This window comes from Eucyclogobius newberryi, unplaced genomic scaffold (genome assembly GCF_026437365.1).
Source record: "Eucyclogobius newberryi isolate DKJ021-1_F unplaced genomic scaffold, fEucNew1.0.hap1 SCAF_22, whole genome shotgun sequence".
NCBI lineage: Eukaryota > Metazoa > Chordata > Actinopteri > Gobiiformes > Gobiidae > Eucyclogobius > Eucyclogobius newberryi.
In genome coordinates, this window is record NW_027315857.1 from 23979033 (window position 1) to 24049427 (window position 70395).

At 41.2% G+C, this 70395-nt stretch overlaps 5 protein-coding genes across 5 annotated transcripts in view; all 5 read right to left on the reverse strand.

Moving 5' to 3' along the window:
- LOC140371802 (ladderlectin-like) overlaps positions 1-333 on the reverse strand; it is a 2019-nt gene extending 1686 nt beyond the window's left edge. The window contains exons 1-2 of the mRNA XM_072459012.1: positions 197-333; positions 35-122 (exon numbers count right to left, since the gene is read on the reverse strand). Coding sequence (XP_072315113.1) covers positions 35-83 — 49 coding nt within the window. The 5' untranslated portion in view covers positions 84-122; positions 197-333. The remainder of the gene's footprint in view (positions 1-34; positions 123-196) is intronic.
- Positions 334-13428: 13095 nt separating this feature from the next.
- Positions 13429-15447, reverse strand: LOC140371803 (ladderlectin-like). The gene is made up of 11 exons (XM_072459013.1): positions 15311-15447; positions 15149-15236; positions 15031-15063; positions 14878-14898; positions 14754-14786; positions 14570-14614; positions 14385-14411; positions 14204-14319; positions 14011-14130; positions 13819-13933; positions 13429-13737 (listed from the first exon to the last, which is right to left on the reverse strand). The coding sequence occupies exons 2-11, from the start codon at positions 15195-15197 to the stop codon at positions 13673-13675; spliced, it is 624 nt and encodes a 207-aa protein (XP_072315114.1). The 5' UTR covers positions 15198-15236; positions 15311-15447; the 3' UTR covers positions 13429-13672.
- A 15285-nt stretch (positions 15448-30732) lies between these two features.
- On the reverse strand, positions 30733-32751 carry LOC140371804 (ladderlectin-like). The gene is made up of 11 exons (XM_072459015.1): positions 32615-32751; positions 32453-32540; positions 32335-32367; positions 32182-32202; positions 32058-32090; positions 31874-31918; positions 31689-31715; positions 31508-31623; positions 31315-31434; positions 31123-31237; positions 30733-31041 (listed from the first exon to the last, which is right to left on the reverse strand). The coding sequence occupies exons 2-11, from the start codon at positions 32499-32501 to the stop codon at positions 30977-30979; spliced, it is 624 nt and encodes a 207-aa protein (XP_072315116.1). The 5' UTR covers positions 32502-32540; positions 32615-32751; the 3' UTR covers positions 30733-30976.
- Positions 32752-45847: 13096 nt separating this feature from the next.
- On the reverse strand, positions 45848-47866 carry LOC140371797 (ladderlectin-like). The gene is made up of 11 exons (XM_072459006.1): positions 47730-47866; positions 47568-47655; positions 47450-47482; positions 47297-47317; positions 47173-47205; positions 46989-47033; positions 46804-46830; positions 46623-46738; positions 46430-46549; positions 46238-46352; positions 45848-46156 (listed from the first exon to the last, which is right to left on the reverse strand). Exons 2-11 carry the CDS (start codon positions 47614-47616, stop codon positions 46092-46094), a joined length of 624 nt encoding a protein of 207 aa, XP_072315107.1. The 5' UTR covers positions 47617-47655; positions 47730-47866; the 3' UTR covers positions 45848-46091.
- A 13092-nt stretch (positions 47867-60958) lies between these two features.
- On the reverse strand, positions 60959-62985 carry LOC140371806 (ladderlectin-like). The gene is made up of 11 exons (XM_072459017.1): positions 62845-62985; positions 62683-62770; positions 62565-62597; positions 62412-62432; positions 62288-62320; positions 62104-62148; positions 61919-61945; positions 61738-61853; positions 61545-61664; positions 61353-61467; positions 60959-61271 (listed from the first exon to the last, which is right to left on the reverse strand). Exons 2-11 carry the CDS (start codon positions 62729-62731, stop codon positions 61207-61209), a joined length of 624 nt encoding a protein of 207 aa, XP_072315118.1. The 5' UTR covers positions 62732-62770; positions 62845-62985; the 3' UTR covers positions 60959-61206.
- Positions 62986-70395: the final 7410 nt, after the last annotated feature.

Genomic DNA, 70395 nt, shown 5'->3' on the forward strand with positions numbered 1-70395 from the left:
AATACTTGAACATTTCCTTCATACTTAAACTCACTTGTGGCCAAAGCCGCACCAAAGAGCAGACACAAAACCAGCAGCTTCATGACGGTGATGCAGGCGTCCAAAGATGAATCCCTGGTTTACTGTAGATTATAAACTCATATTTAGTATAAGAGATCTGTGTTGAAGAGCTGTGGAGTCACAAGAAGAGACTAACCTGTTTCAGTCGAGGTTTGGCTCCTTCAGTCTGAGGTACTGACTTGGACCAAACTCTCCTCTTATATACTCTAAGTGCAACCGTCTCCAAAACTGATCCGTGTACAAGTGTCAACTCAACTGTTTGACTTCAGAAACACCCAGATTCACTTACATTTACTCAGGTCACAGCTGATTTCACAGCTGTGACTGATATCTGTTTGCTATCAAACTGTCAAATAAAGGCACTTTTCTGAACTGTAGCAGTCCACAGTCGCTTGGCAATAGTGGCCCTGGGCGTCCAAGAGACAAGCTGCAGATTATGTCTTTTCTGTTTTATAAACTAATATATAACTATCAAGATTTAGCATTTGCTCCTTCTCAACTCTCTAACTGTAATATTGAACTTAATAATAAAAAGCACGTCCCTTGACTTCCTATTGAACACTGCAGACCTGATTCTGTGTTGTTGCCGTGTCACACAGGGGTTCCTCAGGGATGTGTCGCTGCATCAAACCTCTTCAACACACGGCTGTAGATTACTGTATTTAGATCACATTAGATCACAAAACCAGTGTCAGAATTGTCTTTCACATTTACTCTGATGATGCTTTTTCCTCATCAAATCAATACTTTGAGCTCAGCTCAACACAAGAACATGACTTGATTTGACTTTTCGCACTCACCCCAGATCATCTTTACTTCATTATTCATCATTTGTGTTCTCGTGCTCCTGTACCAGTCAGAATCTGGACACGTTCCACTTTTGAAACATCCTCAGTGTCCAATGGTTCCCCAATGTCATAAAGAATGTAGTTTATGGACGGGCGGTGATGGTGCGCCCCCCTGTGGCTGTACTGGATGATCCAGATAACATCAAGACCCCTGTGAGCCCAGGACCACCCTGACTTCAGATGTTTGCCTGGCACAGTCCATGAGCCAGTCCACGAAAAGCAAGTAACTATGACTGCAAATGTATCAAATAAGTATTATCAGCCCTGTCCCTGGATTCCAACAGTATGACATTTGAATGTTGTGAAATTAAAATCATAATAATAATTGTATTTAAGAGGCCTGTATGATTTCTATTGACAAGATGAATGTGAGATGTTGATATTGCACATGACGTTACAGTCAAAAAGTAAACTTGAGTCTAGTTTCCTGATACATGACCCAAGATCGACCAACAAAGTCAGTTTGAACGTAAGAGTGTTTAAACTGTGTGTTTACTGACATTAATTACTTCCCTATTTACTCAGTTCAATTTGTTTCAGTAGTGTCTCCTGATAAATGACAGATATTGAAGAAATGTTGAATGCTTTAACATCATAGTTTAATTATTATCAAGAGTTATGGCTATGAACTAAGAATTTGGGTCATGAATCAATAAGTGGAGTCACAGACCCCCAACTCCAGATCTTTTCAGAACTCTGAATAGTATATTTTGTGTGGATTATCATCACGTCACAGACCATGATGTTTAATGATGATCAGGAGGTGGACAGCATGTTGAGGACAATTACACACAGGTTTAACTTCAGTTGAAAATACAAAGGTTTGATGACTTCCACGATGTTCTCCTCATCTGAAAAATTATGAATTGCATCTTTTAATGTTAATGGAATACTGGGTCCAATCAGACGGTCAAAGATATTGACAAAGATGAGAAAAGAGAACATGTATATTATATACCCACAATAAACCCATTTGAATGACTTGAACTTACAAAACATTAGATACAACAGACTTTACTATTCCTCATACAGGGGCAAACATAAGGGCAGTGGCCATATTGATCTCAAGCAGAAAGGCCTTTGAACAGAGTTTTGTCAAAAGAACTATTAATGGAAGTGTGTTTACTTCAATAAGTGTATATTCTCCACCAGGAGGCGACCTCACTTTCTGTACTGAAGTTGTGGATTTGATTGCAAACCACTCTGAGGGAACCCTTGTCCGTGGTGGCGACTGGAACTTACATGTTCAGCCGACATTGGATGACTCAAGCTCACAAAGTACTGGTAAATCTAAAAATAATAAATATGTAGCGTCCAGTCGAATTGAGAAGGCCAGAACTGATGGTTAAATGTCTTTTAATGAGCCTTTCCGTGTCATTCAACCAACGTAAGAGCTAGACAGAATAAAATAAAAAGACAATTACATTTTGGACGTAAATCCCCGTATTTCTAACTCATTACATTGGTACTATATTTTCACAACATATACATCCATAAAACATTTCAAATATCTCATAAATACAATCGTTTTCCACTACAGACCTTGTTCCCCTGTCGACTGTAGCTAGATCTTGAGTTTATCCGTGTTTTGTCCGTGTTTTGTCCGTTTTCCGTTGTTCAATTTACTTTTCGTCTTTTCCAGTGTGTCAAGTAGACTTCCGTTTTACCATCACTTCCGGTTACACAGGAAGTTACCAAAATAAAGCAAAACCTTACCATAAAACATAAATGTGTCAAATTGACCTTTACACTCCCATCAAATTATTTTCTGTTAATGAACATGAAATAAAACACAAATAATTTCTTAAAGTTACTTAACCGTAAAACAACTATATGAACATGTAATAATTACAACATCTCAGTGCATTTTAGCTTTTATAACATTTACTTTCCACAACCTTCTAATAGCAGAACTAACTTATGAACTGGGCATTCCACTATAGACATTTTATGCAAACGTTCACCCTTTTTGTTAAGATTTCTGTCTGCAAAGGCTATTTTAACCTTTCTCACAAGTCCATCTGTATCTGTTACAGTATCCAAAACTCTTCCAAGTCTCCATTGTGATCGTGGTTGAGTTTCATCTTTGTCCATCACTATGTCACCTGTTTGAATATTTCGTTTAGGAGTGTGCCATCGTTGTCAGACCATAATGTTTTGAATGAGTTTGGAAGTGATGAGTTTCGTAGCCTTCCTCCCACCTTGAGCATGTCGTCTTTATCCAAGAAAAGATCCAAGTTGTGCATTTTATTGTTTTTTGATAATGCTTTACCTTTGCCTAGTGACTTTATTTCAGTGGAATATTCTTGTCTTTGTAGGTCTTTGATGATGAATATTTCTGCATTTTGTCTTTCGGTTACAGTGCTCCTTGATTTTGATTTGTCTTTGAGCAGATATCGTTTGAGACGCGCTACTGCACTGACTGCGCGAGACCAGGATGAGAACTTGGTGAGACGGTCACTAAGACTTCTGTGTTCTGTAGTTTGTGTATTTAGTGACTGGACTTTTCTCACCTCTGGGTCTCCTATTGGGAGTTCAATTGTCTCTTTTGAAGGAAAATGTATCTCCTTTTCCCACAAGAACTGAAGCCCTGTAAGCCAATTGGATGACAGTAGTTCATTTACTGTTGTTCCTCTTGATGCCATGTCAGCAGGGTTTTCAATTGTAGGTACATAAAACCATTGTCGTGAGGTGGTATTGTTGCGGATCCTTTGCACTCTGTTAGCGACAAAGGTGTGGAAGCGTCTTGCTTCATTATTTATGTACCCCAGAGTAACCTTTGAGTCCGTCTAAAAGAACTCCTCCACGTTATCATAGAGTAGCTCCTCCTTTAGCATGTTGCTTACTGTGACTGATACTGTAGCTGCAGTCAATTCTAGCCTTGGAATTGTGGTGACCTTTGTTGGAGAGACACGTGCTTTGCCCATAATAAAGCTACAGTGGACATCTTTGTTTTTATTTATCAGTCTTAAGTAAGTGCATTGTCCATATCCTGTTGTGCTTGCATCGGAAAAGTGATGCAATTCCCTTTTTGCTACATCTCCAAATATTGCAGGAACATAACATCTGTTTATTTGCAACTTTTTCAGATTGTTCAAATCCCTTGTCCAACTCTCCCACCGTGGCTTGAGACATTCAGGTAACGGCTCGTCCCAGTCCATTCCTTGACGACACATTTCTTGGAGGATTTTTTTGCCATTGAGCACGTAAGGAGCAACAAATCCCAAGGGGTCGTATATTGCTGCGACTGTGGACAAGATTCCACGCCTGGTTGGTGGTTGGCCTTTTTCTGCGATGTTAAACGTGAAACAATCTTTTTCTATGTTCCAATAAATGCCAAGTGCTCTTTCTGTTTGTGTCTCGGTGAACGTCAAGTCCTTTGTTTTTGTGTCTACTGCATGTTCCGAAGCAGGGATGCTGTCAAGAACAACACTGTTGTTGGACACAAACTTGTGTAACCTTAGTCCACCTTTTGCACAAAGTTCACGCGCTTCTTTTGCTAGTTGTACAGCGTTCTTCACTGTCTCCACACTTGTGACTCCATCATCAACATAGAAGTCTCTGGCAATGAACTGTGAGCCTACAGGGTACTCATGGTTGTTCTCTTTGGCCATATGTTTGAGTCCATAGTTCGCACAACCAGGTGACGAAACTGCGCCAAAGAGGTGTACTGTCATCCTGTATGCTTGGGGGGGTTTACTCATGTCACCGTCTTTCCACCATAAGAACCGTAAGTAGTTGCGATCGTTTGTGTTGACTTTGAACTGGTGGAACATCTTTTCTATGTCACACATTAGAGCAACTTGATGTTGTCGAAAACGTAAAAGTACACCAGTTAAGTTGTTAATCATGTCAGGGCCGGTAAGTAAATGTTCGTTAAGACAGGTACCTTTGTGCTTAGCTGAGCAATCAAACACCACGCGCAGCCTTTCTGGTTTCTTTGGATGATATATGCCGTGGTGCGGTATGTACCATGTCTCACCTTCTGGGCCATTATCATCTGTCTCTTCTGCATCACCTCTTTTGATGATGTCATTCATGTATGTGACGTAGTCCTTTCTGTATTTTTCATCACGCATAAGTTTCCTTTTGAGCTGATTGAGTCTGCTTTCAACAAGTTTTCTGTTATCTTGCAATTGCGGCCTTTTCTTGAAGGGTAATGGCATCTTGTAATGTCCATCCTCAGTTTGTATTATGCCTTGTTCAAGTTTCTCGAGGAACGTGAGATCCTCCTGTGACACAGCTTTCTCGTTTCTTTCACCATCTTTGAAGTCCTTTTCTAAAGCACGTATTGTGTCTGCAGGAGTGGAAGGAGGGATTTCCTTGACAGTTATTCTGTGACAGACACTGTTCATTGTGCATGTTTCGTTGCAAGGCACTGAATTACCAACTATGCTCCATCCTAAATCAGTGTGAATGGCATATGGCTCATTGTCTTTGCCAAGGAGTACTTGTCTGGGTGCTAAAGCTCTGGGACAAGTGTAACCAATGAGAAGACTTACTTCACAATTGAGGAGCGGCGGGACATCATCCGCAATGGGTAACAGATGACTCCACAATTTGGCTTTTTCACATGTTGGTATGTGTTCTCTGTTTGCAGGTATGTAGTCCTTTGTGTAAGCAGTGGGGAGCCTTATCACTGTTGCTGAATTGTAACCTCTCACCAGAAGATCACACACTTTTCCGCTGCTTACAACTGCATTTTTACCCATCATTGTAGTCAGTTTGAGTTTTACTGGGCACACATCTGCTTGCAGTTCACGTGTTATATCTTGATCAATAAAAACCGTGTCACTCTGAGTGTCTAATAATGCATAGACTAGTTTTTCCTTTTGTGGGTTTGTGGCAGTTGACACCCATACTGAAACTATCATTGAGGTGCTGAGAGCGTGTTCTGCTCTAGCAACATTTAGTGACATGGCTGTTGCAGCTTCCAGTGTGTTACCTTGAATTGCGTTACCTGTACTCACGTGACCTTGTGTGCTTCTTTGCAGGCGGTAGCTGTAGTTTTCATCATGAAGACATGTTGGGTGTCTCTTAGAGCAAGTCTCACAAGTGAGGCAGCGTCTGCAGTCCTTAGCGTTGTGCCCTTGTTTTAAACAACCATAACAAAGTTTGTTGTCCTTTATATATTTCTTTCTGTTTTCTAGGGTCATTTTCAGAAAGTCTTGGCACTTAATAAGTGGATGTGTCTCTTGGCACAACATGCATGAAGAGCCACGGTGCATTTTAGATTTTGCCTGATTGTCGCCATGTTCAGTTGCGTTTGTGTTAAATACACCTGCTTTGTTCCTTTTGATTTCCTTTGTATTCCTTTTATCATCATTTGTTTCAGTGGACCGTAGCGCATGAATGGAGGTGACTGGATTACATGCAACTTCAGCCTCAAGTGAGAGGAAGGAAGCAAAATCATTATAGCTGGGAAACTCACCACCGTTCATAAGTGTCTTTGTCACATGCCTGTTCCATCTCGCATTTATCCAGTCTGGTAGTTTATATAACAATTTCTGATTTTCTTCGCAGTCGTTGAGTATTTGCAACCCCTTTACATGCGGCATAGCAAGCGTACATGCATTTACAAAGTCTGCAAAGTTCCTTAGTCCATCGGCATCTTTAGATTGTATTTTTGGCCAGTTAGACAACACTCTAAATACTCTTTGTATCACAAATGGCTGGCCATACCTTTGGTTTAGTTTCTCCCAGGCGTCTTTTTATGCTTCTTCATCATTTCTAAAGAAAGTCCCTTCAAGACATTTGCGAGCTGGGCCCGTCACATATCTTTTTAGATAATACAGTTTATCCGCTGCTGAGACTCCATTTTGTTCAATGAGTGATATAAAGGTGGATTTCCATTCAATAAACTTTATAGGCTCACCACTAAACATTGTTGGCTCTGGTGTGGGGAGTCTGTTCATTCTTATACTGTCTTGTAGGGCCTGTGCAAGCTGGCTAACACTAGGGGGAGCTGTTGGCGCAGGTATGGTATGAGGCGATACAGTTTGTTTGGGTGTGTGCTCTGGGCTCACCTGTTCACTTTTAACTGACTGCGCGTTGTCTAGTTGAGACAACTCTCTGTTATAGGCTTCCAACCTGGCACGAGCTGCCTCCACGTCCTTCTCAGCTCTCAAACGTTCCAACTCTGATGTTTGAATTGCCATTTGTTTATTATGCTCTTCTTCTAGAGCCTTTATCCTTTCCCTTTGTCTGTGCTCCTCTTGTACAATCTTATACTCCGCTTCCTTTGCTGCGAGTTCGGCCGCTGCGTCTGCTCGTCTTGATGTTAGGAGTGAAGCTGAGGAGTGTTGACTGTGGTTTGATGCTGCGGTTGAGCCATATATGGACTGGGCGTAATCGTAGTCTAACAGTCCATTCTTTCCAGAATTATTCTTACGACGTCATGTGTCACTGCTTCACATGCATCAGTTTTTCTCCTTATGTCTGATGAAGGTGCCATGGAACTTCTCATGTCATTGTACAGTTTTAACAGATCATCTCTCTTTTGTTCTAGTATGTCTGCTAGATCAGCCATTTCCTTTTCTGAAATGTCTGACTTTAGTTTTTCTCGTGTTTCACCTGCATTTTCTACTGTTTGTATAGAGTCAATAGTCTTTTTTCCTTTTTGCTTGTTTCTTCTTTCTGATAAGTTACCATTTTTTCAGTTGGTACTTTGACTCTTTCAGAACGTCGTGGTATTGCTGATGTGCTTTAGACTTCGTCTTGCAGCTCCCTCAATGTTTTCTGTTTACTTGAGATTGCATCTTTAATGTCTTGTATGTTCTCACTTTCACTTTGAAGCGAGTCCTTTAAGTCATTTATTTCTTCTTGTAAATTTGTTATCCGATCGTTACTGTCTTCTGGATTTTCAGCTTCGTAGTCCTCCATTTTGGATTTATTCTTCTTTCACCTTTTAGCTTTGTACTTCCTGACCAGCTTCTGCCATCTGCTGGACGTTGTGGGTGTTGCCTTGAAACCGTGAGCCCTCGTGGTGCAGCAAAATAGCGGCGGTCAAGCTCTTACTGTAGCGTCCAGTCGAATTGAGAAGGCCAGAACTGATGGTTAAATGTCTTTTAATGAGCCTTTCCGTGTCATTCAACCAACGTAAGAGCTAGACAGAATAAAATAAAAAGACAATTACATTTTGGACGTAAATCCCCGTATTTCTAACTCATTACATTGGTACTATATTTTCACAACATATACATCCATAAAACATTTCAAATATCTCATAAATACAATCTTTTTCCACTACAGACCTTGTTCCCCTGTCGACTGTAGCTAGATCCTTGAGTTTATCCGTGTTTTGTCCGTTTTCCGTTGTTCAATTTACTTTTCGTCTTTTCCAGTGTGTCAAGTAGACTTCCGTTTTACCATCACTTCCGGTTACACAGGAAGTTACCAAAATAAAGCAAAACCTTACCATAAAACATAAATGTGTCAAATTGACCTTTACAAAATACATGTAGTGAATTAATACATAATAAAGGCTTGATCAAAATCTGGAGGGAGATCGATCTTATTGTTGGACAATATACAAATGTTTCCAACCCCGAGAAGATCTAAACTAGAATAGACTTTATTTTCAACCAAAGTAGGTCCAAAATTACAGTACAATAGATTTAAGTGATCATGCTCCTTTTTAATATCAATGTGGATCTGGAACAGACACAAAAAACACACTATCGAGATGTAATGCTAGTCTACTCAATGACCCACAATGTGTAAAAGTGATGACAAATGACACTGAGACGTCTGTAGAGGAAAACAACAATGGTGTTTCTCCATCCATTCTCTGGGATGCATCAAAGGCAGTTTTGTGGGGCAGGGTAATTGCTGTCACCTCGGCCAAAAAGAAACAAAGGCTTAAAAACAACAAAACAAAGCACTATTCACAGGGAAACACGAACTGTTGGAGAACTGAAGTTTACAACGCACTGCAGACTGTTTTTGACTCTGTCATCCCTCTGAACTGTGTACTTGGGCCTCAAAACTTCTTCTATGGACACAGTGAATAGATACATTTGGAACATACTTTTGGCGGCAGGAACAAAGGTAATTACAAGGAAATGGACGTCACAAACCTCACCGACAAACATAGCATTTTTGTGGGTTTGCTTTATAACTGAGAGCCCTGACCTGTATCTTGGTCTGGTAGCATCATTACCAAGTTGTGTAAACTTCTAATCACAGCAATAACATCTCCTTTATCCAAACAACTATTCAATATTTTAAAAAAAGCTCTCTGAAGAAAAACTAAATATTCTCGGTCATCACAATTTTATATTTTTCTTGAATTCATCAGCTTCCAATTTAAGTCTTCTTCTTTCTATTATTAATATTATTATTATTATTATTATCGTTATTATTATTTTTTTACAAGATTGAGTACAATTTTATAGTTTTCGTGATTTTATCAGCTTCTAGATTAAGGTATTTTTGTAAATTATCATTATTATTATTATTATTATTATCCACAAAGGTTGCAAAAAGATTACTCCAAATATTTGTTTGTTTTTATATTTGTAATTCTCTCTTTTGGGGGGGGGGGGACATAAAAATAAGAACCAGGCAGAACCAAAGAGAACACAGAATAGATAGAAAATAAGGGTTAAAACATATTGAATCTAAAGAAAAACATTTTGCCATTATCTGTCAAATTTGTCTTCTGTCTGAGTACTTTTTGTACAATATTTTAAGTGAGTTCCAAACACCTCTGCCGGGGTCAGGTCAGTTTAGTCGAAATCTAACCCAAGACTCATAGTTTAAAGTCAACAGGAAGAATCTTTGACCGGGAAACTCACAGATCGCTGAAGAGATAAAATCAGCTCAGAGGAAACCTGAAGCCGATTGTATCTCGTCTGTTTTACATTTCTGTTTGTTTAACCTTTTGGACTGAGAAAAGAAGACATTTCAGGTGAAACTATAACATTTCTAAGCAAACAAGGAAATGGACGCCTCAAAAATACATACTGCACGTTTAATGCTGTTTTTCTATTGCGTTTGCTCCCAGTCCGGCCTGAAAAGAGCGGGAAGAGCTGCAAGAAGGCGTGTTTGATACAGCATTTTAACTCCTATAGCAATATGTGTAGTATTTTAAAAGTTTAATATAAAATACTCTATAACTTGGAACCTGGCTAAGTGTTTGGTATGCTTAGCTCTGTGCCTTGGGAATCCCATTTATTCTAATTTTTTCCCGTCGAAAGTCCGGGAGAACACTAAATTATCTAAAAGAACCATTTTACCTTCATAGTGGCACATTTTGGCGTTGTTGCCAGGATTATCAAATTAACCAGGCCCCCAGGTTCTAGTTATTGTGAATTGTATGTGTTGTACTGTTGTAAAATCACTTAATTTCACTTAAGTGGAAAAAAAAAAATCCTTCTCAAGTCATTTGAGGTAGTCCTATACCTGTTTTATTAAATTCATCCACATGTTTTACTTTGTTTTTCTTGTGTAACTAGTTTTCTTGTGTAGTTGATTGCCGGTGCTATCCTTTACAAACTAAGTCACACTATTGCAACCCTAAAGTGAATGGTGCACATTGCAATATAGTGAATATAGTAAGTGCTGGTGAAGGAGCACATTCATAAGCTTTCAGAGGCGCAGGTGATAAGGGAGAGCTCTGGCCCCTTTGCCTCTCCCATTGTTCTTGTCCGTTAGAAGGAAGGAAGCCTCAGATTCTGCATCGATTATCGACTACTTAACAATAAGACCCAAAGGGATGTGTTTCCCCTCCCCCATATTGAGGACTCCCTTGACGACCTGACCGGTGCCCGCTGGTTCTCTACAATGGACTTGACCAGCCTCTGCAAGGCCCCTGGCACCTTCCAGCGTCTAATGCAGCGCATCTTTAGGAACCAACAGTGCCAGTCCCTCCTTTTGTACCTGGAAGACATCATGGTGTTTCCATCCATCCTCGAGGAACATTTGGAGAGGCTGGCTGTCGTGCTGGGTAGGCCGCAGACGGTCTGAAGGCTAATCTGAGTAAATGCAGTTTCTCAAAGACAGAGGTGAACTTTCTCCCGTCCCTTCATATTGGAGGTCGACGCCAGCCACAGTGACTTGGGTACAGTCCTTCACAGGAGTAAGGGTAGTGGTAAGAACCATTGTTTATGCAAGTCGTGGACTCAGACCCACTAAACGGAACATGTCCAATTATAGCTCGATGAAATTGGAGTTGTTGGGTCTTAAATGGGCCATAGCGGAGAAATTCCGGGAGTACCTATTGGGGCAATGGTATGTTGTCTACAAAGACAATAATCCACTAAGCCTTCTGTGGTCCGCAAAGCTGTGTGCCGTGGAGCAGCGTTGGGCCTCTCAGCTTAACTTTGAGCTCAAATATCAGGGAAGAGCAATAAGAACGCTGATGCCCTGTCCCGGCAATCCTCATCTTTGCAGACGTTGGCACCCCTTGTCCAGGGTACTTCCTTTCATCAACCACTGCAGCAGGCACTGGGTAAACAAGGGCAGGCATCCCAGTCAGTGGTAGCAGTGTTTCGCCACTTTTCTCCAGCAAACTTGCATGCTCTCCAACGGGATGACCCTGATATCCAGGAAGTCGCAGCGTTCTGGCAGCAGAAGCGACGGCCGACCTCGGAAGAGCACCAAGGGCAATCATATGGGTCACCTGTTGGCATCTAGGCCTAATGAAATTGTCGCCATCAGTTTAACTCTGCTTGAACCCACCTCTAGAGGTGTATAGAATGTCCTGTTGATGACCGACATGTTTATCAAATATACGCTTGCCGTGCCCACCAACCATGGAGACCAACGCGCCTCCACCATGGAGCAGGTTCAGGTTTTGGAGTGGTTTACAAAGCTTGGTGTCCCGGCTCGGCCCCATTCGGACCAGGGTCGCAACTTCGAGAGTGCTTTAATTCACAGACGGGTCCATTATAAGTAACAGGGAGGGCAAGGCAACGGCTCCAGCACACACCGCAACTCCAGAGTTAATTTACTTAATTACATCTGGAAAGAGACATTTGGTTATAGCTAACCCGAACTTTAGAACACAGGAAGTGCGTAGGTCAGAGAACGAATGACAAAACAGAAGCGCTTTTTATTGGTCAACAGCCAAAGCGAATAGCCAATAGGAACAGCCTCAGGTAGCATAGTCTCCCCGCAGACCATACTGCCACACATGTAGACGAGGTGACTGATCGTGGCCCCATTCCTGAGCCATTTTTGTTGACTATTTGGCCGAGTGGGTTAAGACCTATACAGAACAGTAGAGGAGACCGAGCGTCTCCTTGGTATATTCCACATCTGACACTTGTGCAAGTGGCTTACCATTGGCTTCAAGGGTGGTACAAATGAACACAACATTTCATCTCTATTTTATAAGATCACATATTTTTAATGATCAATATCAATAACTCTTATTTGCACAGGGTTTTTTAATGTAATGTATCAGTGTATGTCTCACAAATATCTCCAGACACTTTTTGATGACATTTGAAGGTTTCATCACATTAATATGTAAAAGGCCCATTATTATTGGCCAAAATCAATAGTCTAACTAGAATGCTGCAGAAATCCACAGCAAGTATCCTACATGTTAAATGAAATAACCAACATGAGACTCATGTTTGAATGCTTTTTAATCACATTTGACAGAGAAGTTGAAGCATCTTTCAATCCACTCATTTTGCACTTCACGAAGCACAAGTTGCACTCCCCAGTCTTGTTTTACAGTCACTGAAATTCTGCCGTAATCGAACACGAGACTAACAGTTTGAGTCAAGAGCAACGCACACAGATCACGTTTACTCTGAGCTGATTCGATCTAATCTGTGTTAGCATCGCATTTCTATTTGTTTCATATTTCCAAGGACGGGAGCAGTTTCACCATTTGGAAACAAGAGCCATATTTGTGATCGCGGCTGTCATTCCAAACACGTCAACTTAAAAATAAATGCTCACTTTTTTTTTTCTTCTTCAAATTTTATCTTTCAAAATAAGACTCAAAACATAAACATAAGTCAGCAACGTGTCACAGTTTGGGGGGCGTGGTCTGACATGCAGAAAACATTTGTGGGAAACAGTTTTAAGCCGTTTCCTGGTGGATTCTGTGTATTTCACGCACAAATAATCCATGTTGAGCTATAATTGGGCTCGGTTTTGCCTCTGTAAAGTAAATTATTGGATATTTATACAGACTGGCTAGCAATGCAACACCAGTTTGTACTCCACATCCAGAAATGTGAAGGGGAAAAAACCAGCTAAATGTTCGTGTCTCTGAGCACAGATCACCTTCTGCCTCATCTCTGAAAGCGCCGTTGCACAAAGTTGAGTATTTTTGGACAAAACTGCTCATTTTAGGACAAGTTGTCTATTTATAATTCCCAAGCTTAACATGGAAAATCATGTACGTAGCATTTTTGTACGTTTGCTTTATAAATGAGACCCCTGACCTGTATCTTGGTCTGGTAGCATCATTACCATGTTGTGGAAAGTTCTAGTCAAGGCAATAACATCTCCTTTATCTAAAGGACTATTCCAGACAAACACAGACTCATGTTTGATGCTTGAGCGTTTTAATCACATTTGACAGAAAAGAACAGAGAAGTTAAAGCATCTTTCAAATCCACTCATTCTGCTCTTTATGAAGCACAAGGCTCTCAGAGCAGACCACCTCCAACATCAGACTCTTCTCTTCACTCCTTCATTATGTTGCAGCAGGAAAAAGGAAAACTGTTGATTCAGATTTGCGTTGATTTTAGAGCATAAATCAGGGTTTATGCTTGTGGCAGCTCAGGAGTTCAGAGCTACTTTTTCTCACAGATGTACCCGAGGGAAGATTTGCAGTTCAAATCATTCCAGCACTTGGCACCTGAGGGTAACAAGACATATGTTAACCACATGAACACAATTATACAGTCATAGTTCATCTCAGACAGGCTGGTGTATTTACTGCTCCAGTTGATGCAAGTGCAGCTCTCGTCTTGTCTTTTGTAGTTGTTGGGTTCTCCACTACACCAGTTGCCATAGACATAACGTTCTCCGTTGATCCAGAGCCAATAATTATCCTAAAAACATAAAACGAAGAAATATTTTTGAATAATTTGTTGAGTTTGACTCCAGCAGAATGGGTAAAGTGACTAACATATTGTGCATCAGAGAGTCCAATCCAAGCTGCTGTTCCAGAAGCAAGAGCACTCAAAAAGTTGCTGGTTCCACTGTTGTGAGCAACTGCAAGAGTTCCACCCTGGGCCTCACAAGATCTCTGAATAAAAGAGAGTACATTATATTAATCCTATCCACCAGTCATTTATTATGATGTGTGTCAGTCGAGTCACCTGTGCAAGAGCCCAGTGCCTTTGAGTTGTAAAATAAATGTAAGAACGGCTTCCGTGGCGATACCAGGTCGAAGGCCTATAGGTGGATCCGGTTCTGGTTCCACAGGATCTTTTGGCTGAAGATCATTTAACATTAAGTTTCTCATTTATTGTTACAGACTTCATTGTTTGAAAAACTTACCCCTTTCAGCACTGTCTCCGTGTTCAGCTAGAAAAGAACATTTGTATTGAATGTAAGAGTTTGTAACTATCTTGTGTTCAAAAGTGTCCTCAGATACAATGTGCATCGTAAAGACAATCAGCAGAACACGCTCTGTAAAACCTCTTCAATAAACAATGTCGTTTGTCTCTAACATTATAACTCACCTTCACTCAGTTCAGTCTCATCCACAGACTCTGGGTCTGCGATATCTGTGAGGATTAAAAAATAATATGTGAATATTTTCCCTGATCGAGAGAGAGAAGTTGTTTTGTTGACGAGAAAAACAAGTTTGGGAACTTTGATTATTTCTCATTTTACAGTATCAAGATGAAGGTCCAGTCTGCTTACCTTGCATGTCTGGATCTTCAACATTCAGAACTTCTACAAGGATCGTCACATACAAGTACAAGTTATATTTACTGACTCGTGAAATAAATACAAATAGAAAAGTCTCATTTTTGATGGTACTCACCTCCATTTATCAGCCCACTCTCTTGTGAGGCACAAGAACAGTACAAACAATGTAATTATTAATACTCAAACATACAAGCACAAAGTTATATTGTATTGTTGAATTCAATCTGAAAAGTCCCTATTGATGCCACATGATTTTGTTGATTCTCACCTTCATTATTCAGTTGATTCTCAGATGAATCGGCTGATGGAGGCCACAAGAACAACAGAAATAATGTAAGTACAGAATATACAGAATACTTGAACATTTCCTTCATACTTAAACTCACTTGTGGCCAAAGCCGCACCAAAGAGCAGACACAAAACCAGCAGCTTCATGACGGTGATGCAGGCGTCCAAAGATGAATCCCTGGTTTACTGTAGATTATAAACTCATATTTAGTATAAGAGATCTGTGTTGAAGAGCTGTGGAGTCACAAGAAGAGACTAACCTGTTTCAGTCGAGGTTTGGCTCCTTCAGTCTGAGGTACTGACTTGGACCAAACTCTCCTCTTATATACTCTAAGTGCAACCGTCTCCAAAACTGATCCGTGTACAAGTGTCAACTCAACTGTTTGACTTCAGAAACACCCAGATTCACTTACATTTACTCAGGTCACAGCTGATTTCACAGCTGTGACTGATATCTGTTTGCTATCAAACTGTCAAATAAAGGCACTTTTCTGAACTGTAGCAGTCCACAGTCGCTTGGCAATAGTGGCCCTGGGCGTCCAAGAGACAAGCTGCAGATTATGTCTTTTCTGTTTTATAAACTAATATATAACTATCAAGATTTAGCATTTGCTCCTTCTCAACTCTCTAACTGTAATATTGAACTTAATAATAAAAAGCACGTCCCTTGACTTCCTATTGAACACTGCAGACCTGATTCTGTGTTGTTGCCGTGTCACACAGGGGTTCCTCAGGGATGTGTCGCTGCATCAAACCTCTTCAACACACGGCTGTAGATTACTGTATTTAGATCACATTAGATCACAAAACCAGTGTCAGAATTGTCTTTCACATTTACTCTGATGATGCTTTTTCCTCATCAAATCAATACTTTGAGCTCAGCTCAACACAAGAACATGACTTGATTTGACTTTTCGCACTCACCCCAGATCATCTTTACTTCATTATTCATCATTTGTGTTCTCGTGCTCCTGTACCAGTCAGAATCTGGACACGTTCCACTTTTGAAACATCCTCAGTGTCCAATGGTTCCCCAATGTCATAAAGAATGTAGTTTATGGACGGGCGGTGATGGTGCGCCCCCCTGTGGCTGTACTGGATGATCCAGATAACATCAAGACCCCTGTGAGCCCAGGACCACCCTGACTTCAGATGTTTGCCTGGCACAGTCCATGAGCCAGTCCACGAAAAGCAAGTGACTATAACTCAGGGGCGTCAAACTCATTTTGGGCCGCGGGCTGAATTTCGACGCTCAGGCTGGGTCGTGGGCCGAACATAACGTAAAACATAAAACAATAAAAAAATATAAGAAATAAATAACTTTATATAGCCTACGCTGTTTTTGAAGCAATTACTGGATCAATTAAAAGAAATTCCAAACACGTTTGTTCTCATGAAGTGAAATGTATTAAGAAAAACAAGTGTAATTTCACCAACACTGAGCTTAAGTTTATGTGCATCACAACTTCAGAGTTGATCTACAGAGATAAACATTTAGTCATGGGTATTTGGAACTGAAAAATATTGTATTTGACTTTATAACAAAATAAACTTCTCAAGATTTGATAAAGCTTTTAAATGTACTAAGTAACATTTCCACGTCTGTGTAGTTCTCTATAGTTCTCTGTAGTTCTCTGTTCACCTGAACTGACTCACCACTAAATACAAACACACGTGGAGCGTTTAAGGAGCTTAAGTTATGAGCCACAGTGTTCCATCAAACCAAACTCTTTTGTCAAATCGTGGGCCAAATTTTATGTACAAAAGAAAACAATAAAAAATATAAGAAATAAATAGCTTTCTTACAGCCTAGTAATAGTTGTGGAGACTGTTGCGCAAATGTGTAGCAGGTGAAAGACATGATATGAACACATGTCTGTGTTCATATCACAGACATGTTTCTGCTCGAACTCAATACAAGCTCACTATTTTCATAGTTTAAGTTGATCTCAGTGACAAATGATTCTTGTAAGGCAAGGCAAGTTTATTTGTAGAGCACATTTCATACACAAGGCAATTCAAAGTGCTTCACAGCAGGAAAAATGCACTAAAATCACAAAGAAATTACAGAAACAGAAATACAATAAAATTAACTACATTAAAAATTATCAATCCAACTGATTGTCTAAACTAATAAAATCACAAACAAAAGAGAAGGGTGCAAAGAAAAAAAATCCTTTCATTCATATGTGCAGCTAAACAAAACTGTTTTTAGCTTAGATTTGAACATTGTCAGAGTAGAACCTGTCTCACATCTTCAGGAAGAATGTTCCAGAGTTTAGCTGCAAAAAACTGAAACGCAGATTCCCCATGTTTAGTCCTGACTCTGGGCACCAGCAGGAGGCCGGTCCATGTTTAGTCCTGACTCTGGCACCAGCAGGAGGCCGGTCCATGTTTAGTCCTGACTCTGGCACCAGCAGGAGGCCGGTCCATGTTTAGGCCTGACTCTGGCATCAGCAGGAGGCCGGTCCATGTTTAGTCCTGACTCTGGCACCAGCAGGAGGCCGGTCCATGTTTAGTCCTGACTCTGGCACCAGCAGGAGGCCGGTCCATGTTTAGTCCTGACTCTGGGCACCAGCAGGAGGCCGGTCCATGTTTAGTCCTGACTCTGGCACCAGCAGGAGGCCGGTCCATGTTTAGTCCTGACTCTGGCATCAGCAGGAGGCCGGTCCATGTTTAGTCCTGACTCTGGCACCAGCAGGAGGCCGGTCCATGTTTAGTCCTGACTCTGGCACCAGCAGGAGGCCGGTCCATGTTTAGTCCTGACTCTGGCACCAGCAGGAGGCCGGTCCATGTTTAGTCCTGACTCTGGCACCAGCAGGAGGCCGGTCCATGTTTAGTCCTGACTCTGGCACCAGCAGGAGGCCGGTCCATGTTTAGTCCTGACTCTGGCACCAGCAGGAGGCCGGTCCCTGAGGTCCTCAGAGTCCGAGATGGTTCATATGGCACTAACATGCCCAAGATGTACTTTGGTGCTAGGCCATGGAGAGACTTGTACACAAGCAGAGCTGCTTTAAAGTCTCTTCTCTGAGCCACAGGGGGCAGTGCAGAGACCTGAGAACAGGACTAATGTGATGGTACTTCCTGGTTCTGGTCAGGACCCGAGCAGCAGCGTTCTGGATGTACTGCAGCTGTTTTACAGCTCGTTTGGAGAGACCAGTGAGCAGGGCGTTACAGTCTAATCTACTGGAGACAAACACATGGATAAGTCTCTCTAAATCTGGTTTTGACACTATATTTTTTATTTTGGCAATGTTTCTTAGATGGTAAAAAGCTGCTGATGTTATTGATTTGACGTGGCTATTAAAGTTCAAGTCTGAGTCCATTATTACCCCCAGATTTCTAACTTGGTTTGTAGGTTTTAGAGCGAGACTCTGGATGTAGTGACTCATATGAGGTCATTGTGTTTGTGTTCAGTCACATTAGTGTGGACACAGTCATGCTCATACTTTATTACACTCTGACCTGTGTTTTTACCTGTGGCTCCTGATCTGTCCAGGTTTGTAGAGGATGCTTTCCTCACAGAGCATCATCACAGAAGTTAGTTTTCTTGTTGTTAGCTCCACTTTTAGCACAACTCTAACATCCATCTTTCTTCCACGTGTTTCATGAAGCTACATGTCTCTGTCCTCGCTCAGACCTCTGCTCTGAGGTGCGTAAGTGCTGTAAAGTGTGCAAACGCGTGTCTTACTTCTCTCAGCACTTCTCCCTCTGCAGTACACACGGCAGTGAAGAGCCGCGCGGGGTAGGGGCGGCCACCAGCGGCATTGTGGGACGTGTAATTTTAGCGCTAACAAAGGTTACGGAAGTAACTAAGGTTCTATGAACAGCAACAACCAAAAAAACATTTTTTTTTTAAATATTAATTCAAAATGTTTGGCGGGCCGGATTAAAACGTTTGGCGGGCCAAATCCGGCCCGCGGGCCGGATGTTTGACACCCCTGCTATAACTGCAAATGTATCAAAATAAGTGTTATCAGCCTTGTCCCTGGATTTCAACAGTTTGACGTTTGAAGTTGTGAAATGAAATTAAAATTGTATTTAAGAGGCCTGTATGATTTCTATTAACAAGGTGACTGTGAGATATTGATATTGCACATGACGTTAAAGTCAAAAAGTAAACTTGAGTCTACTTTCCTGATACATGAGCCAGGATCGACCAACAAAGTCAGTTTGAACGTAAGAGTGTTTAAACTGTGTGTTTACATTAATTACTTTCCTATTTACTGTATGTTATATGAGCTCAGTACCGTGTCCTGATACATGGCGGATGTTGAAGAAATGTTGAACGCTTTAAGATCATAGTTTAAATAATATATAGAGTTATGGCTATGTAGTAAGTGTCATGCATCAATAAGTGGAGTCACAGACCCCCATCTCCAGATCTTTTCAGGACTCTCAGTTGTACTTTTTATGTGGATTATCATCACGTCACAGACCATGTTGTTTAATGATGATTAGTTGGTGGACAGCATTTTATAAATGGATAATTACTGATAAGATTAAAAAACAAAGGTTGAAGGACTTTCAGGATGATGGACGACTAGCTTAGTCGTGCCTGTTCAGCGGCAGTTGAATCATTCATCCGACTTTATTACGAGTTCACCTGGGGAGACCCGATATTTTTTATGTGGGAGCAGAAATATGAAGAAACTAGATACTTATTAAGAAAGGCCGTGTCTGCAGAGCCGCGGTGCGGATAAATGGCCCAGCAGTTTCAGGAACCGCAGCACTGCCATATAGCCTCATGGCTAACCTTAACCCTAACCTTAACCCTAACCCTAACCCTAACCCTAACCCTAACCTTAACCCTAACCCTAACCCTAACCTTAACCTTAACCCTAACATTAACCCTAACCTTAACCCTAACCTTAACCCTAACCTTAACCTTAACCCTAACCTTAACCCTAACCCTAACCTTAACCTTAACCCTAACCTTAACCCTAACCCTAACCCTAACCTTAACCCTAACCTTAACCCTAACCTTAACCCTAACCTTAACCTTAACCTTAACCCTAACCCTAACCTTAACCCTAACCCTAACCTTAACCTTAACCTTAACCATAACCATAACCCTAACCTTAACCATAACCCTAACCCTAACCCTAACCTTAACCTTAACCCTAACCCTAACCTTAGCCCTAACCCTAACTCTAACCTTAACCCTAACCTTAACCCTAACCCTAACCTTAACCCTAACCCTAACCCTAACCTTAACCCTAACCCTAACCTTAACCCTAACCCTAACCTTAACCCTAACCTTAACACTAACCTTAACCCTAACCTTAACCCTAACCCTAACCTTATCCCTAACCCTAACCTTAACACTAACCTTAACCCTAACCCTAACCTTAACCTTAACCTTAACCCTAACCCTAACCTTAACCCTAACCTTAACCCTAACCCTAACCTTAACCCTAACCTTAACCTTAACCAAAACCATAACCATAACCATAACCCTAACCCTAACCTTAACCCTAACCCTAACCTTGGCCCTAACCCTAACCCTAACCTTAACCCTAACCTTAACTCTAACTCTAACTCTAACCTTAACCCTAACCCTAATCTTAACCCTAACCTTAACCCTAACCCTAACCTTAACCTTAACCCTAACCCTAACCCTAACCTTAACCCTGACCTTAACCCTAACCCTAACCTTAACCCTAACACTCTAACCCTAACCTAACCCTAACCTTAACCCTAACCCTAACCTTAACCTTAACCTTAACCCTAACCTTAACCTTAACCCTGACCTTAACCCTAACCTTAACCTTAACCCTAACCTTAACCTTAACCCTAACCTTAACCCTAACCCTAACCTTAACCCTAATCTTAACCATAACCTTAACCCTAACCTTAACCCTAACCTTAACCCTAACCCTAACCTTATCCCTAACCCTAACCTTAACCCTAACCTTAACCCTAACACTAACCTTAACCTTAACCTTAACCCTAACCCTAACCCTAATCCTAACCCTAACCTTAACCCTAACCCTAACCCTAACCTTAACCCTAACACTCTAAACCTAACCCTAACCCTAACCTTAACCCTAACCCTAACCCTAACCCTAACCTTAACCCTAACCCTAACCCTAACCCTAACCTTAACCCTAACCTTAACCCTAACCCTAACCCTAACCTTAACCCTAACCCTAACCCTAACCTTAACCCTAACCTTAACCCTAACCTTAACCTTAACCCTAACCCTAACCTCATCCCTAACCCTAACCCTAACCTTAACCTTAACCCTAACCCTAACCCTAACCTTATCCCTAACCCTAACCTTAACCCTAACCTTAACCCTAACCTTAACCTTAACCTTAACCCTAACCTTAACCCTAACCCTAACCTTATCCCTAACCCTAACCTTAACCCTAACCTTAACCCTAACCCTAACCTTAATCTTAACCTTAACCCTAACCCTAACCTTAACCCTAACCCTAACCTTAACCTTAACCCTAACCCTAACCTTAACCCTAACCCTAACCTTAACCCTAACCCTAACCTTAACCCTAACCCTAACCTTAACCTTAACCCTAACCTTAACCCTAACCCTAACCTTAACCATAACCTTAACCCTAACCTTAACCTTAAGCCTAACCCTAACCTTAACCTTAACCCTAACCTTAACCCTAACCTTAACCCTAACCTTAATCCTAACCTTAACCCTAACCCTAACCTTAACCTTAACCCTAACCCTAACCTTAACCCTAACCCTAACCTTAACCTTAACCTTAACCCTAAACTTAACCCTAACCTTAACCCTAACACTCTAACCCTAACCCTAACCTTAACCCTAACCTTAACCCTAACCCTAACCTTAACCCTAACCTTAACCTTAACCCTGACCTTAACCCTAACTTTAACCCTAACCTTAACCTTAACCCTAACCCTAACCTTAACCCTAACCCTAATCTTAACCATAACCTTAACCCTAACCTTAACCCTAACCTTAACCTTAACCCTAACCTTAACCCTAACCTTAACCTTAACCCTAACCTTAACCTTAACCCTAACCTTAACCCTAACCCTAACCTTAACCTTAACCTTAACCCTGACCCTAACCCTAACCCTAACCCTAACCTTAACTCGGCGCGGTCTAAAACGGCGCGGTCAAATAGCGCAGCAGTTTCAGGAGCCGCGGCACAAAATAACATGGCAGTTTCAGGCGCCCGCCGCGGCTCTGTAGACACTCCCAATAAGATAAGCCTTTATTTGTCCCACAATCGGGAATTTCCAGATTATTTCAAGAACATGTCCAAGAAGATCAAGAATAAAAATGCTGCAGAGAACCAGGCTAGAAATGTTACACCCAAGCTAGCTAGCGTATCACCGGCACCAGTCCTTGAGCGCCCAGACGCCAGCGGCACTCCAGCCACACCAGCCACCGTGCACCCAGGCCCGGTCAGGAACGTTGAGCTGGGAGAACTTGTCCTGGAGCAGAGCAGGAGGCTGGTGCTGAAAGCAGAGCTGAAGTCCACAAACAGGATCCCGGTGTAGGTTCCCGGGGAGTCCAGATGCTGTAGGTGAAGTGGAGAGCCAGGTTGATGGTGTCGTCCACAGACCTGTTGGCTCTGTTGGTGAACTGCAGGGGGTCCAGCAGGGGGGGAGGTGAAGGACTTGAGGTGGGGCAAGACCAGGCGCTCAAATGACTTCATGACTATAGACGTCAGCCACAGGTCTCTAGTCCTCTCCGCCTGAGAGGACGTCATTTCCGGTGAGTGTGTCGCGTTTTCAGAGCTGTTCGTTCTTAGAGCCTTTTACCGATTAATCCACGAATTATACACACTATTTACGCATCATATACACAAAGGTGAGCGTTGACTTCTCCGCAAACAATCCGGAGGCTCAAACCGCTCACTTTTCAGTATTTCGTGGATTAAAAAGCCCTCCTCACTCTCTAGCTCCAGCCTGCACTAGCCTAGCGCAGCCTAGCCGCTAGCGTCATGGCTGGACCAACCTTTACCTGTTTGAGCTGTCATATGTCGAGTCAGAACCCTGGCTCCTTCTCTGACGACAGGTGCGTGAAGTGCAGTGTAGTGGTAGTTTTGGAGGCCAGGGTTACGGAGTTAGATGCGCGGATCCGCTGTTTAGAGGAGCTAAAGTCCAGTTATAGTTCGGTTTTAGCGCGAGGGCTACCGGACCGCGCTCCAGGGCGTAGCATTAGCATTAGCAGTAGCAGTAAGGCCGAGCTCAGCCCCTCAGCGTCTCCCGTGCAGCCGGGACTAGACCAGGAACAGAATAGGGACCAATTTGTGACAGTTCGGAGGGGACAAGGCGCTAAACGCCGAACCTTAGAGCGCCGTGAGCTTCACGTCTATAATAGGTTTTCTCCCCTCAGCGATCACACGCCCGCTGAACACACTAGAGAAACTCTTGTAATCGGGAGTTCTATTGTTAGAGACGTGAAGCTGCCAGCTGCTAGCGTTAGGTGTTACCCGGGGGCCAGAATGGGTGACATCGAAGGAAACCTTAGGATCTTAAAGCAGAGTAGGACCCGTTTCCGGCGAGTCGTGATTCACGCAGGCGGTAACGACGCCCGGCGGAGACAATCAGAGGTGCTCAAAGTTCAAGTAGCCGCGGTGTGTGACCTAGCGAAGTCGATGTCAGACACTGTAATATTTTCTGGTCCCCTGCCCAATCGGATCAATGCTGAATTGTACAGCCGTCTTTCAGCATTCAACAGCTGGTTATCTAGATGGAGCCCTCAAAACAACGTAGTCTTTATTGATAACTGGAGTGCGTTTTGGGGAAAGCCCGGGCTCATACGCAGGGATGGCATCCATCCGACTTCGGAGGGTACATCCCTATTAGTTCGGAATTTGACCGATAGTCTTAGTCGTGTTAAGTGACCATCTAGGGATGAGCCCCGGGCGCAGAGCAGCAGTTTAAGACGCTCCTCTGTCGCTGAACTCTCGCCCGTTCTGTTACATGTGAAGTGTTCAGATTCAAGACAGATAGAGACTGTGTGTGTCCCTCGTGTCCCTCGTACAAATAATGCCAAAAAGTCACATCTCAGAAAAAATATTTCAGGCGTCAGACCAAATAACTTAAGGAAAATAACAATCACAAATGACACAAGTATACAAATGAATAAACACGTAAAATGTGGACTGCTAAACATTAGAGCAATTTCCTCCAAATCGCTCTTAGTTAATGAATTAATTAGTGACTATAACATAGATCTTCTAGCTCTAACTGAAACGTGGCTTCAACAAGACGACTACGTCAGACTAAATGAGTCCACCCCACCCAGCCATGTTAACTTTCAGACTGCCAGGAGCACAGGCCGAGGTGGTGGTGTGGCAGTGATCTCACACTCAAGCCTACTTATGAGCCCTAAAACTAACAATGCATTTCACTCATTTGAAAGCCTTATGCTGTCAATCACATGTCCAAATATGAAAAACCAAAAAGGAGTTTTGTTCATAGTTATCTACCGACCTCCTGGTCCCTATTCAGAGTTTTTAACAGAGTTTTCTGACTTTATATCAAACTTAGTGTTAGCCTGGGATAAAATAGTTATAGTTGGAGACTTTAATATCCACGTGAACATGAGTGATGACTCTCTCAGTAATGCCTTCAGCGCCTTGTTAGACAGCATTGGTTTCACTCAGAATGTAAATAAACCGACTCACACTCACAAGAACACTCTGGATCTTGTCCTAACGTATGGAACAGAGATTAGTGACCTCATTGTCTTCCCTCAAACCCCTATATTGTCAGATCATTTCCTAATTACCTTCAGTTTATTCTTAAAGATCATCCAGTCCCACAAAATAAAGTTATAATGAAAAGGACAATATCTGAAAAATCTATCTCAAAATTCAAAGAAATAATGGAGCCAATATTCAGTGACAAGTCATGTGATCACGTCATGTGATCACGTCATGTGATCACGTCATGTGATCCTGCTGAGGACAGTTTTAGTCCCAGTATAAGTGATCAATTTGTCGACTTGACCATGAATTCTCTGAAGTCTGCTCTTGACGTTGTAGCGCCGTTAAAACAGAAGGTCATTAGGCCAAAGCGCGCCTCCCCATGGTACAACCAAGAACTGCGTTCACATAAACAAAGAGTTAGAAAGTTAGAGGGATTATTTCGTCGCTCTCACACCGAAGAATCCTTAAAAGCATGGAAAAGTTGCCTGCTGTCCTATAAGCAGGCTCTGCGTGAGGCCCAAACCAGATATTATTCAAATCTAATAGAAGTCAACAAAAGTAACACTAAATTCCTTTTCAGCACTGTAGCTAGGCTAACAAACTGTCACAGTGCAGTAGAGCCCTCAATCCCAGCTACACTCAGCTCTGATGATTTCCTCCTATTTTTTAACAATAAAATAAAAACAATCAGAGATAAATTAGATGAAATTACCCCCGCTATTAGCCCTGAACTAGCCCAAGCTGTAAATCTAACGTCCCATATAAATCCACCTGTAAACTTAGAAAGGTTCACAGCTGTTGATCAAGCAGAGATAACTTCAGCCATTATGTCCTCTAAAAGCTCAACTTGTGTCCTAGACCCCATTCCAAGCAGACTCCTCAAAGACATTCTTCCCCTAATTATAGACCCTATTCTTAATATAATAAATACTTCCCTCGAAAGTGGCTATGTTCCACATCCTTCAAACATGCAGTCATTAAACCTCTTCTGAAAAAGCCTAATCTAGATCCCGACCTATTGGTAAACTACAGACCTATTTCAAATCTTCCCTTTGTCTCTAAAATCCTTGAAAAAGTTGTAGTAAAACAGCTTTGTCGCCACCTGCAGGACAATAACTTATTTGAAGTTTTCCAGTCAGGGATCAGAGCCCACAACAGCACTGAAACTAGACTAGTTAAAGTCACAAATGATTTGTTATTAGCCGCTGACGATGGACTGGTCTCAATCCTGGTTCTGTTGGACCTCAGCGCAGCGTTTGACACCATTGACCACAACATTCTACTGCAGAGGTTAGAATGTGATGTAGGTGTTGGAGGAACAGCCCTCAGCTGGTTTAAATCATATCTATCTGATAGGTACCAATTTGTTAATGTAAACCAGAGCTCCTCACCTTGCTCTAAAGTAATTTACGGTGTGCCACAGGGTTCGGTACTCGGTCCAATTCTGTTTACTCTTTATATGCTGCCATTAGGCAACATTTTCAGAAAGCATGGCATTAACTTCCACTGCTATGCAGATGACACTCAGCTGTATTTATCAATGAAACCTGATCAGAGCGATCAAGTAGACAGACTTAGTGCTTGTGTGAAGGAGATAAAAACCTGGATGACACTAAACTACCTGCTTCTTAACCCTGAAAAAACCGAGGTCATTGTGTTTGGCCCTAAGCATCTACGAGACGATCTATCTGAGCAGATAGTCACACTGGACAATGTTGGTGTAGCCTCCAGTTCTACTGTAAGAAACCTTGGAGTCTTATTTGACCAGGAGCTCTCATTTAAAGCTCATATAAATCAAGTCCGTAAAACAGCCTATTTCCATTTGCGCAACAAGAGCCAAAATCAGAAGAATTCTGCCTAAAAGTGATGCTGAAAAACTTATCCATGCATTTGTAACGACTAGATTAGACTACTGTAACTCCCTGCTTGCAGCGTGTCCTAAAAGCTCCATAAAAAGCTTTCAACTGGTTCAAAATGCAGCATCAAGATTACTAACAGGAACAAAAAGAAGAGAGCACATTACGCCGGTGCTGGAGTCTCTTCACTGGCTCCAGTCAAGTTTAGAATCAAATTTAAAATTCTACTCTTGACCTACAAAGCCATAAATGACATGGCCCCATCCTACCTCAAAGATGCTATAGAACCATATCATCCAAACAGAGCTCTTCGCTCTCAGAATGCTGGCCTTCTGGTGGTGCCAAGAGTCTCTAAAAGTACTGTAGGAGGTAGAGCGTTTAGCTCCCAAGCTCCTGTGTTATGGAATCAGCTCCCGGTCCATGTTAAATATGCTGACACAGTCTCTTCATTTAAGTCCAGGCTTAAAACGTTCCTCTTCGAAATCGCTTATGGTCAGACTAGTTAGGAACAGAAACATAAACCCACAGCTTTAGCTACGCTGCCCTAGGAGTAACTATGCTGGTGGAAGTATGACAGCTTGAGCACTATCCTCTTCTTCTTCTGACTACTTATGCTATCAAACAATATTTATTTTTTAATTCCACTTGCAAACTGTTCACCGCCTTCTTTTTCTTTCTCTCACTCCTGAGGACCTGTGGACCCAGATGCCCCTCCCCTGGTGAAGTGGTCCCTGCCCCGTGTGGACGGTCCCTCATCTGCCTGAAGAGTGGGTCCAGCTCGCCTCAGACGGTCCCTCATCTGCCTGAAGAGTGGGTCCAGCTCGCCTCAGTCGGTCCCTCATCTGCCTGAAGAGTGGGTCCAGCTCGCCTCAGACGGTCCCTCATCTGCCTGAAGAGTGGGTCCAGTTCGCCTCAGTCGGTCCCTCATCTGCCTGAAGAGTGGGTCCAGCTCGCCTCAGTCGGTCCCTCATCTGCCTGAAGAGTGGGTCCAGCTCCAGTCTCCCTCGTGTCCGTCTGTCCGTCTGTGAGAGTCGGATCTCTCCTTCACTGGAACTCCTCCAGGTTTCTACGCTTTTTTCCCAAAGACGTTTTTTTTGTAGTTTTTCCTGGCCGAGAAGGAGAGTCTAAGGACAGAGGACCCTGGGACATCGTCCCTCGCCACCACAGACATTGTCTGACTCCATCGCCACCACAGACATTGTTGATTCATTTCTCCCTGTGGCCCTCAGAGGCAACTGTTGTTGTGATTTTGGGCCTTACAAAAATAAATTGATTTGATTTGATTTAGTCATTAAGTCCAGTGATCCGGGGCTTCTTGGGGACAGGGACAATGATGGACGACTTGAAGCTGACTGGGACATGCCATGACTCCAGAGAGGTGTTAAAAATGTCCGTCTTCACAGGTTAGAAAGGAGGTCTCTAACCTGAGGGACACTGTCTCTACTTTACAAACCAAAGAGTCAAAATTGACAAACCAGGTGCATGTTTTGTAAAACGACAACCTGGAGAACTGAGAGCGAAGATATAATATGCAGATTGTCGGTATCCCAGAGGACACTGAAGGTCAAGATGTTGTCAAATATAGAGAGTCTTGGATACCAAATACAAGTATTTGTTTGTTTTTTTACATTTGAAATCATCTCATGAATGTCCTTTCAGCTAGTGTGTGGTGTTTTCCCCGTATAAATCTCCAGATGTTGAGCAGAACTTACAGGCGGGTCTCAGTTTGAGCACATTGAAGCAAAGTCCTGCTCCTATTGGATGTTTTATAAATACCACGGATGCCTCAGAGGACGATCTACGCAAGCTTTATTGAGCTGTGTTGTCGTAGTATTAAAACTCTTATATGGTATTCAAAACAAATATCAGTGAGTTTCAGCCTTGTCCCTGGATTTCAACAGTTTGACATTTGAATGTTGTGAAATGAAAATAAAATTGTATTTAAGAGGCCTGTATGATTTCTATTGACAAGATGAATGTGAGATATTGATATTGCACATGACGTTACAGTCAAAAAGTAAACTTGAGTCTAGTTTCCTGATACATGAGCCAGGATCGACCAACAAAGTCAGTTTGAACGTAAGAGTGTTTAAACTGTGTGTTTACATTAATTACTTTACTATTTACTCAGTTTAATTTTTGTTATATGAGCTCAGTACCGTGTCCTGATACATGAAGGATATTGAAGAAATGTTGAACGCTTTAACATCATAGTTTAAATATTATCAAGAGTTATGGCTATGAAGTAAGAATTTGGGTCATGCATCAAAAAGTGGAATCAAAGACCCCCAACTCCGGATCTTTTCAGGACTCTCAGTTGTACTTTTTGTCTGGATTATCGCCACATCACAGACCATGATGACTGATGATGATTAGATGATGAAGAACATGGTGTAGATGTATATGTGATCTGTTCTTTTCTTCTGTATCTACCTCTGTATCTTCCAGCCCTGTGGAGTTCCTGTGCTGATAGTCCGAGCGGCTGAGACATTCCTCCCCAGCCGCACGCACGGCCTCTGATCCGTCAGGAAGCCAGTGCTCCCCCTGCAGGTGGAGTCAGGTATGTTGAGCTGGGAGAGCTTGTCCTGGAGCAGAGCAGGAGGATGGTGTTGAAAGCAGAGCTGAAGTCCACAAACAGGATCCTGGCAGAGGTTGCCGGGGAGTCCAGATGCTGCAAGATGAAGTGGAGAGCCAGGTAGATGGTGTCGTCCACAGACCTGTTGGCTCTGTTGGTGAACTGCAGGGGGTCCAGCAGGGGGTCCAGCAGGGGGGGAGGTGAAGGACTTGAGGCGGGTCAAGACCAGGCGCTCAAATGACTTCATGACTACAGACGTCAGCCACAGGTCTCTAGTCATTAAGTCCAGTGATCCGGGGCTTCTTGGGGACAGGGACAATGACGGATGACTTGAAGCTGACTGGGACATGCCATGACTCCAGGGAGGTGTTAAAAATGTCTGTGAAGACGCAGGTCTTCACAGGTTAGAGAGGAGGTCTCTAACCTGAGGGACACTATCTCTACTTTACAAACCAAAGAGGCAGAAGTGACAAACCAGGTGCATGTTTTGAAAGACAAACTGGACGACCTGGAGAACCGAGAGCAAATATGTAATATGCGGAATGTCGGTATCCCAGAGGACACTGAGGTCAAGATGTTGTCAAAAATAGAGAGACCTGGATCCCTGACTATCTCAAACTTCCAACAAAAGCTTGGAAAATTAAGATTGGAGCCCCCTGGCTCCAGAACCGGTTCCAAACCAGCTTCCCAGACATATCATACTGAACTTCAACAACTTCAGTGATAAAGAGCATATTATGGCCTCGCCGCAGAACAATCCGGATCAACCCAGCCCCAAGTCTCTTTTTTCCAATGAATACTCAGTGCAAGCGGTCAAGAATCACAAAGCTTTTGATCCAGTGAAATCCTGCCTGAGAGAGAAGGATGTGGAAGACACTCTGCTTTATGCTACAACGCTGAGCATCAACATGAAAGGGAAGATAAAGAGATTCACTTCAGTGGATGAGGCGTTAGCTTATGGCAATTCAATCCAGGTTCCGGTGATTCCAGGTTCCAGATATTTTATCCCATTTACTTTCCTTTATTTCAATGAAAGGGACCTAGATTGTACTGAGACATGTGAGTATTTGCCCAATGTGGGCCAGTGTGTTACAATTTTACTTTGTAAATGTCCAGGTGAAAAGTTAAAAGGCCTTTTTATCTAGAAAAAGAGAAAGAAACAGCTTCCGTTTGAACTGGGGCTCATTTTAGTCAGACATTTAAGGAAAAATCAGCTGGACTGATAAGGGGTTTAAATGTTCATTTGTTCATTACATGCGTTTTAAGTGAAACAGAAATATTTCATTTCTGACTGTGAGTGGTGTCTCTTTTGCACTGATCTAGGGTCTTATTTATCAAGTGAAACGTGAAAAAACACAGAAACTGCTTAAAATATGCCAATTTTAGGGTCAAGATGTCGTTTTATAAATCCCAAACTTAAAGTGGAAGATTATATACGTAGTATTTTTGTACGTTTGCTTTATAAATGAGACCCCTGACCTGTATCTTGGTCTGGTAGCATCATTACCATGTTGTGGAAAGTTCTAGTCAAGGCAATAACATCTCCTTTATCTAAAGGACTATTCCAGACAAACACAGACTCATGTTTGATGCTTGAGCGTTTTAATCACATTTGACAGAAAAGAACAGAGAAGTTAAAGCATCTTTCAAATCCACTCATTCTGCTCTTTATGAAGCACAAGGCTCTCAGAGCAGACCACCTCCAACATCAGACTCTTCTCTTCACTCCTTCATTATGTTGCAGCAGGAAAAAGGAAAACTGTTGATTCAGATTTGCGTTGATTTTAGAGCATAAATCAGGGTTTATGCTTGTGGCAGCTCAGGAGTTCAGAGCTACTTTTTCTCACAGATGTACCCGAGGGAAGATTTGCAGTTCAAATCATTCCAGCACTTGGCACCTGAGGGTAACAAGACATATGTTAACCACATGAACACAATTATACAGTCATAGTTCATCTCAGACAGGCTGGTGTATTTACTGCTCCAGTTGATGCAAGTGCAGCTCTCGTCTTGTCTTTTGTAGTTGTTGGGTTCTCCACTACACCAGTTGCCATAGACATAACGTTCTCCGTTGATCCAGAGCCAATAATTATCCTAAAAACATAAAACGAACAAATATTTTTGAATAATTTGTTGAGTTTGACTCCAGCAGAATGGGTAAAGTGACTAACATATTGTGCATCAGAGAGTCCAATCCAAGCTGCTGTTCCAGAAGCAAGAGCTTTCAGAAAGTTGCTGGTTCCACTGTTGTGAGCAACTGCAAGAGTTCCACCCTGGGCCTCACAAGATCTCTGAATAAAAGAGAGTACATTATATTAATCCTATCCACCACTCATTTATTATGATGTGTGTCAGTCGAGTCACCTGTGCAAGAGCCCAGTGCCTTTGAGTTGTAAAATAAATGTAAGAACGGCTTCCGTGGCGATACCAGGTCGAAGGCCTATAGGTGGATCCGGTTCTGGTTCCACAGGATCTTTTGGCTGAAGATCATTTAACATTAAGTTTCTCATTTATTGTTACAGACTTCATTGTTTGAAAAACTTACCCCTTTCAGCACTGTCTCCGTGTTCAGCTAGAAAAGAACATTTGTATTGAATGTAAGAGTTTGTAACTATCTTGTGTTCAAAAGTGTCCTCAGATACAATGTGCATCGTAAAGACAATCAGCAGAACACGCTCTGTAAAACCTCTTCAATAAACAATGTCGTTTGTCTCTAACATTATAACTCACCTTCACTCAGTTCAGTCTCATCCACAGACTCTGGGTCTGCGATATCTGTGAGGATTAAAAAATAATATGTGAATATTTTCCCTGATCGAGAGAGAGAAGTTGTTTTGTTGACGAGAAAAACAAGTTTGGGAACTTTGATTATTTCTCATTTTACAGTATCAAGATGAAGGTCCAGTCTGCTTACCTTGCATGTCTGGATCTTCAACATTCAGAACTTCTACAAGGATCGTCACATACAAGTACAAGTTATATTTACTGACTCGTGAAATAAATACAAATAGAAAAGTCTCATTTTTGATGGTACTCACCTCCATTTATCAGCCCACTCTCTTGTGAGGCACAAGAACAGTACAAACAATGTAATTATTAATACTCAAACACACAAGCACAAAGTTATATTGTATTGTTGAATTCAATCTGAAAAGTCCCTATTGATGCCACATGATTTTGTTGATTCTCACCTTCATTATTCAGTTGATTCTCAGATGAATCGGCTGATGGAGGCCACAAGAACAACAGAAATAATGTAAGTACAGAATATACAGAATACTTGAACATTTCCTTCATACTTAAACTCACTTGTGGCCAAAGCCGCACCAAAGAGCAGACACAAAACCAGCAGCTTCATGACGGTGATGCAGGCGTCCAAAGATGAATCCCTGGTTTACTGTAGATTATAAACTCATATTTAGTATAAGAGATCTGTGTTGAAGAGCTGTGGAGTCACAAGAAGAGACTAACCTGTTTCAGTCGAGGTTTGGCTCCTTCAGTCTGAGGTACTGACTTGGACCAAACTCTCCTCTTATATACTCTAAGTGCAACCGTCTCCAAAACTGATCCGTGTACAAGTGTCAACTCAACTGTTTGACTTCAGAAACACCCAGATTCACTTACATTTACTCAGGTCACAGCTGATTTCACAGCTGTGACTGATATCTGTTTGCTATCAAACTGTCAAATAAAGGCACTTTTCTGAACTGTAGCAGTCCACAGTCGCTTGGCAATAGTGGCCCTGGGCGTCCAAGAGACAAGCTGCAGATTATGTCTTTTCTGTTTTATAAACTAATATATAACTATCAAGATTTAGCATTTGCTCCTTCTCAACTCTCTAACTGTAATATTGAACTTAATAATAAAAAGCACGTCCCTTGACTTCCTATTGAACACTGCAGACCTGATTCTGTGTTGTTGCCGTGTCACACAGGGGTTCCTCAGGGATGTGTCGCTGCATCAAACCTCTTCAACACACGGCTGTAGATTACTGTATTTAGATCACATTAGATCACAAAACCAGTGTCAGAATTGTCTTTCACATTTACTCTGATGATGCTTTTTCCTCATCAAATCAATACTTTGAGCTCAGCTCAACACAAGAACATGACTTGATTTGACTTTTCGCACTCACCCCAGATCATCTTTACTTCATTATTCATCATTTGTGTTCTCGTGCTCCTGTACCAGTCAGAATCTGGACACGTTCCACTTTTGAAACATCCTCAGTGTCCAATGGTTCCCCAATGTCATAAAGAATGTAGTTTATGGACGGGCGGTGATGGTGCGCCCCCCTGTGGCTGTACTGGATGATCCAGATAACATCAAGACCCCTGTGAGCCCAGGACCACCCTGACTTCAGATGTTTGCCTGGCACAGTCCATGAGCCAGTCCACGAAAAGCAAGTAACTATGACTGCAAATGTATCAAATAAGTATTATCAGCCCTGTCCCTGGATTCCAACAGTATGACATTTGAATGTTGTGAAATTAAAATCATAATAATAATTGTATTTAAGAGGCCTGTATGATTTCTATTGACAAGATGAATGTGAGATGTTGATATTGCACATGACGTTACAGTCAAAAAGTAAACTTGAGTCTAGTTTCCTGATACATGACCCAAGATCGACCAACAAAGTCAGTTTGAACGTAAGAGTGTTTAAACTGTGTGTTTACTGACATTAATTACTTCCCTATTTACTCAGTTCAATTTGTTTCAGTAGTGTCTCCTGATAAATGACAGATATTGAAGAAATGTTGAATGCTTTAACATCATAGTTTAATTATTATCAAGAGTTATGGCTATGAACTAAGAATTTGGGTCATGAATCAATAAGTGGAGTCACAGACCCCCAACTCCAGATCTTTTCAGAACTCTGAATAGTATATTTTGTGTGGATTATCATCACGTCACAGACCATGATGTTTAATGATGATCAGGAGGTGGACAGCATGTTGAGGACAATTACACACAGGTTTAACTTCAGTTGAAAATACAAAGGTTTGATGACTTCCACGATGTTCTCCTCATCTGAAAAATTATGAATTGCATCTTTTAATGTTAATGGAATACTGGGTCCAATCAGACGGTCAAAGATATTGACAAAGATGAGAAAAGAGAACATGTATATTATATACCCACAATAAACCCATTTGAATGACTTGAACTTACAAAACATTAGATACAACAGACTTTACTATTCCTCATACAGGGGCAAACATAAGGGCAGTGGCCATATTGATCTCAAGCAGAAAGGCCTTTGAACAGAGTTTTGTCAAAAGAACTATTAATGGAAGTGTGTTTACTTCAATAAGTGTATATTCTCCACCAGGAGGCGACCTCACTTTCTGTACTGAAGTTGTGGATTTGATTGCAAACCACTCTGAGGGAACCCTTGTCCGTGGTGGCGACTGGAACTTACATGTTCAGCCGACATTGGATGACTCAAGCTCACAAAGTACTGGTAAATCTAAAAATAATAAATATGTAGCGTCCAGTCGAATTGAGAAGGCCAGAACTGATGGTTAAATGTCTTTTAATGAGCCTTTCCGTGTCATTCAACCAACGTAAGAGCTAGACAGAATAAAATAAAAAGACAATTACATTTTGGACGTAAATCCCCGTATTTCTAACTCATTACATTGGTACTATATTTTCACAACATATACATCCATAAAACATTTCAAATATCTCATAAATACAATCGTTTTCCACTACAGACCTTGTTCCCCTGTCGACTGTAGCTAGATCTTGAGTTTATCCGTGTTTTGTCCGTGTTTTGTCCGTTTTCCGTTGTTCAATTTACTTTTCGTCTTTTCCAGTGTGTCAAGTAGACTTCCGTTTTACCATCACTTCCGGTTACACAGGAAGTTACCAAAATAAAGCAAAACCTTACCATAAAACATAAATGTGTCAAATTGACCTTTACACTCCCATCAAATTATTTTCTGTTAATGAACATGAAATAAAACACAAATAATTTCTTAAAGTTACTTAACCGTAAAACAACTATATGAACATGTAATAATTACAACATCTCAGTGCATTTTGGCTTTTATAACATTTACTTTCCACAACCTTCTAATAGCAGAACTAACTTATGAACTGGGCATTCCACTATAGACATTTTATGCAAACGTTCACCCTTTTTGTTAAGATTTCTGTCTGCAAAGGCTATTTTAACCTTTCTCACAAGTCCATCTGTATCTGTTACAGTATCCAAAACTCTTCCAAGTCTCCATTGTGATCGTGGTTGAGTTTCATCTTTGTCCATCACTATGTCACCTGTTTGAATATTTCGTTTAGGAGTGTGCCATCGTTGTCAGACCATAATGTTTTGAATGAGTTTGGAAGTGATGAGTTTCGTAGCCTTCCTCCCACCTTGAGCATGTCGTCTTTATCCAAGAAAAGATCCAAGTTGTGCATTTTATTGTTTTTTGATAATGCTTTACCTTTGCCTAGTGACTTTATTTCAGTGGAATATTCTTGTCTTTGTAGGTCTTTGATGATGAATATTTCTGCATTTTGTCTTTCGGTTACAGTGCTCCTTGATTTTGATTTGTCTTTGAGCAGATATCGTTTGAGACGCGCTACTGCACTGACTGCGCGAGACCAGGATGAGAACTTGGTGAGACGGTCACTAAGACTTCTGTGTTCTGTAGTTTGTGTATTTAGTGACTGGACTTTTCTCACCTCTGGGTCTCCTATTGGGAGTTCAATTGTCTCTTTTGAAGGAAAATGTATCTCCTTTTCCCACAAGAACTGAAGCCCTGTAAGCCAATTGGATGACAGTAGTTCATTTACTGTTGTTCCTCTTGATGCCATGTCAGCAGGGTTTTCAATTGTAGGTACATAAAACCATTGTCGTGAGGTGGTATTGTTGCGGATCCTTTGCACTCTGTTAGCGACAAAGGTGTGGAAGCGTCTTGCTTCATTATTTATGTACCCCAGAGTAACCTTTGAGTCCGTCTAAAAGAACTCCTCCACGTTATCATAGAGTAGCTCCTCCTTTAGCATGTTGCTTACTGTGACTGATACTGTAGCTGCAGTCAATTCTAGCCTTGGAATTGTGGTGACCTTTGTTGGAGAGACACGTGCTTTGCCCATAATAAAGCTACAGTGGACATCTTTGTTTTTATTTATCAGTCTTAAGTAAGTGCATTGTCCATATCCTGTTGTGCTTGCATCGGAAAAGTGATGCAATTCCCTTTTTGCTACATCTCCAAATATTGCAGGAACATAACATCTGTTTATTTGCAACTTTTTCAGATTGTTCAAATCCCTTGTCCAACTCTCCCACCGTGGCTTGAGACATTCAGGTAACGGCTCGTCCCAGTCCATTCCTTGACGACACATTTCTTGGAGGATTTTTTTGCCATTGAGCACGTAAGGAGCAACAAATCCCAAGGGGTCGTATATTGCTGCGACTGTGGACAAGATTCCACGCCTGGTTGGTGGTTGGCCTTTTTCTGCGATGTTAAACGTGAAACAATCTTTTTCTATGTTCCAATAAATGCCAAGTGCTCTTTCTGTTTGTGTCTCGGTGAACGTCAAGTCCTTTGTTTTTGTGTCTACTGCATGTTCCGAAGCAGGGATGCTGTCAAGAACAACACTGTTGTTGGACACAAACTTGTGTAACCTTAGTCCACCTTTTGCACAAAGTTCACGCGCTTCTTTTGCTAGTTGTACAGCGTTCTTCACTGTCTCCACACTTGTGACTCCATCATCAACATAGAAGTCTCTGGCAATGAACTGTGAGCCTACAGGGTACTCATGGTTGTTCTCTTTGGCCATATGTTTGAGTCCATAGTTCGCACAACCAGGTGACGAAACTGCGCCAAAGAGGTGTACTGTCATCCTGTATGCTTGGGGGGGTTTACTCATGTCACCGTCTTTCCACCATAAGAACCGTAAGTAGTTGCGATCGTTTGTGTTGACTTTGAACTGGTGGAACATCTTTTCTATGTCACACATTAGAGCAACTTGATGTTGTCGAAAACGTAAAAGTACACCAGTTAAGTTGTTAATCATGTCAGGGCCGGTAAGTAAATGTTCGTTAAGACAGGTACCTTTGTGCTTAGCTGAGCAATCAAACACCACGCGCAGCCTTTCTGGTTTCTTTGGATGATATATGCCGTGGTGCGGTATGTACCATGTCTCACCTTCTGGGCCATTATCATCTGTCTCTTCTGCATCACCTCTTTTGATGATGTCATTCATGTATGTGACGTAGTCCTTTCTGTATTTTTCATCACGCATAAGTTTCCTTTTGAGCTGATTGAGTCTGCTTTCAACAAGTTTTCTGTTATCTTGCAATTGCGGCCTTTTCTTGAAGGGTAATGGCATCTTGTAATGTCCATCCTCAGTTTGTATTATGCCTTGTTCAAGTTTCTCGAGGAACGTGAGATCCTCCTGTGACACAGCTTTCTCGTTTCTTTCACCATCTTTGAAGTCCTTTTCTAAAGCACGTATTGTGTCTGCAGGAGTGGAAGGAGGGATTTCCTTGACAGTTATTCTGTGACAGACACTGTTCATTGTGCATGTTTCGTTGCAAGGCACTGAATTACCAACTATGCTCCATCCTAAATCAGTGTGAATGGCATATGGCTCATTGTCTTTGCCAAGGAGTACTTGTCTGGGTGCTAAAGCTCTGGGACAAGTGTAACCAATGAGAAGACTTACTTCACAATTGAGGAGCGGCGGGACATCATCCGCAATGGGTAACAGATGACTCCACAATTTGGCTGTTTCACATGTTGGTATGTGTTCTCTGTTTGCAGGTATGTAGTCCTTTGTGTAAGCAGTGGGGAGCCTTATCACTGTTGCTGAATTGTAACCTCTCACCAGAAGATCACACACTTTTCCGCTGCTTACAACTGCATTTTTACCCATCATTGTAGTCAGTTTGAGTTTTACTGGGCACACATCTGCTTGCAGTTCACGTGTTATATCTTGATCAATAAAAACCGTGTCACTCTGAGTGTCTAATAATGCATAGACTAGTTTTTCCTTTTGTGGGTTTGTGGCAGTTGACACCCATACTGAAACTATCATTGAGGTGCTGAGAGCGTGTTCTGCTCTAGCAACATTTAGTGACATGGCTGTTGCAGCTTCCAGTGTGTTACCTTGAATTGCGTTACCTGTACTCACGTGACCTTGTGTGCTTCTTTGCAGGCGGTAGCTGTAGTTTTCATCATGAAGACATGTTGGGTGTCTCTTAGAGCAAGTCTCACAAGTGAGGCAGCGTCTGCAGTCCTTAGCGTTGTGCCCTTGTTTTAAACAACCATAACAAAGTTTGTTGTCCTTTATATATTTCTTTCTGTTTTCTAGGGTCATTTTCAGAAAGTCTTGGCACTTAATAAGTGGATGTGTCTCTTGGCACAACATGCATGAAGAGCCACGGTGCATTTTAGATTTTGCCTGATTGTCGCCATGTTCAGTTGCGTTTGTGTTAAATACACCTGCTTTGTTCCTTTTGATTTCCTTTGTATTCCTTTTATCATCATTTGTTTCAGTGGACCGTAGCGCATGAATGGAGGTGACTGGATTACATGCAACTTCAGCCTCAAGTGAGAGGAAGGAAGCAAAATCATTATAGCTGGGAAACTCACCACCGTTCATAAGTGTCTTTGTCACATGCCTGTTCCATCTCGCATTTATCCAGTCTGGTAGTTTATATAACAATTTCTGATTTTCTTCGCAGTCGTTGAGTATTTGCAACCCCTTTACATGCGGCATAGCAAGCGTACATGCATTTACAAAGTCTGCAAAGTTCCTTAGTCCATCGGCATCTTTAGATTGTATTTTTGGCCAGTTAGACAACACTCTAAATACTCTTTGTATCACAAATGGCTGGCCATACCTTTGGTTTAGTTTCTCCCAGGCGTCTTTTTATGCTTCTTCATCATTTCTAAAGAAAGTCCCTTCAAGACATTTGCGAGCTGGGCCCGTCACATATCTTTTTAGATAATACAGTTTATCCGCTGCTGAGACTCCATTTTGTTCAATGAGTGATATAAAGGTGGATTTCCATTCAATAAACTTTATAGGCTCACCACTAAACATTGTTGGCTCTGGTGTGGGGAGTCTGTTCATTCTTATACTGTCTTGTAGGGCCTGTGCAAGCTGGCTAACACTAGGGGGAGCTGTTGGCGCAGGTATGGTATGAGGCGATACAGTTTGTTTGGGTGTGTGCTCTGGGCTCACCTGTTCACTTTTAACTGACTGCGCGTTGTCTAGTTGAGACAACTCTCTGTTATAGGCTTCCAACCTGGCACGAGCTGCCTCCACGTCCTTCTCAGCTCTCAAACGTTCCAACTCTGATGTTTGAATTGCCATTTGTTTATTATGCTCTTCTTCTAGAGCCTTTATCCTTTCCCTTTGTCTGTGCTCCTCTTGTACAATCTTATACTCCGCTTCCTTTGCTGCGAGTTCGGCCGCTGCGTCTGCTCGTCTTGATGTTAGGAGTGAAGCTGAGGAGTGTTGACTGTGGTTTGATGCTGCGGTTGAGCCATATATGGACTGGGCGTAATCGTAGTCTAACAGTCCATTCTTTCCAGAATTATTCTTACGACGTCATGTGTCACTGCTTCACATGCATCAGTTTTTCTCCTTATGTCTGATGAAGGTGCCATGGAACTTCTCATGTCATTGTACAGTTTTAACAGATCATCTCTCTTTTGTTCTAGTATGTCTGCTAGATCAGCCATTTCCTTTTCTGAAATGTCTGACTTTAGTTTTTCTCGTGTTTCACCTGCATTTTCTACTGTTTGTATAGAGTCAATAGTCTTTTTTCCTTTTTGCTTGTTTCTTCTTTCTGATAAGTTACCATTTTTTCAGTTGGTACTTTGACTCTTTCAGAACGTCGTGGTATTGCTGATGTGCTTTAGACTTCGTCTTGCAGCTCCCTCAATGTTTTCTGTTTACTTGAGATTGCATCTTTAATGTCTTGTATGTTCTCACTTTCACTTTGAAGCGAGTCCTTTAAGTCATTTATTTCTTCTTGTAAATTTGTTATCCGATCGTTACTGTCTTCTGGATTTTCAGCTTCGTAGTCCTCCATTTTGGATTTATTCTTCTTTCACCTTTTAGCTTTGTACTTCCTGACCAGCTTCTGCCATCTGCTGGACGTTGTGGGTGTTGCCTTGAAACCGTGAGCCCTCGTGGTGCAGCAAAATAGCGGCGGTCAAGCTCTTACTGTAGCGTCCAGTCGAATTGAGAAGGCCAGAACTGATGGTTAAATGTCTTTTAATGAGCCTTTCCGTGTCATTCAACCAACGTAAGAGCTAGACAGAATAAAATAAAAAGACAATTACATTTTGGACGTAAATCCCCGTATTTCTAACTCATTACATTGGTACTATATTTTCACAACATATACATCCATAAAACATTTCAAATATCTCATAAATACAATCTTTTTCCACTACAGACCTTGTTCCCCTGTCGACTGTAGCTAGATCCTTGAGTTTATCCGTGTTTTGTCCGTTTTCCGTTGTTCAATTTACTTTTCGTCTTTTCCAGTGTGTCAAGTAGACTTCCGTTTTACCATCACTTCCGGTTACACAGGAAGTTACCAAAATAAAGCAAAACCTTACCATAAAACATAAATGTGTCAAATTGACCTTTACAAAATACATGTAGTGAATTAATACATAATAAAGGCTTGATCAAAATCTGGAGGGAGATCGATCTTATTGTTGGACAATATACAAATGTTTCCAACCCCGAGAAGATCTAAACTAGAATAGACTTTATTTTCAACCAAAGTAGGTCCAAAATTACAGTACAATAGATTTAAGTGATCATGCTCCTTTTTAATATCAATGTGGATCTGGAACAGACACAAAAAACACACTATCGAGATGTAATGCTAGTCTACTCAATGACCCACAATGTGTAAAAGTGATGACAAATGACACTGAGACGTCTGTAGAGGAAAACAACAATGGTGTTTCTCCATCCATTCTCTGGGATGCATCAAAGGCAGTTTTGTGGGGCAGGGTAATTGCTGTCACCTCGGCCAAAAAGAAACAAAGGCTTAAAAACAACAAAACAAAGCACTATTCACAGGGAAACACGAACTGTTGGAGAACTGAAGTTTACAACGCACTGCAGACTGTTTTTGACTCTGTCATCCCTCTGAACTGTGTACTTGGGCCTCAAAACTTCTTCTATGGACACAGTGAATAGATACATTTGGAACATACTTTTGGCGGCAGGAACAAAGGTAATTACAAGGAAATGGACGTCACAAACCTCACCGACAAACATAGCATTTTTGTGGGTTTGCTTTATAACTGAGAGCCCTGACCTGTATCTTGGTCTGGTAGCATCATTACCAAGTTGTGTAAACTTCTAATCACAGCAATAACATCTCCTTTATCCAAACAACTATTCAATATTTTAAAAAAAGCTCTCTGAAGAAAAACTAAATATTCTCGGTCATCACAATTTTATATTTTTCTTGAATTCATCAGCTTCCAATTTAAGTCTTCTTCTTTCTATTATTAATATTATTATTATTATTATCGTTATTATTATTTTTTTACAAGATTGAGTACAATTTTATAGTTTTCGTGATTTTATCAGCTTCTAGATTAAGGTATTTTTGTAAATTATCATTATTATTATTATTATTATTATCCACAAAGGTTGCAAAAAGATTACTCCAAATATTTGTTTGTTTTTATATTTGTAATTCTCTCTTTTGGGGGGGGGGGGACATAAAAATAAGAACCAGGCAGAACCAAAGAGAACACAGAATAGATAGAAAATAAGGGTTAAAACATATTGAATCTAAAGAAAAACAAACATTTTGCCATTATCTGTCAAATTTGTCTTCTGTCTGAGTACTTTTTGTACAATATTTTAAGTGAGTTCCAAACACCTCTGCCGGGGTCAGGTCAGTTTAGTCGAAATCTAACCCAAGACTCATAGTTTAAAGTCAACAGGAAGAATCTTTGACCGGGAAACTCACAGATCGCTGAAGAGATAAAATCAGCTCAGAGGAAACCTGAAGCCGATTGTATCTCGTCTGTTTTACATTTCTGTTTGTTTAACCTTTTGGACTGAGAAAAGAAGACATTTCAGGTGAAACTATAACATTTCTAAGCAAACAAGGAAATGGACGCCTCAAAAATACATACTGCACGTTTAATGCTGTTTTTCTATTGCGTTTGCTCCCAGTCCGGCCTGAAAAGAGCGGGAAGAGCTGCAAGAAGGCGTGTTTGATACAGCATTTTAACTCCTATAGCAATATGTGTAGTATTTTAAAAGTTTAATATAAAATACTCTATAACTTGGAACCTGGCTAAGTGTTTGGTATGCTTAGCTCTGTGCCTTGGGAATCCCATTTATTCTAATTTTTTCCCGTCGAAAGTCCGGGAGAACACTAAATTATCTAAAAGAACCATTTTACCTTCATAGTGGCACATTTTGGCGTTGTTGCCAGGATTATCAAATTAACCAGGCCCCCAGGTTCTAGTTATTGTGAATTGTATGTGTTGTACTGTTGTAAAATCACTTAATTTCACTTAAGTGGAAAAAAAAAAATCCTTCTCAAGTCATTTGAGGTAGTCCTATACCTGTTTTATTAAATTCATCCACATGTTTTACTTTGTTTTTCTTGTGTAACTAGTTTTCTTGTGTAGTTGATTGCCGGTGCTATCCTTTACAAACTAAGTCACACTATTGCAACCCTAAAGTGAATGGTGCACATTGCAATATAGTGAATATAGTAAGTGCTGGTGAAGGAGCACATTCATAAGCTTTCAGAGGCGCAGGTGATAAGGGAGAGCTCTGGCCCCTTTGCCTCTCCCATTGTTCTTGTCCGTTAGAAGGAAGGAAGCCTCAGATTCTGCATCGATTATCGACTACTTAACAATAAGACCCAAAGGGATGTGTTTCCCCTCCCCCATATTGAGGACTCCCTTGACGACCTGACCGGTGCCCGCTGGTTCTCTACAATGGACTTGACCAGCCTCTGCAAGGCCCCTGGCACCTTCCAGCGTCTAATGCAGCGCATCTTTAGGAACCAACAGTGCCAGTCCCTCCTTTTGTACCTGGAAGACATCATGGTGTTTCCATCCATCCTCGAGGAACATTTGGAGAGGCTGGCTGTCGTGCTGGGTAGGCCGCAGACGGTCTGAAGGCTAATCTGAGTAAATGCAGTTTCTCAAAGACAGAGGTGAACTTTCTCCCGTCCCTTCATATTGGAGGTCGACGCCAGCCACAGTGACTTGGGTACAGTCCTTCACAGGAGTAAGGGTAGTGGTAAGAACCATTGTTTATGCAAGTCGTGGACTCAGACCCACTAAACGGAACATGTCCAATTATAGCTCGATGAAATTGGAGTTGTTGGGTCTTAAATGGGCCATAGCGGAGAAATTCCGGGAGTACCTATTGGGGCAATGGTATGTTGTCTACAAAGACAATAATCCACTAAGCCTTCTGTGGTCCGCAAAGCTGTGTGCCGTGGAGCAGCGTTGGGCCTCTCAGCTTAACTTTGAGCTCAAATATCAGGGAAGAGCAATAAGAACGCTGATGCCCTGTCCCGGCAATCCTCATCTTTGCAGACGTTGGCACCCCTTGTCCAGGGTACTTCCTTTCATCAACCACTGCAGCAGGCACTGGGTAAACAAGGGCAGGCATCCCAGTCAGTGGTAGCAGTGTTTCGCCACTTTTCTCCAGCAAACTTGCATGCTCTCCAACGGGATGACCCTGATATCCAGGAAGTCGCAGCGTTCTGGCAGCAGAAGCGACGGCCGACCTCGGAAGAGCACCAAGGGCAATCATATGGGTCACCTGTTGGCATCTAGGCCTAATGAAATTGTCGCCATCAGTTTAACTCTGCTTGAACCCACCTCTAGAGGTGTATAGAATGTCCTGTTGATGACCGACATGTTTATCAAATATACGCTTGCCGTGCCCACCAACCATGGAGACCAACGCGCCTCCACCATGGAGCAGGTTCAGGTTTTGGAGTGGTTTACAAAGCTTGGTGTCCCGGCTCGGCCCCATTCGGACCAGGGTCGCAACTTCGAGAGTGCTTTAATTCACAGACGGGTCCATTATAAGTAACAGGGAGGGCAAGGCAACGGCTCCAGCACACACCGCAACTCCAGAGCTAATTTACTTAATTACATCTGGAAAGAGACATTTGGTTATAGCTAACCCGAACTTTAGAACACAGGAAGTGCGTAGGTCAGAGAACGAATGACAAAACAGAAGCGCTTTTTATTGGTCAACAGCCAAAGCGAATAGCCAATAGGAACAGCCTCAGGTAGCATAGTCTCCCCGCAGACCATACTGCCACACATGTAGACGAGGTGACTGATCGTGGCCCCATTCCTGAGCCATTTTTGTTGACTATTTGGCCGAGTGGGTTAAGACCTATACAGAACAGTAGAGGAGACCGAGCGTCTCCTTGGTATATTCCACATCTGACACTTGTGCAAGTGGCTTACCATTGGCTTCAAGGGTGGTACAAATGAACACAACATTTCATCTCTATTTTATAAGATCACATATTTTTAATGATCAATATCAATAACTCTTATTTGCACAGGGTTTTTTAATGTAATGTATCAGTGTATGTCTCACAAATATCTCCAGACACTTTTTGATGACATTTGAAGGTTTCATCACATTAATATGTAAAAGGCCCATTATTATTGGCCAAAATCAATAGTCTAACTAGAATGCTGCAGAAATCCACAGCAAGTATCCTACATGTTAAATGAAATAACCAACATGAGACTCATGTTTGAATGCTTTTTAATCACATTTGACAGAGAAGTTGAAGCATCTTTCAATCCACTCATTTTGCACTTCACGAAGCACAAGTTGCACTCCCCAGTCTTGTTTTACAGTCACTGAAATTCTGCCGTAATCGAACACGAGACTAACAGTTTGAGTCAAGAGCAACGCACACAGATCACGTTTACTCTGAGCTGATTCGATCTAATCTGTGTTAGCATCGCATTTCTATTTGTTTCATATTTCCAAGGACGGGAGCAGTTTCACCATTTGGAAACAAGAGCCATATTTGTGATCGCGGCTGTCATTCCAAACACGTCAACTTAAAAATAAATGCTCACTTTTTTTTTTCTTCTTCAAATTTTATCTTTCAAAATAAGACTCAAAACATAAACATAAGTCAGCAACGTGTCACAGTTTGGGGGGCGTGGTCTGACATGCAGAAAACATTTGTGGGAAACAGTTTTAAGCCGTTTCCTGGTGGATTCTGTGTATTTCACGCACAAATAATCCATGTTGAGCTATAATTGGGCTCGGTTTTGCCTCTGTAAAGTAAATTATTGGATATTTATACAGACTGGCTAGCAATGCAACACCAGTTTGTACTCCACATCCAGAAATGTGAAGGGGAAAAAACCAGCTAAATGTTCGTGTCTCTGAGCACAGATCACCTTCTGCCTCATCTCTGAAAGCGCCGTTGCACAAAGTTGAGTATTTTTGGACAAAACTGCTCATTTTAGGACAAGTTGTCTATTTATAATTCCCAAGCTTAACATGGAAAATCATGTACGTAGCATTTTTGTACGTTTGCTTTATAAATGAGACCCCTGACCTGTATCTTGGTCTGGTAGCATCATTACCATGTTGTGGAAAGTTCTAGTCAAGGCAATAACATCTCCTTTATCTAAAGGACTATTCCAGACAAACACAGACTCATGTTTGATGCTTGAGCGTTTTAATCACATTTGACAGAAAAGAACAGAGAAGTTAAAGCATCTTTCAAATCCACTCATTCTGCTCTTTATGAAGCACAAGGCTCTCAGAGCAGACCACCTCCAACATCAGACTCTTCTCTTCACTCCTTCATTATGTTGCAGCAGGAAAAAGGAAAACTGTTGATTCAGATTTGCGTTGATTTTAGAGCATAAATCAGGGTTTATGCTTGTGGCAGCTCAGGAGTTCAGAGCTACTTTTTCTCACAGATGTACCCGAGGGAAGATTTGCAGTTCAAATCATTCCAGCACTTGGCACCTGAGGGTAACAAGACATATGTTAACCACATGAACACAATTATACAGTCATAGTTCATCTCAGACAGGCTGGTGTATTTACTGCTCCAGTTGATGCAAGTGCAGCTCTCGTCTTGTCTTTTGTAGTTGTTGGGTTCTCCACTACACCAGTTGCCATAGACATAACGTTCTCCGTTGATCCAGAGCCAATAATTATCCTAAAAACATAAAACGAACAAATATTTTTGAATAATTTGTTGAGTTTGACTCCAGCAGAATGGGTAAAGTGACTAACATATTGTGCATCAGAGAGTCCAATCCAAGCTGCTGTTCCAGAAGCAAGAGCTTTCAGAAAGTTGCTGGTTCCACTGTTGTGAGCAACTGCAAGAGTTCCACCCTGGGCCTCACAAGATCTCTGAATAAAAGAGAGTACATTATATTAATCCTATCCACCAGTCATTTATTATGATGTGTGTCAGTCGAGTCACCTGTGCAAGAGCCCAGTGCCTTTGAGTTGTAAAATAAATGTAAGAACGGCTTCCGTGGCGATACCAGGTCGAAGGCCTATAGGTGGATCCGGTTCTGGTTCCACAGGATCTTTTGGCTGAAGATCATTTAACATTAAGTTTCTCATTTATTGTTACAGACTTCATTGTTTGAAAAACTTACCCCTTTCAGCACTGTCTCCGTGTTCAGCTAGAAAAGAACATTTGTATTGAATGTAAGAGTTTGTAACTATCTTGTGTTCAAAAGTGTCCTCAGATACAATGTGCATCGTTAAGACAATCAGCAGAACACGCTCTGTAAAACCTCTTCAATAAACAATGTCGTTTGTCTCTAACATTATAACTCACCTTCACTCAGTTCAGTCTCATCCACAGACTCTGGGTCTGCGATATCTGTGAGGATTAAAAAATAATATGTGAATATTTTCCCTGATCGAGAGAGAGAAGTTGTTTTGTTGACGAGAAAAACAAGTTTGGGAACTTTGATTATTTCTCATTTTACAGTATCAAGATGAAGGTCCAGTCTGCTTACCTTGCATGTCTGGATCTTCAACATTCAGAACTTCTACAAGGATCGTCACATACAAGTACAAGTTATATTTACTGACTCGTGAAATAAATACAAATAGAAAAGTCTCATTTTTGATGGTACTCACCTCCATTTATCAGCCCACTCTCTTGTGAGGCACAAGAACAGTACAAACAATGTAATTATTAATACTCAAACACACAAGCACAAAGTTATATTGTATTGTTGAATTCAATCTGAAAAGTCCCTATTGATGCCACATGATTTTGTTGATTCTCACCTTCATTATTCAGTTGATTCTCAGATGAATCGGCTGATGGAGGCCACAAGAACAACAGAAATAATGTAAGTACAGAATATACAGAATACTTGAACATTTCCTTCATACTTAAACTCACTTGTGGCCAAAGCCGCACCAAAGAGCAGACACAAAACCAGCAGCTTCATGACGGTGATGCAGGCGTCCAAAGATGAATCCCTGGTTTACTGTAGATTATAAACTCATATTTAGTATAAGAGATCTGTGTTGAAGAGCTGTGGAGTCACAAGAAGAGACTAACCTGTTTCAGTCGAGGTTTGGCTCCTTCAGTCTGAGGTACTGACTTGGACCAAACTCTCCTCTTATATACTCTAAGTGCAACCGTCTCCAAAACTGATCCGTGTACAAGTGTCAACTCAACTGTTTGACTTCAGAAACACCCAGATTCACTTACATTTACTCAGGTCACAGCTGATTTCACAGCTGTGACTGATATCTGTTTGCTATCAAACTGTCAAATAAAGGCACTTTTCTGAACTGTAGCAGTCCACAGTCGCTTGGCAATAGTGGCCCTGGGCGTCCAAGAGACAAGCTGCAGATTATGTCTTTTCTGTTTTATAAACTAATATATAACGATCAAGATTTAGCATTTGCTCCTTCTCAACTCTCTAACTGTAATATTGAACTTAATAATAAAAAGCACGTCCCTTGACTTCCTATTGAACACTGCAGACCTGATTCTGTGTTGTTGCCGTGTCACACAGGGGTTCCTCAGGGATGTGTCGCTGCATCAAACCTCTTCAACACACGGCTGTAGATTACTGTATTTAGATCACATTAGATCACAAAACCAGTGTCAGAATTGTCTTTCACATTTACTCTGATGATGCTTTTTCCACATCAAATCAATACTTTGAGCTCAGCTCAACACAAGAACATGACTTGATTTGACTTTTCGCACTCACCCCAGATCATCTTTACTTCATTATTCATCATTTGTGTTCTCGTGCTCCTGTACCAGTCAGAATCTGGACACGTTCCACTTTTGAAACATCCTCAGTGTCCAATGGTTCCCCAATGTCATAAAGAATGTAGTTTATGGACGGGCGGTGATGGTGCGCCCCCCTGTGGCTGTACTGGATGATCCAGATAACATCAAGACCCCTGTGAGCCCAGGACCACCCTGACTTCAGATGTTTGCCTGGCACAGTCCATGAGCCAGTCCACGAAAAGCAAGTAACTATGACTGCAAATGTATCAAATAAGTATTATCAGCCCTGTCCCTGGATTCCAACAGTATGACATTTGAATGTTGTGAAATTAAAATCATAATAATAATTGTATTTAAGAGGCCTGTATGATTTCTATTGACAAGATGAATGTGAGATGTTGATATTGCACATGACGTTACAGTCAAAAAGTAAACTTGAGTCTAGTTTCCTGATACATGACCCAAGATCGACCAACAAAGTCAGTTTGAACGTAAGAGTGTTTAAACTGTGTGTTTACTGACATTAATTACTTCCCTATTTACTCAGTTCAATTTGTTTCAGTAGTGTCTCCTGATAAATGACAGATATTGAAGAAATGTTGAATGCTTTAACATCATAGTTTAATTATTATCAAGAGTTATGGCTATGAACTAAGAATTTGGGTCATGAATCAATAAGTGGAGTCACAGACCCCCAACTCCAGATCTTTTCAGAACTCTGAATAGTATATTTTGTGTGGATTATCATCACGTCACAGACCATGATGTTTAATGATGATCAGGAGGTGGACAGCATGTTGAGGACAATTACACACAGGTTTAACTTCAGTTGAAAATACAAAGGTTTGATGACTTCCACGATGTTCTCCTCATCTGAAAAATTATGAATTGCATCTTTTAATGTTAATGGAATACTGGGTCCAATCAGACGGTCAAAGATATTGACAAAGATGAGAAAAGAGAACATGTATATTATATACCCACAATAAACCCATTTGAATGACTTGAACTTACAAAACATTAGATACAACAGACTTTACTATTCCTCATACAGGGGCAAACATAAGGGCAGTGGCCATATTGATCTCAAGCAGAAAGGCCTTTGAATAGAGTTTTGTCAAAAGAACTATTAATGGAAGTGTGTTTACTTCAATAAGTGTATATTCTCCACCAGGAGGCGACCTCACTTTCTGTACTGAAGTTGTGGATTTGATTGCAAACCACTCTGAGGGAACCCTTGTCCGTGGTGGCGACTGGAACTTACATGTTCAGCCGACATTGGATGACTCAAGCTCACAAAGTACTGGTAAATCTAAAAATAATAAATATGTAGCGTCCAGTCGAATTGAGAAGGCCAGAACTGATGGTTAAATGTCTTTTAATGAGCCTTTCCGTGTCATTCAACCAACGTAAGAGCTAGACAGAATAAAATAAAAAGACAATTACATTTTGGACGTAAATCCCCGTATTTCTAACTCATTACATTGGTACTATATTTTCACAACATATACATCCATAAAACATTTCAAATATCTCATAAATACAATCGTTTTCCACTACAGACCTTGTTCCCCTGTCGACTGTAGCTAGATCTTGAGTTTATCCGTGTTTTGTCCGTGTTTTGTCCGTTTTCCGTTGTTCAATTTACTTTTCGTCTTTTCCAGTGTGTCAAGTAGACTTCCGTTTTACCATCACTTCCGGTTACACAGGAAGTTACCAAAATAAAGCAAAACCTTACCATAAAACATAAATGTGTCAAATTGACCTTTACACTCCCATCAAATTATTTTCTGTTAATGAACATGAAATAAAACACAAATAATTTCTTAAAGTTACTTAACCGTAAAACAACTATATGAACATGTAATAATTACAACATCTCAGTGCATTTGAGCTTTTATAACATTTACTTTCCACAACCTTCTAATAGCAGAACTAACTTATGAACTGGGCATTCCACTATAGACATTTTATGCAAACGTTCACCCTTTTTGTTAAGATTTCTGTCTGCAAAGGCTATTTTAACCTTTCTCACAAGTCCATCTGTATCTGTTACAGTATCCAAAACTCTTCCAAGTCTCCATTGTGATCGTGGTTGAGTTTCATCTTTGTCCATCACTATGTCACCTGTTTGAATATTTCGTTTAGGAGTGTGCCATCGTTGTCGGACCATAATGTTTTGAATGAGTTTGGAAGTGATGAGTTTCGTAGCCTTCCTCCCACCTTGAGCATGTCGTCTTTATCCAAGAAAAGATCCAAGTTGTGCATTTTATTGTTTTTTGATAATGCTTTACCTTTGCCTAGTGACTTTATTTCAGTGGAATATTCTTGTCTTTGTAGGTCTTTGATGATGAATATTTCTGCATTTTGTCTTTCGGTTACAGTGCTCCTTGATTTTGATTTGTCTTTGAGCAGATATCGTTTGAGACGCGCTACTGCACTGACTGCGCGAGACCAGGATGAGAACTTGGTGAGACGGTCACTAAGACTTCTGTGTTCTGTAGTTTGTGTATTTAGTGACTGGACTTTTCTCACCTCTGGGTCTCCTATTGGGAGTTCAATTGTCTCTTTTGAAGGAAAATGTATCTCCTTTTCCCACAAGAACTGAAGCCCTGTAAGCCAATTGGATGACAGTAGTTCATTTACTGTTGTTCCTCTTGATGCCATGTCAGCAGGGTTTTCAATTGTAGGTACATAAAACCATTGTCGTGAGGTGGTATTGTTGCGGATCCTTTGCACTCTGTTAGCGACAAAGGTGTGGAAGCGTCTTGCTTCATTATTTATGTACCCCAGAGTAACCTTTGAGTCCGTCTAAAAGAACTCCTCCACGTTATCATAGAGTAGCTCCTCCTTTAGCATGTTGCTTACTGTGACTGATACTGTAGCTGCAGTCAATTCTAGCCTTGGAATTGTGGTGACCTTTGTTGGAGAGACACGTGCTTTGCCCATAATAAAGCTACAGTGGACATCTTTGTTTTTATTTATCAGTCTTAAGTAAGTGCATTGTCCATATCCTGTTGTGCTTGCATCGGAAAAGTGATGCAATTCCCTTTTTGCTACATCTCCAAATATTGCAGGAACATAACATCTGTTTATTTGCAACTTTTTCAGATTGTTCAAATCCCTTGTCCAACTCTCCCACCGTGGCTTGAGACATTCAGGTAACGGCTCGTCCCAGTCCATTCCTTGACGACACATTTCTTGGAGGATTTTTTTGCCATTGAGCACGTAAGGAGCAACAAATCCCAAGGGGTCGTATATTGCTGCGACTGTGGACAAGATTCCACGCCTGGTTGGTGGTTGGCCTTTTTCTGCGATGTTAAACGTGAAACAATCTTTTTCTATGTTCCAATAAATGCCAAGTGCTCTTTCTGTTTGTGTCTCGGTGAACGTCAAGTCCTTTGTTTTTGTGTCTACTGCATGTTCCGAAGCAGGGATGCTGTCAAGAACAACACTGTTGTTGGACACAAACTTGTGTAACCTTAGTCCACCTTTTGCACAAAGTTCACGCGCTTCTTTTGCTAGTTGTACAGCGTTCTTCACTGTCTCCACACTTGTGACTCCATCATCAACATAGAAGTCTCTGGCAATGAACTGTGAGCCTACAGGGTACTCATGGTTGTTCTCTTTGGCCATATGTTTGAGTCCATAGTTCGCACAACCAGGTGACGAAACTGCGCCAAAGAGGTGTACTGTCATCCTGTATGCTTGGGGGGGTTTACTCATGTCACCGTCTTTCCACCATAAGAACCGTAAGTAGTTGCGATCGTTTGTGTTGACTTTGAACTGGTGGAACATCTTTTCTATGTCACACATTAGAGCAACTTGATGTTGTCGAAAACGTAAAAGTACACCAGTTAAGTTGTTAATCATGTCAGGGCCGGTAAGTAAATGTTCGTTAAGACAGGTACCTTTGTGCTTAGCTGAGCAATCAAACACCACGCGCAGCCTTTCTGGTTTCTTTGGATGATATATGCCGTGGTGCGGTATGTACCATGTCTCACCTTCTGGGCCATTATCATCTGTCTCTTCTGCATCACCTCTTTTGATGATGTCATTCATGTATGTGACGTAGTCCTTTCTGTATTTTTCATCACGCATAAGTTTCCTTTTGAGCTGATTGAGTCTGCTTTCAACAAGTTTTCTGTTATCTTGCAATTGCGGCCTTTTCTTGAAGGGTAATGGCATCTTGTAATGTCCATCCTCAGTTTGTATTATGCCTTGTTCAAGTTTCTCGAGGAACGTGAGATCCTCCTGTGACACAGCTTTCTCGTTTCTTTCACCATCTTTGAAGTCCTTTTCTAAAGCACGTATTGTGTCTGCAGGAGTGGAAGGAGGGATTTCCTTGACAGTTATTCTGTGACAGACACTGTTCATTGTGCATGTTTCGTTGCAAGGCACTGAATTACCAACTATGCTCCATCCTAAATCAGTGTGAATGGCATATGGCTCATTGTCTTTGCCAAGGAGTACTTGTCTGGGTGCTAAAGCTCTGGGACAAGTGTAACCAATGAGAAGACTTACTTCACAATTGAGGAGCGGCGGGACATCATCCGCAATGGGTAACAGATGACTCCACAATTTGGCTGTTTCACATGTTGGTATGTGTTCTCTGTTTGCAGGTATGTAGTCCTTTGTGTAAGCAGTGGGGAGCCTTATCACTGTTGCTGAATTGTAACCTCTCACCAGAAGATCACACACTTTTCCGCTGCTTACAACTGCATTTTTACCCATCATTGTAGTCAGTTTGAGTTTTACTGGGCACACATCTGCTTGCAGTTCACGTGTTATATCTTGATCAATAAAAACCGTGTCACTCTGAGTGTCTAATAATGCATAGACTAGTTTTTCCTTTTGTGGGTTTGTGGCAGTTGACACCCATACTGAAACTATCATTGAGGTGCTGAGAGCGTGTTCTGCTCTAGCAACATTTAGTGACATGGCTGTTGCAGCTTCCAGTGTGTTACCTTGAATTGCGTTACCTGTACTCACGTGACCTTGTGTGCTTCTTTGCAGGCGGTAGCTGTAGTTTTCATCATGAAGACATGTTGGGTGTCTCTTAGAGCAAGTCTCACAAGTGAGGCAGCGTCTGCAGTCCTTAGCGTTGTGCCCTTGTTTTAAACAACCATAACAAAGTTTGTTGTCCTTTATATATTTCTTTCTGTTTTCTAGGGTCATTTTCAGAAAGTCTTGGCACTTAATAAGTGGATGTGTCTCTTGGCACAACATGCATGAAGAGCCACGGTGCATTTTAGATTTTGCCTGATTGTCGCCATGTTCAGTTGCGTTTGTGTTAAATACACCTGCTTTGTTCCTTTTGATTTCCTTTGTATTCCTTTTATCATCATTTGTTTCAGTGGACCGTAGCGCATGAATGGAGGTGACTGGATTACATGCAACTTCAGCCTCAAGTGAGAGGAAGGAAGCAAAATCATTATAGCTGGGAAACTCACCACCGTTCATAAGTGTCTTTGTCACATGCCTGTTCCATCTCGCATTTATCCAGTCTGGTAGTTTATATAACAATTTCTGATTTTCTTCGCAGTCGTTGAGTATTTGCAACCCCTTTACATGCGGCATAGCAAGCGTACATGCATTTACAAAGTCTGCAAAGTTCCTTAGTCCATCGGCATCTTTAGATTGTATTTTTGGCCAGTTAGACAACACTCTAAATACTCTTTGTATCACAAATGGCTGGCCATACCTTTGGTTTAGTTTCTCCCAGGCGTCTTTTTATGCTTCTTCATCATTTCTAAAGAAAGTCCCTTCAAGACATTTGCGAGCTGGGCCCGTCACATATCTTTTTAGATAATACAGTTTATCCGCTGCTGAGACTCCATTTTGTTCAATGAGTGATATAAAGGTGGATTTCCATTCAATAAACTTTATAGGCTCACCACTAAACATTGTTGGCTCTGGTGTGGGGAGTCTGTTCATTCTTATACTGTCTTGTAGGGCCTGTGCAAGCTGGCTAACACTAGGGGGAGCTGTTGGCGCAGGTATGGTATGAGGCGATACAGTTTGTTTGGGTGTGTGCTCTGGGCTCACCTGTTCACTTTTAACTGACTGCGCGTTGTCTAGTTGAGACAACTCTCTGTTATAGGCTTCCAACCTGGCACGAGCTGCCTCCACGTCCTTCTCAGCTCTCAAACGTTCCAACTCTGATGTTTGAATTGCCATTTGTTTATTATGCTCTTCTTCTAGAGCCTTTATCCTTTCCCTTTGTCTGTGCTCCTCTTGTACAATCTTATACTCCGCTTCCTTTGCTGCGAGTTCGGCCGCTGCGTCTGCTCGTCTTGATGTTAGGAGTGAAGCTGAGGAGTGTTGACTGTGGTTTGATGCTGCGGTTGAGCCATATATGGACTGGGCGTAATCGTAGTCTAACAGTCCATTCTTTCCAGAATTATTCTTACGACGTCATGTGTCACTGCTTCACATGCATCAGTTTTTCTCCTTATGTCTGATGAAGGTGCCATGGAACTTCTCATGTCATTGTACAGTTTTAACAGATCATCTCTCTTTTGTTCTAGTATGTCTGCTAGATCAGCCATTTCCTTTTCTGAAATGTCTGACTTTAGTTTTTCTCGTGTTTCACCTGCATTTTCTACTGTTTGTATAGAGTCAATAGTCTTTTTTCCTTTTTGCTTGTTTCTTCTTTCTGATAAGTTACCATTTTTTCAGTTGGTACTTTGACTCTTTCAGAACGTCGTGGTATTGCTGATGTGCTTTAGACTTCGTCTTGCAGCTCCCTCAATGTTTTCTGTTTACTTGAGATTGCATCTTTAATGTCTTGTATGTTCTCACTTTCACTTTGAAGCGAGTCCTTTAAGTCATTTATTTCTTCTTGTAAATTTGTTATCCGATCGTTACTGTCTTCTGGATTTTCAGCTTCGTAGTCCTCCATTTTGGATTTATTCTTCTTTCACCTTTTAGCTTTGTACTTCCTGACCAGCTTCTGCCATCTGCTGGACGTTGTGGGTGTTGCCTTGAAACCGTGAGCCCTCGTGGTGCAGCAAAATAGCGGCGGTCAAGCTCTTACTGTAGCGTCCAGTCGAATTGAGAAGGCCAGAACTGATGGTTAAATGTCTTTTAATGAGCCTTTCCGTGTCATTCAACCAACGTAAGAGCTAGACAGAATAAAATAAAAAGACAATTACATTTTGGACGTAAATCCCCGTATTTCTAACTCATTACATTGGTACTATATTTTCACAACATATACATCCATAAAACATTTCAAATATCTCATAAATACAATCTTTTTCCACTACAGACCTTGTTCCCCTGTCGACTGTAGCTAGATCCTTGAGTTTATCCGTGTTTTGTCCGTTTTCCGTTGTTCAATTTACTTTTCGTCTTTTCCAGTGTGTCAAGTAGACTTCCGTTTTACCATCACTTCCGGTTACACAGGAAGTTACCAAAATAAAGCAAAACCTTACCATAAAACATAAATGTGTCAAATTGACCTTTACAAAATACATGTAGTGAATTAATACATAATAAAGGCTTGATCAAAATCTGGAGGGAGATCGATCTTATTGTTGGACAATATACAAATGTTTCCAACCCCGAGAAGATCTAAACTAGAATAGACTTTATTTTCAACCAAAGTAGGTCCAAAATTACAGTACAATAGATTTAAGTGATCATGCTCCTTTTTAATATCAATGTGGATCTGGAACAGACACAAAAAACACACTATCGAGATGTAATGCTAGTCTACTCAATGACCCACAATGTGTAAAAGTGATGACAAATGACACTGAGACGTCTGTAGAGGAAAACAACAATGGTGTTTCTCCATCCATTCTCTGGGATGCATCAAAGGCAGTTTTGTGGGGCAGGGTAATTGCTGTCACCTCGGCCAAAAAGAAACAAAGGCTTAAAAACAACAAAACAAAGCACTATTCACAAGGAAACACGAACTGTTGGAGAACTGAAGTTTACAACGCACTGCAGACTGTTTTTGACTCTGTCATCCCTCTGAACTGTGTACTTGGGCCTCAAAACTTCTTCTATGGACACAGTGAATAGATACATTTGGAACATACTTTTGGCGGCAGGAACAAAGGTAATTACAAGGAAATGGACGTCACAAACCTCACCGACAAACATAGCATTTTTGTGGGTTTGCTTTATAACTGAGAGCCCTGACCTGTATCTTGGTCTGGTAGCATCATTACCAAGTTGTGTAAACTTCTAATCACAGCAATAACATCTCCTTTATCCAAACAACTATTCAATATTTTAAAAAAAGCTCTCTGAAGAAAAACTAAATATTCTCGGTCATCACAATTTTATATTTTTCTTGAATTCATCAGCTTCCAATTTAAGTCTTCTTCTTTCTATTATTAATATTATTATTATTATTATCGTTATTATTATTTTTTTACAAGATTGAGTGCAATTTTATAGTTTTCGTGATTTTATCAGCTTCTAGATTAAGGTATTTTTGTAAATTATCATTATTATTATTATTATTATTATCCACAAAGGTTGCAAAAAGATTACTCCAAATATTTGTTTGTTTTTATATTTGTAATTCTCTCTTTTGGGGGGGGGGGACATAAAAATAAGAACCAGGCAGAACCAAAGAGAACACAGAATAGATAGAAAATAAGGGTTAAAACATATTGAATCTAAAGAAAAACAAACATTTTGCCATTATCTGTCAAATTTGTCTTCTGTCTTAGTACTTTTTGTACAATATTTTAAGTGAGTTCCAAACACCTCTGCCGGGGTCAGGTCAGTTTAGTCGAAATCTAACCCAAGACTCATAGTTTAAAGTCAACAGGAAGAATCTTTGACCGGGAAACTCACAGATCGCTGAAGAGATAAAATCAGCTCAGAGGAAACCTGAAGCCGATTGTATCTCGTCTGTTTTACATTTCTGTTTGTTTAACCTTTTGGACTGAGAAAAGAAGACATTTCAGGTGAAACTATAACATTTCTAAGCAAACAAGGAAATGGACGCCTCAAAAATACATACTGCACGTTTAATGCTGTTTTTCTATTGCGTTTGCTCCCAGTCCGGCCTGAAAAGAGCGGGAAGAGCTGCAAGAAGGCGTGTTTGATACAGCATTTTAACTCCTATAGCAATATGTGTAGTATTTTAAAAGTTTAATATAAAATACTCTATAACTTGGAACCTGGCTAAGTGTTTGGTATGCTTAGCTCTGTGCCTTGGGAATCCCATTTATTCTAATTTTTTCCCGTCGAAAGTCCGGGAGAACACTAAATTATCTAAAAGAACCATTTTACCTTCATAGTGGCACATTTTGGCGTTGTTGCCAGGATTATAAAAATTAACCAGGCCCCCAGGTTCTAGTTATTGTGAATTGTATGTGTTGTACTGTTGTAAAATCACTTAATTTCACTTAAGTGGAAAAAAAAAAATCCTTCTCAAGTCATTTGAGGTAGTCCTATACCTGTTTTATTAAATTCATCCACATGTTTTACTTTGTTTTTCTTGTGTAACTAGTTTTCTTGTGTAGTTGATTGCCGGTGCTATCCTTTACAAACTAAGTCACACTATTGCAACCCTAAAGTGAATGGTGCACATTGCAATATAGTGAATATAGTAAGTGCTGGTGAAGGAGCACATTCATAAGCTTTCAGAGGCGCAGGTGATAAGGGAGAGCTCTGGCCCCTTTGCCTCTCCCATTGTTCTTGTCCGTTAGAAGGAAGGAAGCCTCAGATTCTGCATCGATTATCGACTACTTAACAATAAGACCCAAAGGGATGTGTTTCCCCTCCCCCATATTGAGGACTCCCTTGACGACCTGACCGGTGCCCGCTGGTTCTCTACAATGGACTTGACCAGCCTCTGCAAGGCCCCTGGCACCTTCCAGCGTCTAATGCAGCGCATCTTTAGGAACCAACAGTGCCAGTCCCTCCTTTTGTACCTGGAAGACATCATGGTGTTTCCATCCATCCTCGAGGAACATTTGGAGAGGCTGGCTGTCGTGCTGGGTAGGCCGCAGACGGTCTGAAGGCTAATCTGAGTAAATGCAGTTTCTCAAAGACAGAGGTGAACTTTCTCCCGTCCCTTCATATTGGAGGTCGACGCCAGCCACAGTGACTTGGGTACAGTCCTTCACAGGAGTAAGGGTAGTGGTAAGAACCATTGTTTATGCAAGTCGTGGACTCAGACCCACTAAACGGAACATGTCCAATTATAGCTCGATGAAATTGGAGTTGTTGGGTCTTAAATGGGCCATAGCGGAGAAATTCCGGGAGTACCTATTGGGGCAATGGTATGTTGTCTACAAAGACAATAATCCACTAAGCCTTCTGTGGTCCGCAAAGCTGTGTGCCGTGGAGCAGCGTTGGGCCTCTCAGCTTAACTTTGAGCTCAAATATCAGGGAAGAGCAATAAGAACGCTGATGCCCTGTCCCGGCAATCCTCATCTTTGCAGACGTTGGCACCCCTTGTCCAGGGTACTTCCTTTCATCAACCACTGCAGCAGGCACTGGGTAAACAAGGGCAGGCATCCCAGTCAGTGGTAGCAGTGTTTCGCCACTTTTCTCCAGCAAACTTGCATGCTCTCCAACGGGATGACCCTGATATCCAGGAAGTCGCAGCGTTCTGGCAGCAGAAGCGACGGCCGACCTCGGAAGAGCACCAAGGGCAATCATATGGGTCACCTGTTGGCATCTAGGCCTAATGAAATTGTCGCCATCAGTTTAACTCTGCTTGAACCCACCTCTAGAGGTGTATAGAATGTCCTGTTGATGACCGACATGTTTATCAAATATACGCTTGCCGTGCCCACCAACCATGGAGACCAACGCGCCTCCACCATGGAGCAGGTTCAGGTTTTGGAGTGGTTTACAAAGCTTGGTGTCCCGGCTCGGCCCCATTCGGACCAGGGTCGCAACTTCGAGAGTGCTTTAATTCACAGACGGGTCCATTATAAGTAACAGGGAGGGCAAGGCAACGGCTCCAGCACACACCGCAACTCCAGAGCTAATTTACTTAATTACATCTGGAAAGAGACATTTGGTTATAGCTAACCCGAACTTTAGAACACAGGAAGTGCGTAGGTCAGAGAACGAATGACAAAACAGAAGCGCTTTTTATTGGTCAACAGCCAAAGCGAATAGCCAATAGGAACAGCCTCAGGTAGCATAGTCTCCCCGCAGACCATACTGCCACACATGTAGACGAGGTGACTGATCGTGGCCCCATTCCTGAGCCATTTTTGTTGACTATTTGGCCGAGTGGGTTAAGACCTATACAGAACAGTAGAGGAGACCGAGCGTCTCCTTGGTATATTCCACATCTGACACTTGTGCAAGTGGCTTACCATTGGCTTCAAGGGTGGTACAAATGAACACAACATTTCATCTCTATTTTATAAGATCACATATTTTTAATGATCAATATCAATAACTCTTATTTGCACAGGGTTTTTTAATGTAATGTATCAGTGTATGTCTCACAAATATCTCCAGACACTTTTTGATGACATTTGAAGGTTTCATCACATTAATATGTAAAAGGCCCATTATTATTGGCCAAAATCAATAGTCTAACTAGAATGCTGCAGAAATCCACAGCAAGTATCCTACATGTTAAATGAAATAACCAACATGAGACTCATGTTTGAATGCTTTTTAATCACATTTGACAGAGAAGTTGAAGCATCTTTCAATCCACTCATTTTGCACTTCACGAAGCACAAGTTGCACTCCCCAGTCTTGTTTTACAGTCACTGAAATTCTGCCGTAATCGAACACGAGACTAACAGTTTGAGTCAAGAGCAACGCACACAGATCACGTTTACTCTGAGCTGATTCGATCTAATCTGTGTTAGCATCGCATTTCTATTTGTTTCATATTTCCAAGGACGGGAGCAGTTTCACCATTTGGAAACAAGAGCCATATTTGTGATCGCGGCTGTCATTCCAAACACGTCAACTTAAAAATAAATGCTCACTTTTTTTTTTCTTCTTCAAATTTTATCTTTCAAAATAAGACTCAAAACATAAACATAAGTCAGCAACGTGTCACAGTTTGGGGGGCGTGGTCTGACATGCAGAAAACATTTGTGGGAAACAGTTTTAAGCCGTTTCCTGGTGGATTCTGTGTATTTCACGCACAAATAATCCATGTTGAGCTATAATTGGGCTCGGTTTTGCCTCTGTAAAGTAAATTATTGGATATTTATACAGACTGGCTAGCAATGCAACACCAGTTTGTACTCCACATCCAGAAATGTGAAGGGGAAAAAACCAGCTAAATGTTCGTGTCTCTGAGCACAGATCACCTTCTGCCTCATCTCTGAAAGCGCCGTTGCACAAAGTTGAGTATTTTTGGACAAAACTGCTCATTTTAGGACAAGTTGTCTATTTATAATTCCCAAGCTTAACATGGAAAATCATGTACGTAGCATTTTTGTACGTTTGCTTTATAAATGAGACCCCTGACCTGTATCTTGGTCTGGTAGCATCATTACCATGTTGTGGAAAGTTCTAGTCAAGGCAATAACATCTCCTTTATCTAAAGGACTATTCCAGACAAACACAGACTCATGTTTGATGCTTGAGCGTTTTAATCACATTTGACAGAAAAGAACAGAGAAGTTAAAGCATCTTTCAAATCCACTCATTCTGCTCTTTATGAAGCACAAGGCTCTCAGAGCAGACCACCTCCAACATCAGACTCTTCTCTTCACTCCTTCATTATGTTGCAGCAGGAAAAAGGAAAACTGTTGATTCAGATTTGCGTTGATTATAGAGCATAAATCAGGGTTTATGCTTGTGGCAGCTCAGGAGTTCAGAGCTACTTTTTCTCACAGATGTACCCGAGGGAAGATTTGCAGTTCAAATCATTCCAGCACTTGGCACCTGAGGGTAACAAGACATATGTTAACCACATGAACACAATTATACAGTCATAGTTCATCTCAGACAGGCTGGTGTATTTACTGCTCCAGTTGATGCAAGTGCAGCTCTCGTCTTGTCTTTTGTAGTTGTTGGGTTCTCCACTACACCAGTTGCCATAGACATAACGTTCTCCGTTGATCCAGAGCCAATAATTATCCTAAAAACATAAAACGAACAAATATTTTTGAATAATTTGTTGAGTTTGACTCCAGCAGAATGGGTAAAGTGACTAACATATTGTGCATCAGAGAGTCCAATCCAAGCTGCTGTTCCAGAAGCAAGAGCACTCAAAAAGTTGCTGGTTCCACTGTTGTGAGCAACTGCAAGAGTTCCACCCTGGGCCTCACAAGATCTCTGAATAAAAGAGAGTACATTATATTAATCCTATCCACCAGTCATTTATTATGATGTGTGTCAGTCGAGTCACCTGTGCAAGAGCCCAGTGCCTTTGAGTTGTAAAATAAATGTAAGAACGGCTTCCGTGGCGATACCAGGTCGAAGGCCTATAGGTGGATCCGGTTCTGGTTCCACAGGATCTTTTTGCTGAAGATCATTTAACATTAAGTTTCTCATTTATTGTTACAGACTTCATTGTTTGAAAAACTTACCCCTTTCAGCACTGTCTCCGTGTTCAGCTAGAAAAGAACATTTGTATTGAATGTAAGAGTTTGTAACTATCTTGTGTTCAAAAGTGTCCTCAGATACAATGTGCATCGTTAAGACAATCAGCAGAACACGCTCTGTAAAACCTCTTCAATAAACAATGTCGTTTGTCTCTAACATTATAACTCACCTTCACTCAGTTCAGTCTCATCCACAGACTCTGGGTCTGCGATATCTGTGAGGATTAAAAAATAATATGTGAATATTTTCCCTGATCGAGAGAGAGAAGTTGTTTTGTTGACGAGAAAAACAAGTTTGGGAACTTTGATTATTTCTCATTTTACAGTATCAAGATGAAGGTCCAGTCTGCTTACCTTGCATGTCTGGATCTTCAACATTCAGAACTTCTACAAGGATCGTCACATACAAGTACAAGTTATATTTACTGACTCGTGAAATAAATACAAATAGAAAAGTCTCATTTTTGATGGTACTCACCTCCATTTATCAGCCCACTCTCTTGTGAGGCACAAGAACAGTACAAACAATGTAATTATTAATACTCAAACATACAAGCACAAAGTTATATTGTATTGTTGAATTCAATCTGAAAAGTCCCTATTGATGCCACATGATTTTGTTGATTCTCACCTTCATTATTCAGTTGATTCTCAGATGAATCGGCTGATGGAGGCCACAAGAACAACAGAAATAATGTAAGTACAGAATATACAGAATACTTGAACATTTCCTTCATACTTAAACTCACTTGTGGCCAAAGCCGCACCAAAGAGCAAACACAAAACCAGCAGCTTCATGACGGTGATGCAGGCGTCCAAAGATGAATCCCTGGTTTACTGTAGATTATAAACTCATATTTAGTATAAGAGATCTGTGTTGAAGAGCTGTGGAGTCACAAGAAGAGACTAACCTGTTTCAGTCGAGGTTTGGCTCCTTCAGTCTGAGGTACTGACTTGGACCAAACTCTCCTCTTATATACTCTAAGTGCAACCGTCTCCAAAACTGATCCGTGTACAAGTGTCAACTCAACTGTTTGACTTCAGAAACACCCAGATTCACTTACATTTACTCAGGTCACAGCTGATTTCACAGCTGTGACTGATATCTGTTTGCTATCAAACTGTCAAATAAAGGCACTTTTCTGAACTGTAGCAGTCCACAGTCGCTTGGCAATAGTGGCCCTGGGCGTCCAAGAGACAAGCTGCAGATTATGTCTTTTCTGTTTTATAAACTAATATATAACTATCAAGATTTAGCATTTGCTCCTTCTCAACTCTCTAACTGTAATATTGAACTTAATAATAAAAAGCACGTCCCTTGACTTCCTATTGAACACTGCAGACCTGATTCTGTGTTGTTGCCGTGTCACACAGGGGTTCCTCAGGGATGTGTCGCTGCATCAAACCTCTTCAACACACGGCTGTAGATTACTGTATTTAGATCACATTAGATCACAAAACCAGTGTCAGAATTGTCTTTCACATTTACTCTGATGATGCTTTTTCCACATCAAATCAATACTTTGAGCTCAGCTCAACACAAGAACATGACTTGATTTGACTTTTCGCACTCACCCCAGATCATCTTTACTTCATTATTCATCATTTGTGTTCTCGTGCTCCTGTACCAGTCAGAATCTGGACACGTTCCACTTTTGAAACATCCTCAGTGTCCAATGGTTCCCCAATGTCATAAAGAATGTAGTTTATGGACGGGCGGTGATGGTGCGCCCCCCTGTGGCTGTACTGGATGATCCAGATAACATCAAGACCCCTGTGAGCCCAGGACCACCCTGACTTCAGATGTTTGCCTGGCACAGTCCATGAGCCAGTCCACGAAAAGCAAGTAACTATGACTGCAAATGTATCAAATAAGTATTATCAGCCCTGTCCCTGGATTCCAACAGTATGACATTTGAATGTTGTGAAATTAAAATCATAATAATAATTGTATTTAAGAGGCCTGTATGATTTCTATTGACAAGATGAATGTGAGATGTTGATATTGCACATGACGTTACAGTCAAAAAGTAAACTTGAGTCTAGTTTCCTGATACATGACCCAAGATCGACCAACAAAGTCAGTTTGAACGTAAGAGTGTTTAAACTGTGTGTTTACTGACATTAATTACTTCCCTATTTACTCAGTTCAATTTGTTTCAGTAGTGTCTCCTGATAAATGACAGATATTGAAGAAATGTTGAATGCTTTAACATCATAGTTTAATTATTATCAAGAGTTATGGCTATGAACTAAGAATTTGGGTCATGAATCAATAAGTGGAGTCACAGACCCCCAACTCCAGATCTTTTCAGAACTCTGAATAGTATATTTTGTGTGGATTATCATCACGTCACAGACCATGATGTTTAATGATGATCAGGAGGTGGACAGCATGTTGAGGACAATTACACACAGGTTTAACTTCAGTTGAAAATACAAAGGTTTGATGACTTCCACGATGTTCTCCTCATCTGAAAAATTATGAATTGCATCTTTTAATGTTAATGGAATACTGGGTCCAATCAGACGGTCAAAGATATTGACAAAGATGAGAAAAGAGAACATGTATATTATATACCCACAATAAACCCATTTGAATGACTTGAACTTACAAAACATTAGATACAACAGACTTTACTATTCCTCATACAGGGGCAAACATAAGGGCAGTGGCCATATTGATCTCAAGCAGAAAGGCCTTTGAATAGAGTTTTGTCAAAAGAACTATTAATGGAAGTGTGTTTACTTCAATAAGTGTATATTCTCCACCAGGAGGCGACCTCACTTTCTGTACTGAAGTTGTGGATTTGATTGCAAACCACTCTGAGGGAACCCTTGTCCGTGGTGGCGACTGGAACTTACATGTTCAGCCGACATTGGATGACTCAAGCTCACAAAGTACTGGTAAATCTAAAAATAATAAATATGTAGCGTCCAGTCGAATTGAGAAGGCCAGAACTGATGGTTAAATGTCTTTTAATGAGCCTTTCCGTGTCATTCAACCAACGTAAGAGCTAGACAGAATAAAATAAAAAGACAATTACATTTTGGACGTAAATCCCCGTATTTCTAACTCATTACATTGGTACTATATTTTCACAACATATACATCCATAAAACATTTCAAATATCTCATAAATACAATCGTTTTCCACTACAGACCTTGTTCCCCTGTCGACTGTAGCTAGATCTTGAGTTTATCCGTGTTTTGTCCGTGTTTTGTCCGTTTTCCGTTGTTCAATTTACTTTTCGTCTTTTCCAGTGTGTCAAGTAGACTTCCGTTTTACCATCACTTCCGGTTACACAGGAAGTTACCAAAATAAAGCAAAACCTTACCATAAAACATAAATGTGTCAAATTGACCTTTACACTCCCATCAAATTATTTTCTGTTAATGAACATGAAATAAAACACAAATAATTTCTTAAAGTTACTTAACCGTAAAACAACTATATGAACATGTAATAATTACAACATCTCAGTGCATTTGAGCTTTTATAACATTTACTTTCCACAACCTTCTAATAGCAGAACTAACTTATGAACTGGGCATTCCACTATAGACATTTTATGCAAACGTTCACCCTTTTTGTTAAGATTTCTGTCTGCAAAGGCTATTTTAACCTTTCTCACAAGTCCATCTGTATCTGTTACAGTATCCAAAACTCTTCCAAGTCTCCATTGTGATCGTGGTTGAGTTTCATCTTTGTCCATCACTATGTCACCTGTTTGAATATTTCGTTTAGGAGTGTGCCATCGTTGTCAGACCATAATGTTTTGAATGAGTTTGGAAGTGATGAGTTTCGTAGCCTTCCTCCCACCTTGAGCATGTCGTCTTTATCCAAGAAAAGATCCAAGTTGTGCATTTTATTGTTTTTTGATAATGCTTTACCTTTGCCTAGTGACTTTATTCCAGTGGAATATTCTTGTCTTTGTAGGTCTTTGATGATGAATATTTCTGCATTTTGTCTTTCGGTTACAGTGCTCCTTGATTTTGATTTGTCTTTGAGCAGATATCGTTTGAGACGCGCTACTGCACTGACTGCGCGAGACCAGGATGAGAACTTGGTGAGACGGTCACTAAGACTTCTGTGTTCTGTAGTTTGTGTATTTAGTGACTGGACTTTTCTCACCTCTGGGTCTCCTATTGGGAGTTCAATTGTCTCTTTTGAAGGAAAATGTATCTCCTTTTCCCACAAGAACTGAAGCCCTGTAAGCCAATTGGATGACAGTAGTTCATTTACTGTTGTTCCTCTTGATGCCATGTCAGCAGGGTTTTCAATTGTAGGTACATAAAACCATTGTCGTGAGGTGGTATTGTTGCGGATCCTTTGCACTCTGTTAGCGACAAAGGTGTGGAAGCGTCTTGCTTCATTATTTATGTACCCCAGAGTAACCTTTGAGTCCGTCTAAAAGAACTCCTCCACGTTATCATAGAGTAGCTCCTCCTTTAGCATGTTGCTTACTGTGACTGATACTGTAGCTGCAGTCAATTCTAGCCTTGGAATTGTGGTGACCTTTGTTGGAGAGACACGTGCTTTGCCCATAATAAAGCTACAGTGGACATCTTTGTTTTTATTTATCAGTCTTAAGTAAGTGCATTGTCCATATCCTGTTGTGCTTGCATCGGAAAAGTGATGCAATTCCCTTTTTGCTACATCTCCAAATATTGCAGGAACATAACATCTGTTTATTTGCAACTTTTTCAGATTGTTCAAATCCCTTGTCCAACTCTCCCACCGTGGCTTGAGACATTCAGGTAACGGCTCGTCCCAGTCCATTCCTTGACGACACATTTCTTGGAGGATTTTTTTGCCATTGAGCACGTAAGGAGCAACAAATCCCAAGGGGTCGTATATTGCTGCGACTGTGGACAAGATTCCACGCCTGGTTGGTGGTTGGCCTTTTTCTGCGATGTTAAACGTGAAACAATCTTTTTCTATGTTCCAATAAATGCCAAGTGCTCTTTCTGTTTGTGTCTCGGTGAACGTCAAGTCCTTTGTTTTTGTGTCTACTGCATGTTCCGAAGCAGGGATGCTGTCAAGAACAACACTGTTGTTGGACACAAACTTGTGTAACCTTAGTCCACCTTTTGCACAAAGTTCACGCGCTTCTTTTGCTAGTTGTACAGCGTTCTTCACTGTCTCCACACTTGTGACTCCATCATCAACATAGAAGTCTCTGGCAATGAACTGTGAGCCTACAGGGTACTCATGGTTGTTCTCTTTGGCCATATGTTTGAGTCCATAGTTCGCACAACCAGGTGACGAAACTGCGCCAAAGAGGTGTACTGTCATCCTGTATGCTTGGGGGGGTTTACTCATGTCACCGTCTTTCCACCATAAGAACCGTAAGTAGTTGCGATCGTTTGTGTTGACTTTGAACTGGTGGAACATCTTTTCTATGTCACACATTAGAGCAACTTGATGTTGTCGAAAACGTAAAAGTACACCAGTTAAGTTGTTAATCATGTCAGGGCCGGTAAGTAAATGTTCGTTAAGACAGGTACCTTTGTGCTTAGCTGAGCAATCAAACACCACGCGCAGCCTTTCTGGTTTCTTTGGATGATATATGCCGTGGTGCGGTATGTACCATGTCTCACCTTCTGGGCCATTATCATCTGTCTCTTCTGCATCACCTCTTTTGATGATGTCATTCATGTATGTGACGTAGTCCTTTCTGTATTTTTCATCACGCATAAGTTTCCTTTTGAGCTGATTGAGTCTGCTTTCAACAAGTTTTCTGTTATCTTGCAATTGCGGCCTTTTCTTGAAGGGTAATGGCATCTTGTAATGTCCATCCTCAGTTTGTATTATGCCTTGTTCAAGTTTCTCGAGGAACGTGAGATCCTCCTGTGACACAGCTTTCTCGTTTCTTTCACCATCTTTGAAGTCCTTTTCTAAAGCACGTATTGTGTCTGCAGGAGTGGAAGGAGGGATTTCCTTGACAGTTATTCTGTGACAGACACTGTTCATTGTGCATGTTTCGTTGCAAGGCACTGAATTACCAACTATGCTCCATCCTAAATCAGTGTGAATGGCATATGGCTCATTGTCTTTGCCAAGGAGTACTTGTCTGGGTGCTAAAGCTCTGGGACAAGTGTAACCAATGAGAAGACTTACTTCACAATTGAGGAGCGGCGGGACATCATCCGCAATGGGTAACAGATGACTCCACAATTTGGCTGTTTCACATGTTGGTATGTGTTCTCTGTTTGCAGGTATGTAGTCCTTTGTGTAAGCAGTGGGGAGCCTTATCACTGTTGCTGAATTGTAACCTCTCACCAGAAGATCACACACTTTTCCGCTGCTTACAACTGCATTTTTACCCATCATTGTAGTCAGTTTGAGTTTTACTGGGCACACATCTGCTTGCAGTTCACGTGTTATATCTTGATCAATAAAAACCGTGTCACTCTGAGTGTCTAATAATGCATAGACTAGTTTTTCCTTTTGTGGGTTTGTGGCAGTTGACACCCATACTGAAACTATCATTGAGGTGCTGAGAGCGTGTTCTGCTCTAGCAACATTTAGTGACATGGCTGTTGCAGCTTCCAGTGTGTTACCTTGAATTGCGTTACCTGTACTCACGTGACCTTGTGTGCTTCTTTGCAGGCGGTAGCTGTAGTTTTCATCATGAAGACATGTTGGGTGTCTCTTAGAGCAAGTCTCACAAGTGAGGCAGCGTCTGCAGTCCTTAGCGTTGTGCCCTTGTTTTAAACAACCATAACAAAGTTTGTTGTCCTTTATATATTTCTTTCTGTTTTCTAGGGTCATTTTCAGAAAGTCTTGGCACTTAATAAGTGGATGTGTCTCTTGGCACAACATGCATGAAGAGCCACGGTGCATTTTAGATTTTGCCTGATTGTCGCCATGTTCAGTTGCGTTTGTGTTAAATACACCTGCTTTGTTCCTTTTGATTTCCTTTGTATTCCTTTTATCATCATTTGTTTCAGTGGACCGTAGCGCATGAATGGAGGTGACTGGATTACATGCAACTTCAGCCTCAAGTGAGAGGAAGGAAGCAAAATCATTATAGCTGGGAAACTCACCACCGTTCATAAGTGTCTTTGTCACATGCCTGTTCCATCTCGCATTTATCCAGTCTGGTAGTTTATATAACAATTTCTGATTTTCTTCGCAGTCGTTGAGTATTTGCAACCCCTTTACATGCGGCATAGCAAGCGTACATGCATTTACAAAGTCTGCAAAGTTCCTTAGTCCATCGGCATCTTTAGATTGTATTTTTGGCCAGTTAGACAACACTCTAAATACTCTTTGTATCACAAATGGCTGGCCATACCTTTGGTTTAGTTTCTCCCAGGCGTCTTTTTATGCTTCTTCATCATTTCTAAAGAAAGTCCCTTCAAGACATTTGCGAGCTGGGCCCGTCACATATCTTTTTAGATAATACAGTTTATCCGCTGCTGAGACTCCATTTTGTTCAATGAGTGATATAAAGGTGGATTTCCATTCAATAAACTTTATAGGCTCACCACTAAACATTGTTGGCTCTGGTGTGGGGAGTCTGTTCATTCTTATACTGTCTTGTAGGGCCTGTGCAAGCTGGCTAACACTAGGGGGAGCTGTTGGCGCAGGTATGGTATGAGGCGATACAGTTTGTTTGGGTGTGTGCTCTGGGCTCACCTGTTCACTTTTAACTGACTGCGCGTTGTCTAGTTGAGACAACTCTCTGTTATAGGCTTCCAACCTGGCACGAGCTGCCTCCACGTCCTTCTCAGCTCTCAAACGTTCCAACTCTGATGTTTGAATTGCCATTTGTTTATTATGCTCTTCTTCTAGAGCCTTTATCCTTTCCCTTTGTCTGTGCTCCTCTTGTACAATCTTATACTCCGCTTCCTTTGCTGCGAGTTCGGCCGCTGCGTCTGCTCGTCTTGATGTTAGGAGTGAAGCTGAGGAGTGTTGACTGTGGTTTGATGCTGCGGTTGAGCCATATATGGACTGGGCGTAATCGTAGTCTAACAGTCCATTCTTTCCAGAATTATTCTTACGACGTCATGTGTCACTGCTTCACATGCATCAGTTTTTCTCCTTATGTCTGATGAAGGTGCCATGGAACTTCTCATGTCATTGTACAGTTTTAACAGATCATCTCTCTTTTGTTCTAGTATGTCTGCTAGATCAGCCATTTCCTTTTCTGAAATGTCTGACTTTAGTTTTTCTCGTGTTTCACCTGCATTTTCTACTGTTTATATAGAGTCAATAGTCTTTTTTCCTTTTTGCTTGTTTCTTCTTTCTGATAAGTTACCATTTTTTCAGTTGGTACTTTGACTCTTTCAGAACGTCGTGATATTGCTGATGTGCTTTAGACTTCGTCTTGCAGCTCCCTCAATGTTTTCTGTTTACTTGAGATTGCATCTTTAATGTCTTGTATGTTCTCACTTTCACTTTGAAGCGAGTCCTTTAAGTCATTTATTTCTTCTTGTAAATTTGTTATCC

What these genes read in the sequence shown, in the direction of transcription:
- LOC140371797 (XM_072459006.1), bottom strand. Translation starts at nt 47,616, where the DNA reads ATGAAGCTGCTGGTTTTGTGTCTGCTCTTTGGTGCGGCTTTGGCCACA. An exon ending in TGAAGATCCAGACATGCAAG is followed by an intron (nt 47,034 to 47,172) that starts GTAAGCAGACTG and finishes TAATCCTCACAG; the next exon opens with ATATCGCAGACCCAGAGTCT. An exon ending in GGCACTGGGCTCTTGCACAG is followed by an intron (nt 46,550 to 46,622) that starts GTGACTCGACTG and finishes TCTTTTATTCAG; the next exon opens with AGATCTTGTGAGGCCCAGGG.
- LOC140371804 (XM_072459015.1), bottom strand. Translation starts at nt 32,501, where the DNA reads ATGAAGCTGCTGGTTTTGTGTCTGCTCTTTGGTGCGGCTTTGGCCACA. An exon ending in GAATCAACTGAATAATGAAG is followed by an intron (nt 32,203 to 32,334) that starts GTGAGAATCAAC and finishes GTGCCTCACAAG; the next exon opens with AGAGTGGGCTGATAAATGGA. An exon ending in CACTTGCATCAACTGGAGCA is followed by an intron (nt 31,042 to 31,122) that starts GTAAATACACCA and finishes TGTTACCCTCAG; the next exon opens with GTGCCAAGTGCTGGAATGAT.
- LOC140371806 (XM_072459017.1), bottom strand. Translation starts at nt 62,731, where the DNA reads ATGAAGCTGCTGGTTTTGTGTTTGCTCTTTGGTGCGGCTTTGGCCACA. An exon ending in GAATCAACTGAATAATGAAG is followed by an intron (nt 62,433 to 62,564) that starts GTGAGAATCAAC and finishes GTGCCTCACAAG; the next exon opens with AGAGTGGGCTGATAAATGGA. An exon ending in TGAAGATCCAGACATGCAAG is followed by an intron (nt 62,149 to 62,287) that starts GTAAGCAGACTG and finishes TAATCCTCACAG; the next exon opens with ATATCGCAGACCCAGAGTCT.
- LOC140371803 (XM_072459013.1), bottom strand. Translation starts at nt 15,197, where the DNA reads ATGAAGCTGCTGGTTTTGTGTCTGCTCTTTGGTGCGGCTTTGGCCACA. An exon ending in TGAGACTGAACTGAGTGAAG is followed by an intron (nt 14,412 to 14,569) that starts GTGAGTTATAAT and finishes GTTCTTTTCTAG; the next exon opens with CTGAACACGGAGACAGTGCT. An exon ending in GACTCTCTGATGCACAATAT is followed by an intron (nt 13,934 to 14,010) that starts GTTAGTCACTTT and finishes TTATGTTTTTAG; the next exon opens with GATAATTATTGGCTCTGGAT.